Genomic DNA, 71,670 nt, shown 5'->3' with positions numbered 1-71,670 from the left:
AGCAGTGTGCTTCGGTCCTTCTGCCTGCTCTGCTCCCTGCTCTGGCTCTGGTGAATTCTCTCACCCTCCCGCGCTTCTGACTGTACCCAGTGCTTGTATAAATAAATAAATAAATAAATCTTTTAAAAAAAAAAAAAAGAAAGGTGTGTCCAGACATTCTGACCTTGCATATGTGAAACAAGACTCTGTTTCTAAAAATCAATCCCTCCAAAATAAAAACAAAACCAAAAAATATCCAACCAAACAACAACAAAAGCCCACCCACCAATTATTAGGCCTAGTTGAACTGCAGTCTCTGCTGAGGGCCTTTCATGCTGGACTCAAGACGCTGACCTGGGTTGCTCTCTCACTGGAAGCTTGGGGTACGCATGATCAGCTTGTCCACAGAACACTGCAACCACACGACCGTCATACTTGTTTTCTTGCTAGCTGCCGGGGGATGCTCTCAGCTTCTGGAAGTCATCCACAGCAGATATTTGCCAAGTGGCCTCAGAGGCAATTTGTCACAGGGACATTTTGTTTCTTCCAGCAAACTAGAGCATGTCTTTCTGATTTCCCCCTCCATTGAGCAGGCAGAAAAAAAATTGCTTTCAAAGGGCTCAGGTGCATCCAAAACGACCTCCCTTTCCCATAGAATGTTTTGCACCTGTAAGAGGGACATGGTAGTCTCAACTCTTCTTGCACTCAAACGGGAGTTTTTTAAGGGCAAGTATCATTGGTGGGTGTCTTATGTTTATACAAAGAATTGGCTCATGCAATTATGAAGGACAACAGGTCTCTGACAGACAAGGGGAGCTGGCAAGCTGGAGACCCAGGAGAGCCAATAGTGTATCATTCCATGTCCAAAGGCCTGGTTCCAGGCTGAAAGCTGAGTTGATGTTTTAGTCTGAGTTTGAACGCATCAGACTTCAACTTACTGGATGAGGCCCACCCATGTTAGGCAGGGCAATCTGCTTTACTCAGTCTATGAATTTAAAAGTTAATCCTATCACACGGGCCTCCCCGGTGGCGCAGTGGTTGAGCGTTGGGTTGCGAAGTTGCCCACGGCCTCTGTGGCGCCAGTTCGATCCCCGGCTGCTCCCCTACCACCGGAGGAGGGTCCCACATGGCGCGCAGACCTCTCCTGCCGCCCGCTGCTCCCCTCAGCAGTGTACTTCGGTCCTTCTGCCTGCTCTGCTCCCTGCTCTGACTCTGGTGAATTCTCTCACCCTCCCGCGCTTCTGACTGTACCCAGTGCATGTATAAACAAAACAAAACAAGCAAACAAACAAATAAATAAATAAAACATGCCTCTATTTAAAAAAAAACAAAAAACAAAAAAAAGTTAATCCTATCACAGAAATACTCAGGATCGACATTGACCAAATATCTGGATATTCTGTGAACTAGTCCAGTTGATACATAAAATCAACCACCATAGTGGTCCTTTTAGAATCTGCCTGTTGCAAAATGGGATGGAAGTTGCCACTAGAAAGGGGGCAGCTGAGGCAAAGGGAGCGGATGACTATGTTTTTTGTACAAACCTCCTAGAAGATATTTGGTTTGCCCTTAGACGTGGTCCACATACCATATCCCTCCTCACTGGGAGCCAAGGGCCATGAGCACTTGGAGCCTGTGACCATCTAGTTCATGTTCTGGGACCACTGAATGCCTTGTTCAAACAGCTCCAAGGCTACATCTAAGTCCTGAGCAGGATTTAGTGGACTGGACTCTACCGTGTGCATGCTAGTTCTGAGACATGACCCAGGCTGGCTATTTGTGATGCTGTAGATGGCACTGGACCATGTTGACTGAGGTGTCTTTTTTAAAGTAAACTTTCAATTCTGAGATAATTGCAGAATTATGTGGAGGTGTAAGACATAATACAGAGAGACCCCATGTACACTTCACTGAGTTTCTCACAAAGATAACATCTTACAAAACTAAAGCACAGTATCTCAATCAAGATGTTGACATGAATACGATCCATGAACCATATTTATATCTCCCATTTTACTCATATTGATGTCTGTGTATTTAGTTTAATGCAAATTTTTATCACAGTGTAGATTTGCCTAACCAATACCACTGCCAAGACATAGAACTTCTATTACTATAACTTCTTGTGTTGCTGTTATAACCACCCCTCCCCTCTCCTACACCCTCCCATCTCTACCCATTGGCAATGACCAGTCTGTTCTCCATTTCTATAATTTCAAGAATGTTATATGAATAGAATTGTATACTTTTTAATTTCTTGAGATAGGCTTTTCTCCTCTTTCACATGGCATGGTTCCCATGAGATCCAGCCAAGAGGCTGTGTGTGTTGATAATCTGTTTCAAGTGCTGGTGAGGATATGGAGAACCTGTCCCTTATATGTCATAGGTGGGAATGAAGGCTGGTGCAGCCACTCTGGAAAGAGTGGAGCACTTTCTTATAAAACTAAACATGCAGCTTCCCTATGACCCAGCACCGTACTCTTTGGCACTTATCACAGAGAAATGAACACTTATGTTCACACAGAAACTAAGTACACACAAAAAGCTGAACATCCATAGTGGCTCTCTTGGTAATGTCCCAAAGCTGAAAATAACCAGCCCTTCGATGGGTGAGCTGTTTAATGGTGGCACAGCCCCACCATGGAATGCTACTGAGCAGTGAAGAGGCACGACCTATTGATACATACAACTTGTAGGTCAATACGACTCATACCAAAATCAGATATGAGCAGGACAAAAACAAAATTGAGAAGTACTCTTTTTGTTTTATTTTGTGCAAGAGTGCACAAAATTTGTGTTAATTCTTTAAATATTTGGTAGAATTCTTCAATGAAATCATCTGGCTTGGACATTTCTTGGTGTTGACTGTAGCAGGAAGCCCCTCACGATACCACCCTCTCCCTAGTGTCTTTAGGTGGGAGGGTATTCTCAGGTGGGGGAGGGGTGTGGCTGTGGGAGGGGAGAGTTTTCCTGGCTACCTTTTTTCAGTGGGATCCATATTGGTCTCCCTTGCCAATGCTGAGATCTGCTTACTGGTGTTGGAGTGACACCCCATTGGATCCAGAGTAGAAATGGGCTTTAGTTGCTACATTGGGGTTGCATCTGGGTCACCTTCTGTTGGGTGGGGGACATGAGACACCTCCTGTTGTGTTGTTCCTCTAGGTTGGGGACTAGCCAGTTTACCTTCCTCTTACCACCTATTTTCTGGAATGTTCTCCTTTGGTTTCTGGTTGCATTATCTCCAGGATTTGTAGTTGTGCTGAGTAGGTTCAAGCAGGGAGATCAAGTCTCTGCCATCTTGTTTAGACTGGGAGCTCTGAGGGGTCCTTTTGCGCTCTGAAGTGTGGCACAAGGCCATGGTGGGACAGAAGATGGAGCTGATCTTGGGCCAGGGGCCAGAAGCTTGCTTTTTCTACACCATCACTTGTTGCACAAAATTGGAGTCATGAACCAGAAGACTCACGTATGCTCTCCAATGTCATTAAAAACTTTAAAAAAAAATTTGGTAAAATACACATAAAATTTACCATTTTGAAGTGTGTAATTCAGTAGCGTTAAGTACATTCATAACATAGAGCCACTATCGCCATCCTCCATCTCCAGAACTTTCATCTTGGGAAACTCTACCCACTGAGCTATAACATCCGATCCCCCACCTCCAGCCCCCTGGCAACCACCTTTCTGTTTCTTATGTCTCTGGATTTGACTTTTCTAAGGGACCTCATATAACTGGACTTATGCAGCATTTGTCTTTTTTGACGGATTATTTCACTTAGCATAATGTCCTCAGGGTTTATCATGTTACCGCAGATGCCAGAATTTCCTTCTTTTTAGAACTGAGTACTATTTCTAGGTCATTTGGAAGACATATCAATCAAGGCTGGAGAAGAGAATGCATATTTTTAGCAGCTTATTGACTTTGTTTATGGTGTTTAAATATTTATATGCATGATTTCTGTGCCTCCATTTCTATTTTTGCCCCAGTTGGTCATGCCAGGGGCAGGCTTGATGGGCATGTAAATCACTGATAAAAAATAAGAATAAAATAAAAATACTTCCTTGGAAAGAAGAAAAGCTCTTTCCACTTGCCATTTAACAAGTGGCTTAGGAAAAGCAGGTTTAATTTTATTTCTTCTTGGCATGTTTTTAAGGGAGGCCAGAGAGGCATTGTCACCACAGAGTAGGTGTGCTGTTACCCAGGTTGGGCTAAGCTTCCTATGTGGCAAGATCTTCCCATCAAGCTCTTAACTTGGTTAAGAGGATGCTAAAAAATAAATAATAAAAAATAAATGGGGCAATTGCTTAAAGGAAAATATTAAGTAATGGTAAAGGCAGTGCTTCTCAGGAAAAGGTGAAAATTGTAAGGATGGTTCACAGTTGAGCAAAGTTTGGGATTCATGGCCACAGGGTCTTTAGTGCCATAGTTTTCTTCAAGACTTCATGAATCCTTGGGCCTCCCTGATGGTGTAGGGGTTAAAGTCTCAGCACTATCAAGATATTGCCAAACTCCGCGGCATGAGTTCGATCCCCTGCCAGGTTGCTGACCCACATGGAGCAGCAGACCTCTCCTGTCTCTCCCGCTGCTCCCCTCAGCAGTATATTTCAGGAGATCTGCCTGTTCTTCTCCCCTCTCTGTCTCTGGTGAATCCTCTTGCCCTCTGCACCTCTGGCTTACACCCCAGTTCTTGTATGCATAAATAAATTTTTAAAAAAGTTTAAAAAAAACCCAAACACTTCATGAACCCTGTGCTTGGAAACAGGCCATTCCTGGTGACAACCACCAGAGTAATGATTCCTGATCAGTGTGTTCAGCAAATAACAATTACAAAAATCAAATACCATCTCATGTGATTTTGCTGCAAGAGGCTTGCAAGTATCAGGAAACGACTCAGAGGGATTGTTGGTCATGGCGGGAGGGGGAGTTGTGTCCACTCCACCCCCACTTTTCCCTCCTCTCCTCCAGCTCTGTGTTCAGGCTCTGACTGCTCCCCAGCACCTCAAGCTATATCTCTCTCCCAGACTTTGGGAGTTGCTGGTAGATGGAGACTGGTGGAACTGGCGCCTCGGCCCAAGTTTTATAGGTGGCACTGTCGTCAGCCAGAGAGCAGGCTGATGCTTATCTTGGGCACCTGCTTTCTGAAACAGCCATGGGGAGAAGCCAGGTGGCGACTTATGGAACAAATAAACCCTCTTTGCCTCCCTTGAGCAACCCCCATGGCATGCAATGTCTGGGGTGTTGGCCAGGCTTGCCAAAGTCAACAACCTTGCCCACTGAGCTGGGGTGTGTGGGAGTTGGCTTCCCCCCTACAGGGGCTGAGAGTGGTCAGGAGGAGCTTCTGGTGGGTACCACACGGTGGTGGGAATTTTATGGGGCCAACACCTAAGGGGAGAAATCAAACATTGTACAAAAATGGACAATGATCAGTTTTATGTAAAATATATATAAATAAAAATTTAAAAAAAAGAATTTTGAATATTATATGAAGTCAACTGTCTTGACTGTTTCTTCTTGACTACCACTTCCTAAGTCCAGATGGCTTCCTGGAGGTGAGGGGGGCGAGGCCACAGTAACCAAAAAACCAGAGGTTGTCTCACACATGGAGGACCCCTAGCAAGTGTCTTGGGAGGGGTGTTGGGACCGGTGATGAGGGAGTGTCTTTGGAGTTAGCTGAAAGCAGAGTTAAGACAAGGGCATGGGTGCATGCAGATAATTTGGGGAATGATGCAAGGAAGCAGAAGTGAAGGAGCATTAAGAAAGACATAATGGGGCCTCCCCGGTGGCGCAGAGGTTGAGCGCTGGGTTGCGAAGCTGCTTGCAGCCTCTGCGGCGCCAGTTCGATCCCCCGCTGCTCCCCGGCCTCCGGAGGAGGGTCCCACATGGCGCGCAGACCTCTCCTGCCTCCCGCTGCTCCTCAGCAGTGTACTTCGGTTCCTCTGCCTGCTCTGCTCCCCGCTCTGGCTCTAGTGAATTCTCTCACCCTCCCGTGCTTCTGACTGTACCCAGTGCATGTATAAATAAATAAATAAATCTTTAAAAAAAAAAAAAAAAGAAAGACAGACATAATGAAATGGGCAATGATAAATGGGTTACTGTTACCTACTGAATGTTTATATCCTACCCCAAAATCTTGTGTTGAAATAGAAATGCTCAGCGTGGTGGTGCTAGGCTGTGAGGTGCTGTGCCATTGCGCATCCCTAGTGGTCAGTGATGTTGTGGTGGTTTCATGTGTTATTGGCTATCTGTCTGTCTTCTTTGGAGAAATGCTGATTTGTTTTCGTCCATTAAAAATTGGGTTGTTTGATTTTTGTTTGTAATTTTTAGGCATTTTCTATGTATTCTGGATATTAACCCCTATCAGATATGTGATTTGAAAATACCTCTTCCTGTTTTTGAATTGCCTTTTTACCCTGTTAATAGTGGAACAGAAGTTTATAATTTTAATAAAGTCCAATTTTCTATATTTACTTTTTTTTTGCTCATACCTTTGGTGTCATATCTAAGAAGTCATCACCAACTCCAATGTCATGAACTTTCCCCCTATGTTTTCTTCTAAGAATATTATAGTTTTATTCCTATGTTTAAGTCTTTGATACTTTTTTAGTTAATTTTTTTCCTATGGTATTAGGTAAGAGTCCAACTTCTTTTGTGTGTGGATATCGAGTTTTTTGAGCACAATTTATTAAAAAGTTTGTACTTTCTGTGTTATTTGGTCTTGGTGCTGAGAATAAGCATTTTTTTCTTGAATGAATTCTCAGATAATTGTAGACCTTTGGTTAATTTCTAGAGTTCTAGAAAAGTTGATTTTGATGATTTCTGTCAGTGTTTTCATTACTTTCAGTGAGATTCTCATTCTATCCTTCCTGAAGTCTCACCACTGGAGTATGCATTTTTATGTATGTATATATTTTTAATTAAGGAAAATTTTCACATAAATTTGAGAGAATAGGATAACAAAGTCTCGTGTACCCATCAAGTCAGCATCAGCAATTATTAACCGGTGGTTAATTTTGTTTCATTTTGTGTTAACCTGAATCCTGAAGAAGCAAAGCCAGGGACAAAGACTTGCAGGTACCTTATTAAGGAGGGCTTTCTCAGAAGGAGAGTCAATACTAGGCTGTGATATTGAATTGGCCACTGTAAGTGCAACTGATTGCCCTCCAGAAGCCGGTATAAGCTGCTTTCAGTTCCATGCATCTAGAGGGGAAAAAGGCATAAACCTTTATCCATTGAATTGTCTCCCATTGATGAAGGGCTCACAAGCAGGGCTTAAGTCCTCTGCACTTCAATTGCATGTGCATCAATGGTGAACCGGGTTCTTAGCATGAGAAGGAAAGTCATGGACAGGGGATGAAAGTCTCAAGTGGAACTATGAGGGAATATCTTGGCAGATGCCAAAGTCAGTTCCTGTAACATCGATTGTGACAAATGGACAGGTGAGGCCAGGAGAATTTGGAGTGTCTCATACATATCTATGTTCTACCCTACTTCTGGCCTCCCTCCCATGCTGGATTAATGCATGCGGGTTGAACAAGCTTCCCAGAGGCTTTTAATACACTCTTTTAGGCTTGATTGCACATTGAAATCACCTGATTTTTGAGTCCAGCATTAGCTAATTGGTGCATATTGGAGGCTGGGTTCAGTCTAGGTCGCCCCCTGTTGGTTATCTTTAAGATTGCAGCAGGATATGCCTAGGGGACACTACAGCATCCTGGGTCTTTCTTTACACCCAGACTGGAGCTCTTGGTGTCTATCCCTGTGGTTCCTAGGAGGGGATGCGACCTCTGCTGTATGCTAGGCAAATTCTAGGAGCTCTGAGCTGAGCCTCAGCCTTTATCTCTGCCTGGTGCCACAGACTTTGCTCTGATTAGATCACGTCTGACCAAAGGAGAAATCAAACGTTGCATCCTTTGAAAGTCGTCTGAATTATCTGGAGGCAGAAAGCTTATGTCCTCCATAGTACTCACAAATCCCAGTTCTGTAGGATGCGGGGAGGGAGCTTCTTTGAGTAAGATGATGTTTTGACCAATGCCTGACCCTGTCCATAACAATCAAAGCTGAACGTTCTGGTCACTTCCTCTGTCAGGCACTATTCTAAGAGCTGAACACACTGATCATTGCAAAACATTGAGGTAGGCACTCTTATTAATTGCATTGCTCAAAGGAAGAAACTGAAGAGAGTTTAAATAACTTGCTCAAATTCATAAGTCACTTCAGAAGCAGTTTGGTGCAAGAAATAAAATTATTTATATTGTTTCTGGGCCCAGATACTGTTAGCTACTTGACATTCAGTATCACATTTAGTTTTGAAGATGAGAAGTTGGGATTTAGACAAGAGGAGTAGGAAAATGGAGCAGATTTGCATTTGCTTGTCCTGATGCTTCCATAAACCAGGGACCCTCTGTTGGTAAAATTCCCCAAGTATGCTCAGTGCACTGTCTACTTCAGTTGTGCCTGGCACCATCAAATGTCTGTCACTTAGGATTCTTTGCCAGCAAGTTTGGGGGATGGACTGTGAGAATCTGTATTTTAATAAGCGTTCCAGTTCATCGTGATTTACACGACAATTTGAGAAACCTTACTTCCGTCCCCTCTACGCACTAGAGAACATGCTACTTGTTATCTTAGAAAAAATTATATGAGAATGTGTCTCTTTCCCTCTATGATGTTTAAACATATTTTTGCTGCAAGTAATAGTATCTCTGGCAACAGTGGCTTAAATTCTCTTTATTGTTTATTTAATAAAATATTCAGAAATATTCAAGACTGTTGCAGAAACTTGGCAGTGCCAACAAGGACATAGTTATTTCAAGCTTTCTGTTATGTTGTTCTTGGCTGTTGACTTTTCTTCCTCACGCTCATTGCTTCATAGTCACAGGATGGCTGCTTCAGATCCAGACATCTTGCCCAAAATTCCCAGAGTTTGTTGCAACAAGAACATCATCTATGACTAGGGTCAATCAAGTGCATGTTTCCACCTGAAATTTTAATTGGGAGCTGGTTACAGAAGAAATGAAGACAAAGGGGACTTCATTCTGGGGGGCAGTGGTGATGATTCTGGTGGCTAAAATGGATTCTTGTGCCATATTATTCTTAGGTTAAGTAATGATGTCTTCACTCAGTGGGCTTCATGATGAATTTTTGACTGTGAAACTGGCTTGGTGGCCATCCTTTGTTTCTGCTGTTTTCTGAGTTGGCTTCTCTACTTTGTGAGTTCACTGATGTTCTTTCAATACTTTTTCTCTCCTTGATTCAGTCAGAGTCAGTTTTCATTGCTTGCAGACTGGTCTACCATGCTTGGCTCCTTCAGGTCTCAACTGAAAGACAATTTCTCAAGAGACCTCGGGCCATGGGAGAAGATTACCTATTATTCCCCAGGATAGCACCTGAGTCTTTACTTCATTTACACTGATCATGAGATGTCAGTATCTTATTTGCTTGTTTTCTTGCTTCTGCTGAAAACAAATTAGGCTACAAGCTCAACAGGCCGTGCACCGTTGTGTTCTTGTGTGCACGGAGCAGGGCCTGACACACAGCGGTGTCAAGATGGTTGTGGTTGATGGAACAAATCATAGATGCCTGATAGATGCATGGATAGTTAAATAGGGCTGTTTTGGGACAGGGGTGACCTGGGAGTCACAAGATGGGCAGATAAATCTCTTATATCAGATCACATTCCTTCTTCCAGCGTCACCTGGAGTCTCCCAGTTCTCTTCATGATGAGCAGGTGCCTCACTGATGATAAGAGAGCATCACGAAGAGAAAACCCTGTCCTTAAACAGATCACAAGGGCTGCCCCTGCCCTGGGGGGAGGGCGCCTGCCTCCCCAACAAATGGGTACCAGCCAAACACAATAGAGAACAATAATAAAACAATATTTACATGAAATTCTACAGTTGATTTTAATGCCTGTGCTTAGATATTGATAGCCCTGGAAATAATAAGGAGACATTCATGACACTGAAAACTGTTCACCAGGCTGACATGTGTTGGTGCTTGTTCTGATTACTATTGCTGCGTAAAAAGCTATTCCCAAACTCGGTGGTGTAAAACACTCATTTATTATACTTGAGAGTGAGGGCTTCAGACAGGGCCATGGTGAGAATGGCTCACTGCTGCTCCTAGATATCCAGGCTTCGCTTGAAGGCCTGAGGGCTGAGGGTCATTGGTGTCCAGGACTGACCCTACCTGGGGGCCCATTTATTTACTCATGTGGCTGTCGGTTGATTCTGGCTGGTAGTGAGAGGTTAAATGGGCTTCCAGCTGGAACACCTCCATGTACCCAGGGCTTCCTCACAATGTGGAGACTGGGCCCAACCATGAGTGTCAGAAGAGAGAGTGAGCCAGGTAGAAGCCAAGCCGCCTTGTATGAATTGTCAGGAGTCACATAGGGTCACAGGCCCTGCGTCCGTCCAGCTAGGCAGTCTCAGAGGACAACCCTTTGAAAGAGTCTGGAAGAGCACATGGAATCAGAACCAGTGCTGTGGCCACTTTTGGAAAATATAATCTGCCCCTGCCCTGCTCTGCCCTATCAAATGGAAATGAACTCTGGCCCATCAAGGCTCTACTTTGCCCAGTCCTCACCCATCTGCCTTTCCAGTGTCATGTCCCTCAGGCTTAGCAGCATCGTCCCTCCTCATGTCTCCCTGTGCCAGGGCCCCAACCTCCTACCTAAGCTTGAGGAGGCTCTGAAAGCCTTCCAGTGCAGCTCATGAAAATCCTCCCTGCTTGCCTTACAGCATAACCCACTGGAACCTGCTCTTTGAAGCATGCAGGGCAGGTGGGGAGCACTGAGTCTATGGAAACTCCACCAAAAAAGATGCTCCATGGGTTTCTATCAGAGTCTCTGCTCAGTGATTGGGGTTGATGAGGGTGGGGGCAGAGTAAGTCGGGAGGGGGAGGTAAAGAGCTTCCCACTTTACAACCCCTGGGGCCCATCTGGGAGAGGCGAGCAGTACAACTGTGCTTTATGAGACCTGGACTCACCAAATTGTCACATTAGAAGAAATTGGTATCACTGCATCCACTTCCCACATCGAATCCCTCAGGAAATCTGGTGGGTTCTGCCTCCCGCACCATTTCTCAGCCCACCATTGCAAGCTCCCTGGTTGGAACCACCATCACCTCCACCTGGAGAATTACAGTAGCCTCCTCACTGGGTTGTCCACAACAGCCAGAGGCTTTCTTTAAAAACACAAGTCAGGGCCTTCCTGGTGATGCAAGAGGTTAAGCACAGCACTGTGAAGCTATCCCCAGCCACTGCAAGACAATCCCCGACAGGGAGCTGACCCACATGTCGCAGCAGACCTCCCCTGTCTTACAGGCTGCTCCTCTCAGCAGTGTATTTCAGTAGATCTGCCTGTTCGGCTCCCCACTCTGTCTCTGGTGAACCCTCTCGTCCCCACATACCTCTGGCCTACACACCAGTTCTTGCATGCATAAATAAATAAAATAAAACTTAAAGAAAAAAAAACATAAGTCAGGTCCTGTCCCTTGTCTGATCAGAACCCTCCTGGGCTGCCGGCTGCATTCAGAATAGCAGAGTCCTCACACTGGCCTTCCAGGCCTTCTTGGATCTGTGTCCCCCCAGTGTTCTCAGCCTCTGTGGGAGTCTTGCTGCTTTTATGTCCCCCACCCCAACAGGGATCCCCCTTTTGCCTGCTTTTTCTGAGTCTCACAGCTTCCGAGCTTCACAAGATCTGCCTCAGAGCTCGTATGTGTTTCTTCTCCAGTATCAGAGGGCCTGCCCTAGCCCATCTCTCCCCAGTATCTACTGCATCCTGACTTTTATTCATCAGTGTCCAAATCATTGCTTTAACTTGTATTTTGTATGTATTTGATTCTTCGTTTTACTATTTTTCTTCCCACAAACACCCCCATACCCTCTGTCTCTCCATAATGACAAACTTCCAGAAGCACAGGTCATCTGTGCTGAATGCTAGAACCTGGTCATAGTAGGGGCTCTTTAATTACTGATGATTCTGTGGAATCTTGGCCGTGGAATTTAATGGCTTGGTGACTCTGGGAGGTCACATCTTCCAGGATCAGGTGAGTAAGACTGCTGGCACGATACACAAAAATACCAGTTTTTCTGTAGAGTTAGGCCCCTGGTACCCATAGGCATTTCAAGTTTCAATAGAAGGCTGGGCCTTTAGTCTGAAGCACTGGCCATCAGATTTTACAAATGCCCGCAATACCCACTACTGAACAGTAGGAGGCACCCCATGCTCATCTCTGAAGGATTCAGAAATACAGAGAAGGGTAAACTCCAAACTGACACATCTGTGTCCTCTGGAGGAAGGGATGGATGAGGAATGAGGGCCATTTAATTTTTACTCTCTTGTATGTTTATGTGTTTAAGGGATTTTAATACTGTAAATATATTTGTGTAAAATATCTTAAACATGTCTATATATACTTAGACATTTTTATTTTACGAGAAAGCTAACTATTAGAGTGGTCATAAAATCTGAATACATAAGTGTTATTCAGTATTATTTTATTTTGTCTCAGATTGAACCACCTTAGTTACCTCTTCTGAAGCATGCTGACAATACAGTTTATTCAGTGAAAATCAGAGACCCAGATCATCGGAGACAATTAGGATTAATGGAGTTGCTATGTTAACTCTCTAATTTCACTGCAGTTTTGAAGAGCACAACAAATTATGCTGTGTAATAATTCAAACACGTTGCACTCTTGGGTAAGGTCATTGAATATGTCATATATTATAATGTGATATTGATACATAATTTTAATGCACATTTGCTTATGTTTCCCACCCTGAAGATTGGCAATCGCTGAGCTAGATTGGCAGTCATAGAACTGGGGTGCTTCCCTTCCCACACCTTACCAGCACATCCTAGAGACCTATTTGCTACAGCTCCATTTACCCAGTACATCATGTTTGCTTATCAAAAGAAAATATAAAACATACAAAAAGTCAAACAAACAAACACAGTTCGAAGAGGCAGCAGAAATATTAAAATCAGACCAGGAATTTAAAACACCTGTGGTATGCTAATCATGCTAATGGACAGACTGGCATGGGCAAGGTAAAGAGAGAGATGGAAATCCTAAGAAAGAATCAAAAAGACATGCCTGGTGGCGCAGCCATTGAGCGCTGGGCTGCGAGTCTGCCCACAGCCTCTGCAGCGCTGGTTTGTTCCCCGGCCGCCGGTGAGGGTCCCACCAAAAAAAAAAAAAAAAGACATGCTAGACATCAGAACCTGTAACAGGTTATTAGTAGACTGGACATGACTAAGGAGAGGACCTCTGAGCTTGAACTCACTAGAAACCCCCGAAACTAAAAAGCAAAGAGAACAAGAAAGAAGAACAGAATAAGCAAGAACTATGAGACAACTATAAATGGTGCTCTGATACTCTGGTGTGTAATCAGAGTATCAGAAGAAAAATGAAGAGGAAAAGGAATAGATGAAATATTTGAAATGATAATATCTGAGAATTTCCCCAAATAACATCACACCCCAGACCATAGGTCTCTCATTATAGATTTGTCCAAACCCACAGAATGTCCAAATGTAAATTATAGACTCTGGGTGACAATGATGTGTCAATCAGGTTTATCGATCGTAACAAATGTCCTATCTAATAGGGGATATTGTTAGTGGCAGAGGCTATGCATGTGTGGGGCAGGAGATGGATGGGCAATCTCTGTATTTTACCTTCTGCTCAATTTTGCTATGAGCCTAAAACAACTCTAAAAAATAAAGTTTATCTAAAGAAAAAGTTAAAAAGGACAAAAATAAGAATAACTGATTTCCTTGAGGAGTGTCGCGTAGGGTTCAGGAAGATGGCGGGTGTGAAACATGGAGCACAGGTCCTGGCACACAGGTACTTATTAGTTAAAAAATACGCTGACAACAGTGACTGACATAACCTGACAGGTTATGCAGGTTCTGTGAATGTTAGAGGCTACAGTTCTCCCAGTCATGCTAATCATCTATTCATTTATTTATTCATCTACACTCTCATTTAGTTCTTTGATCTTTCATGAATATTTATGGATGCTTAATTTACAATAGGCATCATACTAAATAGGGCTAAAGCAAGCATGTTTTGCTCATGATAAGTACAGTCTAAGAAGGGGAGAAGGATAGACCTTGGCACAGATGACTTTAAACCAAAGTGGTTGAAAAAGACAAGCAGCGGAGAGAAGCACAGGTAGGAGGGACCAGCTGTGGTAGGAATGCAGCGAGATGGAAGGGGAGTGGGAAATTTCTCAGAAAAGGGGGCATTTGCTTGGGGACTGGGAGTAAATCAATATTTTAATGGAGATGGAGAATAATAATAGTTAATATCATTTGCTGTATAACAGACTGTGTGAAAATATAGGGACAAAACCATCCCCAGTTCTGTGACTGGCTTATTGGGAAATGGTCAGCTGGACAGTGTCTTTATTCCAAATTCAATTTCTTTAATAGATTTGGGGATATTCTGGATATATTTCTTGAATGAAATTTGAAAGTTAGTGCCTTTCAAGAAATTTGTCTATTTCATCTAAGTTGTCTGATTTATTGGCGTAACATTGTGTGTAATATTCCTTATTTTCTTAAAAAAACCCTGTAGGTTCTGGGCCTCCCTGGTGACTCAGCGGGTTGAGCATAGTGCTGTGAAGCTGTCCACAGCCTCTGCAGAACTGGTTCGATTCCCAGCCAGCCAGGGAGATTGCCACATGGTGCTGCAGATCTCTCCTGTCTCGCCCCCTGCTCCCCTCAGCAGTGTATTATGGTCATTCTGCCTGTTCTGCTCCCTGCCTTATCTCTGGTGAATCCTCTCACCCCCTGCAACTCTGGCCTGTACTCCAGTGCTTGCATAAATAAATAAATCTTTGACAAAACAAAACAACCCTCCCCCACCCCGAAGAAAACTGCAGGTTCTGTCATTCCTGACACTGGTGACTTGTGTCTTGTTTATTTCCCTCCAGTTAGTTGATCTTCTCAAGGAACCCACTTTTACTTTCATTGGTGTACAGTTTTTCCTGTTTTATTGATTCATATGTTTTGTTATTTATTTCCTTCTGCTTATTTTTTTTTTTTTAATAGAGGCATGCTTTTATTTATTTGTTTGTTTGTTTGTTTTGTTTATACATGCACTGGGTACAGTCAGAAGCACGGGAGGGTGAGAGAATTCACCAGAGCCAGAGCGGGGAGCAGAGCAGGCAGAAGGACCGAAGTACACTGCTGAGGGGAGCAGCGGGCGGCAGGAGAGGTCTGCGTGCCATGTGGGACCCTCCTCCAGTGGCCGGGGAGCAGCCGGGGATCGAACCGGCGCTGCAGAGGCCGCGGGCAGCTTCGCAACCCAGCGCTCAACCGCTGCGCCACCGGGGAGGCCCTCCTTCTGCTTATTTTGAGTTTAATTTTTTTAGCTTTCAAAGATGGAAGCTGAGTTCATTGATTTGTTTCTTTGTTTCTAACATAGGTATCTAGTGCTAAGAGTTTCCCTCTAAATATTGCTTTAGTAAGAATTAAAAAAAAAAAGGAAAGAAGTAGCATTGCTTTAACTACATCCTACAAATTTTGAAATGTGCTTTTGCATCTTGTAACTCCCTTTTTGACCTCATTGATCCATAGTTATTCAGATGACTTTTCTTTAATTTCTAAATATTGTGGGCTTTCAGATAAATTTATATTATTGATTTCAAATTTAATTTTATTGTTGTCAAAGGACATTAAAAATACTTATAGTTGTTATTCTTCCTGATGGGTTGGTCTTTTCATCTTTTTCTCTGGTAACAATTTTTCACCTATTTTGTTTCACCTATAGTCTCTCCAGCCTTCCTTTTGGTTACTATTTGATGCTATATCGTCTTTCACCTTTTACGTTGAACCTGTTTCTGACTTAATACTTAAAGTTGATTTTTTTGGTAGCACAATATAAATGGTTTTTGCATTTTTATTCAATCTGACAATATCTGCTTTTTAATTAGGTCACTTACATTGAATTATTAATGATTATAATAATTAAGTGGTTATTAACAGGATTGGATTTGAATCTGCCATGACTACTTAATTTTTATCTGTATTATTTATTCATTATCCCCTTCTTTTGTGCCTTCTTTTTCTAGTAATTATTTTTTCCTATTATATTTTCTCTACTTTATTGGCTTTTTGATCAAATTCCTTTTTTTTTTCTCTTCATGGTTGCTTTAGGTTTAATATACATCATTAACTTATCACTCTGTTATTAGATGATATTTCATCATTTTCTGTATGCTGTAAGAAATTTACATTAGTATATTTCACTTCAACCCTTACTGGTCATTGCTACTTTTCATACATTTTAGCTCTATAACATTATTATAAACTCCACACACGTTGTTGTTGTTGTTTTAAAGATTTATTTATACATACAAGAACTGGGGTATAGGCCAGAGGTGCAGGGGGTGAGAGGATTCATCAGAGACAGAGTGGGGAGCAGAACAGGCAGATCTACTGAAATACACTGCTGAGGGGAGCAGTGGGTGAGACAGGAGAGGTCTGCTGCGCCCTGTGTGTCACCTCCCTGGCTGGGGATCGAACTCGTGCTGCAATGGCTACTGAGAGCTTCATGGTGCTGCGCCTTAACCCCTTGCGTCACCAGGAAGGCCCCACATTGCTGTTTTTTAAATGTGGAGGCCATTACTGAATTTCTTAGTGATGTTGATGCCTCTGTCACCCATGCATTCCTGATGGCCTTAGTGAATTGTGTATGTAGCGTCTGGGTCTCCAATGGAACAAAATCCTGTAGCAGAGAGGAATCCCTATGGCCTTGTGAAAGGTTGGCTCTAGCATGCCCACTTCCCTAAAGCTTTTAATCCTGTCCTTTCCTATCACATGACAGTTCAGCCATTTGAACTACACTCTACATAAGCCACCACTTTTTCCAGACATTTGGAACAAAATGTCTTTATTCCAAAGGACCCTCAGGGTCCTTGTCAGTGTGTTAAATCCAATATCACAAAAGAATGGCCCCAAGTCAATAAACTCTTCCAGTTCAGGCTAATGTTCCAACCCCCTTGATTAAGTACTTTCAAATCCTCTCTCTCCAGTATTGCCCTGCTCCTGCTGGCACCTGGTGGCGAATATTAATTGCTCTTTTGGCATGTAGTCTTTTGTTCCCTTATCAGGCCCAGCACATATTCAGATGAATTTGGCTCCACTTAACATCATTTATCAGTCTGGATGCCAAGAGAGGCGGAAGGAGCAGATCTTGAGTGGGCCTATTGACTTGCTGGAAGAGGTTTCTTCATGGTCTTCTCACAAAGGGGTAAACTAGGTCTTTTTTTTTTTTTTTTTTAATTTTTTTTTAATAGAGGCATGCTTTATTTATTTGTTTGCTGGTTTGTTTGTTTGTTTTGTTTATACATGCACTGGGTACAGTCAGAAGCACGGGATGGTGAGAGAATTCACCAGAGCCAGAGCGGGGAGCAGAGCAGGCAGAAGGACCGAAGTACACTGCTGAGGGGAGCAGCGGGCGGCAGGAGAGGTCTGCGTGCCATGTGGGACCCTCCTCCAGTGGCCGGGGAGCAGCCGGGGATCGAACCGGCGCCGCAGAGGCCGCGCGCAGCCTCGCAACCCAGCACTCAACCGCTGCGCCACCGGGGAGGCCCTAAACTAGGTCTTAATGGGAAGGGGATCGACCATTTCCATAGGCTCTGAGGGCCCAGAGGAGTCTGGGGAGTCAAGATCTCTGAGGGTGTCCAGATGTCGTTATCCCTTCTCACCTGGGATGGGATATGGACTGAGGAAGTGGGTTCATTGGCAGCTGGGCAGTGAGTCAACCCCAAATCGTCCCCTTACTGCTTGCCTTCCTGCACCATTCCTGGTTTCAACTGCCAGGCGGATCTTCCAGGAAGTAGACTGAGAAGTCTTTAGGAGTATGTAAGTTTTGTGGGATGGTAATGCCTTTTTAAAGGAGTGTATTAAACAATAAGAATGTGAACTATTCTATGTAATAACAGGCCTGGAGGTCAGCAGTTTTATAGTTTGTTAATTAGATGTCTTTGTTAATTAAATGTCTTATCAAGGCCCACTTGGAGTCATTTTTTCTATTCATTTGGTCTTTCCCTCATGTTCACACATGGAAGTGTGAGTGACCACGGGCCTGCGGACCCCATGAAATAGGAGTGGGCTGAAAGCATCAAGAAAGGACCTGTACTTCCTGAGCAATGGGAGGTGGAGGGGTGAACTCCCTGCTTCCAGACCTAAGGGCGTGTGGCCCGTCAGGAGACGCAGTGCAGAAAGGCTTCATTTACACACCAGCCACACTGTAGAGGCCTCCTGCACTGGCACCCGTGACACAGACCTTTGCTGCTTTTCTCTTTGTTCTCTCGCTGCCTGCTCTAACTCTGAAGGATCCAGCAATAGGCAGAAGGAAGGGGAAGAAGCCAGGAGTGGACAGTGGCCCCTCTGTAATTATAGGCTAGGCCCAGACTGAGCCCAGGGCCAAGGCTTTGAGCTGGATGTGAGACTCAAGACCCCATTTAGACTGCATTGGCCCCTTCAATTCAGAAGACGAGGCCCAGGTGCCCACACGGGATTAGAGAACACCAGTGGCAGGAAGACTTGGATCTGCTTGGGGTTATCTCAAGGGAAAAAGACTGAGGAAGCACTGGAGCTTGTGTGATAGCAGAGAAGGTTCTGGAAGAGTTAGCAGTGCTGAGGTGCCTCAGTGGCACATTGTCTCCTGGCTGCAAGAGGAAGATCGCAGCTCAAGGAAGGAACAGGAGTACAGAGGCCGGGCCCTTGCCAGTGCCTGCTCCGCCGGAGTCCCAGCAGAGGCCCTGCAGTCCTGCTCACTGCCCATAGTGGAAAGGCCTTGACAGAGTCTGCCTGGCCATGCGGGGATGCTGGAGGCCAGCACTGACCCCTAAGGCAGCCTCATCTATTTCTGGACATCAAGTTAGAAGGTTTTCCTGAATTGACTTGAAACACTGGGGGCATAGCAAAGCTCTTTTGAATATTTATTTTGAGTGTAAGAATGTGAGTGACATGACAGATGGCTGACCGTCCCTTCCCCTCCACAGTGGCCTAGGGGAGGAGTAGGCTGGGGACCAGCACATAGTCCGGGCAATCTTCTCCCTGGTATCCACTGGGGTCGTGGCTGGGGCTGGTTCCATCCCATCCTGCAGCATCGATGGGCATGTGGGCTGAGCGGGGGGGGGGGCCATGGGGCTTACAGAGCCGGCAGCTGAAGTGCAAATGTGATGCAGTCACAGGCCAGGGTAGAGCCAGCCCAGCCTGGAGGCGAGGGAGGGAGCGTGTGCTGGAGGCTGGAGGTCAACATCCAGGCCACCTTGGGGGACGGATGGGGCTTCCCACTCCATTTCCCAGATGGAGTGGGCAAGAGCTCCTGGCCCAGATGTGCCCCATCTGCTCCATGTTACCCAAGTTTGTATAAGGGCACCCAAGATCTTCACTCGGCCACATCGATGGACAGCATGGCCTTGATGGCAGGGAACTTGTCACTGGAGAAGTCAACAAGCAGCTGCTTGGTGCCGCTCCGAGTGGGCATGATCTCGAAACGCACCCGGGACTTCTCCTTGGGGCGCAGCGTTGGCACTCTGGGGGGTGAAAGGCACAGGTCAGTGGGGATAGTGAGAGAACCAGACCTCATGTAGCACAGTCTTTCACTGGCCCCAAGGCCCGCCCTGGGCAAACTGATGCGTCAGTGCCCTCCAGCCCTGGGACTCCCCAGCAGGGAAAGCTGAGTGGCTCATGATTTTCCAAATATGCTAAACTTTGAGGACCAGCTCTAAGCTCTGGTGACCTGGACTTCCGGGGAATTCGTATTTGGTGAACCCCAGAGCATATGCAAATGTGTATTCTGAGGCTGAGGGAGCTCTGTATGCCCTGCCCTGACTCCCAGGAGGCCCTCTCTGCCCCCTTCTCGCCACCCACACTCCCGAGGCCTGGTACTCACTGGATCTTGAGGTTGCCCCGGAGCAGGCCGCTGCCTTCCACCATGAGGATGCAGTCCTTCACCGGCTCGTCCAGGGGGTTGGAGAACAGCATCTGCACGTTCACGGGCTTCTGCACCCGTGCTTCATCTAGCACCTATGGGAGAGGGGTGGGGGCATCAGGGCACCTGTGCTGTCTACTCCCTGTACTGGGAGCGAGCCCACAGGCAGGGCGGGTGGTTTGCTGGTGGGGGAGAGGTCACTGAGGAAGGGACAGAGTGGTGACATGCATGCAGGGGGCATCTCAGGAAACTGCTAGCATCTCCCTCCTACACCCAGAGCACTGCTGCAGGAGGAGAGGTGGCAGGTGGCAGTGGCTTTAACTTTAACTCCCCCACGGGTTCATAAGCTCCTCCAGTTCATCTTGGGAAGGGCCCTCCTGCTTTCCAGGCCATCCTGGTTCCGTTGTCGGCTGCTCTGAGGCTGGGAAATGTTTCATTCAGAACTTAGTATCGTTCAGAACTACCCTGTCGCTGGTCCTGTTTGTTCCCTGGCTTCCCCAAGAGGTCTCTCCACAGGACATGGCGCTGGGCCCTTGCCCCAGTTCAGGTCACCTTCTTGTGATGAGACCCTGGCCTATCCAAGTCTTCCTGGAGCCCAAAGATTCTCTGTGTACTGTGTGTGGTCTGGCCAGGGCTCCCACACCGAGACAGGGGTTGTCTCTGGATAACACCAGGGCAGGACTTGAGGACAGAACACTGCTCTTCCCATAGACTGGTTACAAGAGGTTAGGCAGACCTCATGACTCTGGACACCCGATGCCATAAATTTCCTTGGCCCACTGTGTTTTTCTTTTTTAATGATTTTTCCCTCCGACCTGTGAGCTACCTCTTTATAGCTTATCAAATCAGCTTGTTGAAGAAGGAGGGAGTTACAGACCTGAGACCAGACTGGGTCACTCTGGAGCTGTGGGCACAGCCTCCACAAGATGCACCCATGAGGTGGGCAGAAGCCCGGGTGACCACCCGGCTACCGCTGATGGGTGCTCACAATCAGCAACAATAAGCGGGAGCTCATGATCAGCCACACTTAGGTGGGCAAATAGACACTAGCCAAGCGCATGCTCCTTGTTTTCTCAGCCAATAAAGTCTAACTCCTTTGTTCTCAAATGCCAGCCCCAAAACCTCAATAGACCCGTAGCCCAGGCACCTCAGAGAGCCTCTTTGTTTAAGGAGGGCTCCCTGGAGCTCTCCTTTTTGCTGTCAGTTTTCAAAAAATCTTGCCTTTAACTAGCATCTCAAGTTCCTCATTTCTAATCTTGGCCTCAAAGTACTTAAGGGCCCACATTTCTTTTGGGGAACAGGGCACCAACTTGTCCAGGCATCTCTGGACATTTGACCTGGACCAGGGCTTCTCGGCTCCTTTGGAACAATGTTCAGAGATCATGGTCCGATGCTACAGTTTAAGGTGCTCAAGGCTGACTGCCAGGTAAGACAACAGAATTTTGGAAATTATTACCTTTTCCTACCGATCACCCTCATGAGTTTAAAAATCTGTACTCTGTTCTGAGTGAGTGATATGTTGATTAATTCAATTAAGACAGAGATGTTTTGATTCTCTGAAGGCTGAAGTAAAGGCGAGAAATATGTTAGAAGGAAATTTACATAAAGATGCCCACGAGGAGAAAGATCAGGTACCTTTCAAAAAGATTAAATAGTAAAGTTCTCGATGGTCTATTTCCAGCCTGGGCATATTCTGATTTCCTCTCCAAAGGTAGTATAGTCTTTTGAAAGACAAAGCCAACTTTATATGGAAATCCAATGGATGTAGAGCAAAACCATTGAATAAAAGATAAGCTAGAAGGTTTGGGGATATTGGATAAGGGAATATATTGGGTGAAAAACTCACTTCATTTAAACACAGTATTTTCATAACTGGCTGCCGCCCAGCGTGGTTTCCCAATCTCGGGAGTAGGACCCACGCTTGGTCCGTGTCTATAGGGACGGGGCGTGGTTCTGGAAATGCCTTGCGAAGCAGAAGCTTTAACACGCAGAGGACAAGCAAGGACCGACAGTGAAAACTTGTGGGTGGGGAGGAACACAAGCCCGGAGCCAATCGCTCTAATCCAGTCCTGTTTCTGCTTTCCAAACACTGACCGGCTTTTAAAGTATGCCAGGGAGATAGACAGCGGTGGGCCCAGAACAGGGGGCGCCTGAGGAGTATAGGCTGAGGGGAGAGACAGAAGGTGCTGGGGACCAGGCCTGAGGTGAGGGGTGAGAAAGGCTTCCTGAGGGAATGACACCCTGCAAGGGAAGTGTCTATTGTCCCTGTGACAGAGCTGGAGCCGCTGGCACACAGAGAAGGAGGGACTTAAAGTGTTGCTGCTGACAGAAGGTGGGGCCTGGCAAGGGGGCAGGTCCAAGGTCTGGACCATTGCTCCTCTTTGCTCCCCCCAACTGATGGTCTAACTGGCTCTCTAACCTGAGGTGGGGGGATATCCCCACCCCCCTCTGAAGCACAGTCCAGACTAGCAGGACAGTGACTGGGCTCACTAGCTGCCCTCTGAGGCCAGGAAACCCTGCGGCTAGGGTAGATCTCAGGGAGTGGGTGACCCAGACAGCCACAATGTTCAGCTCCTCTGGGATCTGGGGCTTGGGAGACAGTTGCAATGTGATTGGCCAGAAAAAGGCTGTTACTGTCTAGACAGCCGGGACAGATGGCAGGTACAGCAGACTCAGCAGGAGCCTAACCTGTGAGGTCCCCAGGAAGACACCATATCCATGGCCTGTTCATCTATCTGCCCTTGCCTGCTGGCCTGCACCCTCAGATTGGTGATGTCTGGCTCAGGCAGACTCCACCCAGCTGTGGGGGCCGGAGCGAGCAGGGCCTGTTCTCTGTCCCCTCGTGGGGAACAGCCTTCCTGGTGGCTTGGGAGTTTGGGGCTGGTGTTGGGGGGGTGGGTTGAGGAGGCATCCTTCCCTGCTTACCTGCAGAGTCAGGGTGGGGTTGTCCAGGATGATGTCCCTCGCCACCACCACTTCGGCCTCGTCAGTGACCTGACACACGGCTGTGGTCCGGATCATGTTGTCTGCCTTCAGGTACTTCTCATACTGAGCGTAGGAGATCTTCACCGGGTACTCGGTTTCTAGAAGGAGACGCCAGGGAGCAGAGTGAGAGGGAGTGGGACTCACTGCTGAAACCTTCAGAGCTGGTGCCAAGCCACGTCAGGGTGAGCTGGCCAGGAATCTCTGTAGCCCAGGGCCTGAGCAGGCCCTTCTGGGGCCAGCCCCCTGGGAAACACCCCCCTGCTCTGTGCAGGCTCCAGAGACCAGGACACTGACTGGAGGGGAAGATTCCCAGGAGGATGAACTTTTAGGGGCTGAAGATTCCTCCCCATCCTGGAAATGTCTGAGGGCTAGTTTCCTTCAAGGGGCCAGGGAAGAATATGAATGTTAACTGATTGTCCAATGATGATGATAATGACCACAGCACGATAATAAATAGGAAGGGGAGCCAGGGATTAGCTAGATGTGCTGAGCACCCTCCCAGGTAATTTAATAGCCCGGGATTCCATTACAACAGCATCCAAAACACCTCCCTACCTCTGGTATCTTTGCTTCCAAATCATCCCCACACACCTGAGTCAGATGGGGCTTTGGAAGCACTCCCCAACCCTCCCCCCCAAATCATGCCATTCTCCTTCCATGCCACTTCACAATCCTCCATGGCTCCTCAGGAATCAAGTTCAGCCCCCTCCATCTGGCCCCATATCCCCGAGTCCCCCTGAGGGAGCCCTCTGAGCCTCTCACTGGTCCTTCCACAAATAGGCACTTTGGCACCTCCAGGCTTCAGCCCATGGGGTTCCCTCTGATGGTAATGCCCTCCTAGCTTCTCTCCATATATCTGGCTCCTCCCCAAGTGTAGGGTAAGGTAAAAGGTATCAGGCTTTTCTGCCCTCCCACCCATTAGGATAGATGATGGATCCTTGAGGTCCTGAATGCATGCCTAATGGCGGGCACCTGGAGTAGGGTGTGGGCATAGGAAGATGGGATTCACCTGGGCTAAGACTGGGCTTTTAAGGGTGGCGTCACGGGGATGCCAGCAGAAGCTGAGAAAGAAGCCGAAAGAGAAGAAGCCCGAAGTAGAAGCAGAGAATGCTAGAGAGCCCGGATAGAGTGAGGATTTGCTGGGGGCTGGGAGGACTGCCAGCCTCCCGGCCCCCCAGCACCTCTGCCTGCCATATGCCTGGTGAACCCCAATAAAAGACCTGCAAAAACCCACTAAGGACTCTGAGGACTCTGACTTCTTTACCCGGTCTGCTTGGGATCAGAAAACCTGCACTGTGTCCTGTCCTGCCTTTACACCAAGCCTCAACACCCCGTCTCTGACATCACATACCAAATAGGGACCTCTTCCTTCTCATGGTCCAGGGCCTGCCTTCATGGGGTCATGTTGGGTGGTCTTGGGGGGGGGCCCTGTACTCACAGCATCCTGTCCTTTTTGGGGTAAGGCTGCGGGGAGGAAGCTGCCTTTGATTTTAGCACTGGAGGAATTCGCCCAGCCTGCTCTGAAGGCATCAGCTGGCCTGACCCCTCCACCTCCCCTCCGGGAAGGCTCCCCTCCCGGAGGAGCTGAGTAAAGGACTCAGCATGGTCACCCAGAAAGCAGGCGACGGTGTCCGGACTCTGGGGTCACTTCACCTGCTTCCTCCCCCTTCCCATTTTACTCTGCTGCCTCTTACAGAAGTGTATTTTTTCCACATTTCTTTCATCTGAGTTATTTTTGGCCTACAAAAATAGCTCTTCCCTGGAGCACTGAAGGTAAATAACAGCAGGGCAGTTGCTTCTGACATTGGGAGAAAATTCTGTTAAAATTCTGCCAGATCGCTGGGGGCTGCTGCCTCTGACAGGTGTAACACCTCTCAATTTCTCCATTGAATTCCCTCAAGATGGGCTGGATAATGAATCAGCTTTTATTAGTTCCCTATGTGAAGCAAATAGCTACCCCACCCTTGTTAATCTGCTTTGTAACTCCCCACTTTTCATTAGCAGCTTGAAGGATTTTGTGGACTGGGCACACCTGCATTCTGATTCCTCTACAGAAGTGGCTTTTCTCTGCTCCACCTTGTCCCTTCCCATCTGTGCTACTTGGGAGTAAGGAGTCACCCTCCTAAGGGCTCCGACTCCCAAGAAAACCCATAGCTGTCACCGGAATCAAGATAGCTCACCCAGCCCCAGGCAGCCCTGAGGGAACACTGGGTGAGGGTTCAAACCCTTCTACGGTCAAACTGAAAGGTGATTCAATGTGGGGTGGGGTGGCATGAGGGAAAGTGGCAGCAATACAATCCAGAAAATAGGAGGTGGCTCTGGATTTAGCACGGGGAAGCCTAAGACTGAGACCCCAACGTTGCCGCCTCCTAGCTATGACACTTGATCTCTTAAGCAAGTTGCAATCCCTCCAAGCCTCTGTTTCTGCCTCTATCAAATGGGGGATCTGTTCTTTTTAGGAAGTCAAATGAGATAGGTTGTAAGGAAGCCCTCTGCAAACTGTAGAGTGGTGAAGACCTGTCAGGGATACCCCTTTAGTGTTCCTATTAACTGTTAAATCCTCCCTCCTCCCCCAGGGTGTGCAAGGATTTGGGTTGGCACCACCCTGACTTGCACTGTTTACCATGACAGCAACTTCCAAAGCTTCCAAACCCAAGGCTTAACCACAGAGGTCATTGCCGTGCCTTCCTTACTCGGTTGGGTCTGCTCCAGTGGGAACTCCCCAAGCCCAGCAGTGTCAGCTCCCTCGGGAGCTGGGTGCCTCCACAAACCCCAGGACCAGTTACCTTCCTCGGGATCCAGGGATATTGTGACAGAGTCTTTCCACACCTCGTGGACAAGTGTGCCGTTGTAGACAATGGTCCAGGCCGTCATGTTCACGGTCACTGTCTTCATATCTCGCGTCAGGTTTTTCAGCTGCAGGAGCAGGTTGACTTCCTTGCCCACTGCCAGGACGCCATTGACCTTGAACACCCCTGAGATGCTGGGCTCTGAGTCCTCTCTTTCCCTGTCTCCTGCAGAGGTTGGGCCAAATGATGCGTTGGGTTTAAGTTTCCCCAGAGCCTTCTCAAACACTCTTCTTTCCTCACCGGAACCTGTGTGGTAGGAAAGGGAGAAGCATTTCAGGGATGTGGTAGCAAGTAGGGTGCTGGACGGCGCCCCACCTGGAAAAGTGAGTCCAGGGAGGGACTCGCTGGGTTCAGCCACGAACAGCCGTGCTGGTCCAGGCAAGCGCCTGACCTCTCCAGCCTCCATCCCAGCCTCCTCCACACGAGCCTCCTGCATCAGCTGCTCCATGGCTCATCTGCTGTCAGCTCGAACTTCCTAGAGCTGTCAGGAAAGACCTAGCCACGCCTGCACAAATTACTGTAGGGCTTGATAGTAATTAAATTAGTTTTTTTTTTAAATAGTCTCTTGCACAACTTAAAGAACAAACAGATAACTTTAAAATAAATCACAAAAATGGAGGTGGAAAAGACTAGAATGAGTTAATAACCAACAACCAAACAGATGAAGATTCAGAATGAACTTGATTAAAATTCTTTTCAAGCCACGTGAGCCTGTGAGTCTGCGCTTTGTCCTGAAGGTGCATTGAGGGCAGAAGAGCGCATCTGTGCCTGTGCTTGCTGATAGAACCTCCCGTGGTTGATGTGGCTCTAAGTCAGGACTTGCCTAAACGAGGGAGAATCCAGCTTTCAAAGGCTGGATTTCACCAAGGCTGGCTGAGAGGCCGGGTCTCGTGACTCTGACTTGGGCTGTGGCTGCTGCTGGACGGGGTGGTGTAAGCAGCAGGGAGGATGGTGGTGATGCACTCCGCTGTCACGAGCCCTGGGCGCGGACCTGAGTAACCCACACCAGGCCTCTGAGCCAGCGCTGACCACTCCGTCCACATAAGGCTCCCTGCCTAAACCTGAGGACAGATCTACTCCCTGGGAAAAGGCACTGGCCTCCCAGGGACACTGACGGAAGGACACGAAGAACAGCGACTGTTTCTATCTGCAGACCATGCTCATGACCCGCACCCCGCACCTTCCGCACCCCGCACCTTCTCTGTACAATCTGGCAAGTTTTTAAGGCACCAGAGGATTTATCAGAAATACTTTACAATGTAACATAACAAGGCCCTTCCTGTGAGTTACATGGAAACCCGCAGAGACCTCAGAGGCCCTAAGGAGAAACAACTGGTCCAAGCAACAGGGCATCCGAGGCAGAGAGGGCGCCCATCCCCAGGTGCCTAGGCCCATAGACCAAGCTTCCTCCCACACACCCTACTGGAGAGGAGGCAGCAGCCAGATTACCCAAGCTGAGAGCTCCCGGAGGGCTGGGTTCCTTTTGGTGTCTTTCCATTTTCTAGTCGAGCTGTGAGTCCACACCCAGGGCTGCTGTCTGCGGGGAGCTGGTGCTCAGGACCTTGACGCTGGTGTGTTTGCACAATGAGGCTGAGAGCCAGAATACCTATATAGGTCACCTGCTGATCTTAGTCAAGACTAAGCTTCCTGCTACTGTTTTCTCTTTGGTGTTGCTATTGCGCAAATGCTTAGCAACCCATTTTATGAGCTTTTCTTTCCTAGAGACAACTGGCATCATTAGGTATGGAGAACTGGGCAGAAGTGGGCAGTGCTGTCAGCCCTGTTGTCATGCAGGGGCTGAGGCGCTGCGAGGGGTCCTGTAGGGCTCCCCCAGCCTGGCCACAACCTGGCCCCTCTCCATGGCTTAGGGGGTCTAGCTGGGACAGCCAGAGTCTCCAAAAAGCAGCATCAAGGTGTGGCAATGCAGGCGGGAACCTCACAGGATCATGTATCCACATCAGTAATGTGCTCAAGATAGTTACCTAGGGAGGCTGTAGATGTTCAAGTTGATACTGAAAATCACGACCACTGTTTATTGTCTTCACTGGCTTGGCACTTCATGAATATTAGCTCATTTAAATACGACCAAAGACAGGCATGCTTATCTCATTCGACAGGGAGGCCGTGCGGGATCACTTCCTGCCTGACGGCACACAGGTGTACGTGGTGGAGTTCGGCTCCTGTCGCTGGGGATTTGTTCCCTGGCCCCTACACTTATTTCTACAAAATGGCATCCTTGAGAGCCCTGTCTTGCATCTGTGCTCCCCCGGGGAGTAAACTCCCTGGGATGGGGACCCTGTCAGTAGTGTTCTTTGTTGCCTCTCCAGAGCCACGTGTGGAGCAGACCCTAGGTGCCGAGGCTTGGGCTCAGTACGTGTTTACTGAGGGACGGGACCTCCGACCTTACCTGTGGGAATGGCCTGCAGAGACGAGAGGGGCCAAATGGGGTCCGCCGATCTCTTTACCCTATAGTCATGCCTCAAAATATCCACAAACACTACTGCTCAGAGGGGTCCCCCATTGGACTTGTCCTCTCTCTTGTGCTTAGCTTCTGCCTTCTGCTAACTGCACCAGCACCAGCAGCCACAGTGTTCAGGGTTTACACAAGCCTGTGCTATGGACACCTTTTCTTGACCCCTCAGAACCAACTGTATCAACAAAATCGACTCAAGGCATTTTATAAAGAGTGGACTGTTGATGCTGGCAAGGTGTGGCCAGCATTAGTTTACTTTTGACCATTTCTAAAAAATGTACATCACAGTGTAAACTTTTGTCAGCACTGAGAATCATCACAAAAAGCGGTAACCCCGAAAGCAATGTCTAAAATAAAGCAACAAAGGCCAGTAAGTAGAGGCAGCCTCCCGGCCTCTCAGGTGACCTTGAGGAGACTAGTGCTCATGGGGAGGCCTAAGATTTCAGGGATGGAGCCCCAGCTGATCTGACTTCTGGGGAGGCCCCTCACATACACTGCAAGAGCCTGCAGCTTTGGGGTCTCCTGCTTGTTCCCGTGGTGTTCAGTCACAGTCCTATCACCCTAGCTGAGCAACTGGCAAAGGGGTACAACACAACTGGAGATGAACAGGGCTGACAGCTGCCTGCGCCTGGCAGGAGACTTCCCCTGGCGCCAGGTCTGCCCACACCTGGTCTGTCCCCACTGGAAACCATGTGGGGAGCGGGGCGTCAGGTGCCTGGGAGCAGTCTGACCATTCAGGCAAAACTGGCTGAGGACATGGGAGGAGGACGAGGAATTTTCCCTTCTCCACCTTCAAGGCTGTCTTCCCACCATCCAGCCCTGACTGGCACCACCTGGGCCGCGGCCCTCCTACCTTCTGGGTACTTGTACTTCTCCGTGACATCCATGCGGGAGTAACTGCCCACTGCCTTGGTGCTGATGTAGATGCCAACACTGCGAGTGTCTGTGGAGTTCTTCTTCTGGTTGCCGGTGGCAGCGTCGTAGATCCAGGTGATGCGGTCGGCATTGACCTCCGCAAAGACAAAGGGTCCGTCGAACTCCAGGTTCACATCGCCCTCTCGGATGGCGTTAACTGAGGCAGGGCCGCACTGGAACACCCCTGGTGGCCAGGACCAGAGGGTGAATGCATGCCAGGGCCTTTGGCAACAGCCCACCCAGGGGCTGCTCCCAGGGCCATCCACAATCACCAACTCCCCCTCTCTACCTAGCCACGTTCCTTCAGGCCCTGCTGTCTGCCTACCTCATTTGGTATAGACCTTCCCTGGTCAGACTCCCCCTCCGCAGAAGACTGGTCTGATTCTGCATTCTGTGGGCGCATCATTCATGCTGACCCTTGGTCTGTTTCCTAAAGAGGGAGGTCTTTCTGTCTTGTGCTATTCTACCTCTGTAATCCAGTCTTCCCAAATCACAGCCCCCCGATTCTTAGAAGACTTGCCCTGACCACCACCTCCCTCCTCTGGCACTCAGCGCAGGTAGCTCCGATTGATTCATCCATTGATTGATAGACAGAGAGACAGAGAGACAGATAGATGGATGATGGCTGGCTAGATATGGGTGGATAGAGGGGTGGATAGAGATAGGTGTAGATAGTTTTACTCATGAAGTGCCCAGCCAAAAAATAGCAAGTTGCTGTGAAAAGAAACGAGTACTATCCCATTTGTGGTTACAAAGCAAATCAACAGCAACAACATACACATACACACATTTTATATGCCTGGAGCAGTGATTTCAACTCTTTTTCCACCATGACTTCCAGAAAGAAAAAGATTCTGTCTCATGGCACATATGTGACACAGAAATAAAAGTTTCATAGGAAATTTTTATTGCCGGTACCTATTCTTAGTGTGACCAGTGCACCTGACCTTTTCTTTGCTTTTCCTCCTTCCCACGCCATCCCATTTCATTTCTTAAAATGATGCTCACAACACACTGGCTTGATTTTATAAGCACTAATGTGTTGCAGTAAAACGTTTGAAACATAGTGGCCTAGAAAACACCTGGAAGGTGGACCCCACCCCAACCAGGCAGCTACCCACAGACCTAGTAACTCAGGGTGGGGGGGGAGGTAAGATGTAACTCTCATTGTAGGTCCTTTTAGAACACTTTGAAATTTGTTTTGACCACATGCCCATATTACTTTAATCGCTAGTTTCTTTTTCTTTTTAAAGATTTTAATTTATTCTTATATAAGACCCCGGGTACAGACCAGATGTGTGGGAGGGTGAGAGGATTCACCAGAGACAAAGCAGGGAGCAGAACAGGCAGACTGATGAAATACACTGCTGAGGGGAGCAGCGGGCGAGACAGGAGAGGTCTGCCACGCCATGTGGGACCGGCCAGGTCAAACAGGCGCTGCAGAGGCTGGGACAGCTTCACAGTGCGGCACTCAACCACCTGCACCACCAGGGAGGCCCATTGCTAGTTTCTTTTTAACTTTGAAAGAACAAACTCCAGGTGAAGGTAACAGATAAGACATGCTCTAGAGGCCAGAGGAGGGAAGAGGAGAGAGTTTGGAAGAGCCGGGGAGCCCAGCTCTGCAGGGAGAGGAGGAGACAGGCCGGAGTGGGAGCTCAGGGGCAGGGAGAGGCCTGGGCCGCGAAGGAGAGCTGGCGTGGCAGAGGCGCACATGTGGACATGAGAGGGTGCAGGTGCCCTGGTCAGAGAGGCCTCAAGCTGAGCCAGGAATTGGGCTGGACCCCCAAGGCACTGGGAGATGGCAGGTTCTGAGCTGGGAGGGTGTGGCTACTGGCAGCCTGCAGGGACTCATTGTTGGCAGAGGAAGGCTCCTTCCCTTGTTCTTGGCACGTGCGGGGCCTCTGCAGGAGCGATGGCAGCCGTGTGGGCACAGGGGAGGCACTTATTTAAACCACAGCCGAGCCAAAGGAAATTAGTAGAGGAAATCTACTTTGAAAATATCTTTCTTTTAATCCCACTGTGCTGGGATCCAGTGGAAGGATATCTGGTTCCTTCCTGTGTTCTGTCCACTACTGGAATGTATCGAGAGGCTGAAATTTAGAACGAAACCCAGCAAAGGGGGCAGGTGGTAGGCTGGCAAGGGGTTACCTTGGCTCCTCTCCTGGGGTGTGGCATCCAGAACCTGCCATCCGTTGTATGCAGGGCCCAGGTCAGTCCGCACAAACCAGCTTTCATTCCAGACGTGGAAGTTCCTGTGAGACAGAACCATGGGCTGCAGAGCCTACCCCAGGCCACACAGCAGGTGGTGGCAAAGTAACGCATGTCTGATCTGATGTAGCATATGCACCAAGTGAGTGCAGGCTGGGTGGGCTCTGGTGCCAAGCATTGTCTTCCTGAAATCCTCAAAGTACTAGGTTACTATTTTTATGTTCATCTCATTAAAAGAGAAACTGAGGCTCATAGAAAAGAAACAATTAACAATGGCAGTGTCAGAATCTATACCCAAGTACCAGTCCCTCCTTATGTCCTGCCCTGCTCCACTGTCCAAAATTAGTATGACCCGGTTTTATTGTTTGAGTCTGGCAAGTCTCAAAAACTTTTTCATGTAAATTAATGGCAATAGCATTTCTAGACTCCCAAAATAATGTGTTAAATCATACCGAAGAAGACTGTTCTATTTTCAGACATGGGGGAAACTTTATGCCTATCTTCAAAGCCCAGGTCTAGTGCCTTCTGAGGGAAGAGTGGACTGACATTAGAGCCGGTGACCCACCAGGCAGACGCATACAGCTGTCACCTGTGGGTCCTTTTGGGGGGACACGACTGTGTTTCCTGTGGGCTGGAAATGAACGGGGCAGCAGTGGGAGTGACAGTCTGGCTGGGGGCCGGAGAGCCTCTGTGGTCTGGATTGGAGAATGACACACAGGCCTCCCAATCTGTGGATCTCAACCACAGCTGCTCTTCCCCAGCACGGCCAACTAACCAAGCTCTCGTCCATTCCACCCCGGGCTTCTGCCCTCTGTTCTCTCCACTCCCACTGCAACTACCTCTAACATGGACTTTGGCAGCTGCTGGTCCTACTTGGAGAAAACAGAAGCCCCATATAAATCCTGGTTCTATCCAACTTGGAAAAATAAATATTTTATACTCATGATGTGGACAAGATAGTTTTAGGGCCACCCCGGTGGCGCAACAGTTGAGCGCTGGGTTGCGAAGCCGCCCGCAGCCTCTGCAGCGCCGGTTCGATCCCTGGCTGCTCCCCGGCCACCAGAGGAGGGTCCCGCATGGCGTGCAGACCTCTCCTGCCGCCCGCTGCTCCCCTCAGCAGTGTACTTCGGTCCTTCTGCCTGCTCTGCTCCCCGCTCTGGCTCTGGTGAATTCTCTCACCCTCCCGTGCTTCTGACTGTACCCAGTGCTTGTATAAATAAATAAATAAATAAATCTTTTAAAATAAAAAAAAAAAGATAGTTTTAAGCAGAGTGCCCATTTCAGAAATCATACAGGAAAAGACTGATAAATTTGACTAGGTAAAAACATTAAACTTGCATATACCACTAAACAAACAAATCAATAAACAATCAAACTAGCTCTGACTCTAGTATGGAGAAGTAAGATCCTATAGATGGTCCCTTTCCCAGATAACAATAAACTCTAGGATTGGGGTGCGGGACGAGGTGTCGGTGGAGACACAGCCACTGAGAGGAAACAAAGCAGGACGATTTGGGGAGTCCACTTGGAGAAAGTGGTCAGCATGGGGAGAACTGCCCTTCTGGTGACTTTGTCTTAAAGACAGGCCACATTTGGGGTAAAGCAAAGGGCAGGAAAAAAAACCAATAGCTCGTATCTCTCTGATCCCAGGAACTAAGAAACAGAGCCTGTCAGCCAGGGTCCCTAGAGAACGACTTGGATGTCAGCTCTGCCCAAGCCTCTGGGGCATTTCTGAGACCTGCAAGTACGAGACGGACCACAGCAGCTCAGCTACAGATAAAGCACGCCCTTGGGACCTGAGCCTGCGCCCCCCACCCCCACCCCCAGGTGAGACCACTGTGCAGCCGAGGGTACCCTAGGTGGATTGCTAACACAAAGGAACAGAATCCAGACACACCCAAGGTCAGGATGCAGTCCGAACTGACTCAACCCGCAGAGAGTAAGTGACTGATCCTCGAGGGACAGTTGACAGGGTCTCACCTTAAGGTAATCCAGCTGTTGGAATTATTGGACGAGGACTCTAAAGTTGTTATTATAATGAAATAAAGGAAAACAGTCTCATTAAAAAAAAATGGAAAGAGAGAAACTCTTAGTAGAGAAATAGAAATTATAAAACAAGAAACAAATGGAAATTTCTTAAGTGGAAAAAAGACTAATATCTGAATTTAAATAGTTTAGTGGGTTTACTAGTAAAATAGAGATGACAAAGAAAGAGAAAACTTGAAAATAGATCAGGAAAAATTATCTGAAAATCTGAAGAAGGGAAAAAAGATTTTAAAAATCAACAATGCAGTAAAAATATTTATATGCAACATCTACCCGAGATAGAGATTTACTATAATTAATATTAAAATGTGTGTAACAATCAATAAGAAAGACACAAAAGAAAAGCTCAAACAATAAAGGACAATGAGCAGGCAATTTTCATAAGAAATACAAATGATCATTACACATATGAAAATAGTTTTAACCTCACTACTATTAACAGAAAATTAAAATGACAAAGAGAAACCATTACACCTATTAGCCTGACAAAGATTAAGCATCTGGGTCTGATACTCAGGTGTGGGAAAACAAGCCTTGTCATACACCGCTGGTGGGAGTTTAAATTGGCATGACATTGTGGAGGGTAATTTGGCAATGAGTATGAAAAATCTTTAAACATCTACATACCCACTGAGCCAGTAATTCCACTTCCAGAAACTTCTATAAAAACACTCACATGCGTGCACATGGAAGTATATGGAATGCTGTTTACTGAAGCATGGCTTGTAATTGCAAAAGGAATGGAAGAAAAGTTTACCAATAACGGAATATTTGGATAAATTGACACAGCCACGTGCCAGAATATCACACAGCTGTCCAAAAGAATGAGTGAACTCTAGCTAGCCTTTTCATAGAAAGATATTTAAAATAGACCCTCAAATAAGAAAAGCAATTTCCAAAATAGTGTGTAGATACAGATGTAGCTGTATTAGCATATAAAAAATAAAAGTGATGAACCTATTTGAAACAGAAAATTATACACCAAAAAAAAAAAAAAATCAGAAAAAGTCTCCAGTGATTCTATTATTTTAGGTAAACATCCCTAAAATAACAGTTTGGGTGGATATTGTGTAATTGGTACACGTTGAAGTGAATTTTAAATTATTTATTTCAGTAATGTTTTCATTTCCTATAATGAGAATTACTCATTTCTATTCTATAAGTCTATAATTACAAAGTATTTTTAAAAATGTATATTATATAAAAATGTAAGCAGTAATAGCTAATGTAGTGTCAACAGAGAAAGGTAAGTCTTCTAATTGCTATATATATTAACTCATTTAATCTTTGCAACACTCCTATAAAATAAGAAAAATTATTATCTCCACTTGACAGTTCTGGAAACTGAAGCACGGAGAAGTGACATGAATTGTTCAAGGTCTCACAGCAAGTAAATAGGCAGAGTGGAATTTGAACCCAGGCAGAGACCATGCTGCTAACTCTCTATCGTTATTTATTGTCCCAGGTAAATATTAAAAATTTTAAAATAGATGGTTTAACTTGATTCTATTTGGGTAATTAAAATTCAATGCAAATATATCTAAGTGTCTGAATGTCAACCACACAAAATGTCTGGAAGGATCTATCTCAAAATGTTATCAATGTTTTTCTTTTGGTACTGATTTTCCTAATGACTCTTATTTATTTATTATTTTATGATTAGGAAAAGTTGTCTTTGTGATGTAAGAATTTCCTGCAGGGACCAGATAAGATAGGTGTGCTGAGGGGAGCTCTACATTGTACAGGTGTAGGGGAGTTAGAAGCATCCCCAAGTCTACTCAGAGCAACAGGGCTCTCTGCTGTGCCCTCCAGGGAACAAAGGAATATATGAAGAGTCAACTCCGAAACGAGGCAGAACAGGCTCTCATAAGAGGTGAAGAAAGAGACAGTTAAAAAACACCAACCAAAGACATGAGTGGGAAGAAGGAAGACTCTTACTAAGGTAGAGAGGTCAGGGCCATCCTTCTGGAAGGTGACAGTACAGATGTCGTAAGCCTTGCAGGTGCTCATTTGTTTCTAGGAATTTTCTAGCACCAGGTCTGGCACCAATACATAATCATGCTTGCTGCATTGGATTGTTCTGGGGTCTGGGGTGTCTTGAGTGGGGTGCTCCAGAGGTGCTGGGGGTGGGCTAAGTTTGGGCAGAGGTTGGTGGTCGTGGCGAGGCAATGTCAGGAGATAGGGATTTGGGCCAAGGCACCAGGGCAAACAGCTCTTCTCCAGAACTGGCTGGCCCATCTCGCTGACCACAGGGCTGGGTGATGCCCACATACCTCCCTGTCAGGGTGCTATACAGTCTGCAAGCAGAGCAGGTCCTAGAAATCCGGGAATCAAGTCAAATGAATGAAGAAAGAGGCTGGAAATGTCAAGATAAAGATAGCGTTGGCCAAAGTACTCTAAATGTGCTGTTTGGGGACCAAGCACATCCCAGAGGCTCCTTGTACTGGCCCAGAAGAGAGGTAGTATAAAAGAAGCACCCCAGACTTAGTTCACCCAAAAGCGTTCTGATTCTCAGGAAGTGAATACTCTGGGGTCTTGTTCTCCTTACGCCAAACCATTGGCGTGAGCAGAATGGCCTAGATACATATGTTTCCTCCAGATGCCGTGAATGTGACTTGATAGGAGATTTGAAGGAACTTCCCTTTTAGCCTTTCATCTTATAGACAGGAAATCAAGGTGGAGAAAAGTCGAGGAACATAAGTGAAGTTCCTGTTTTGTTTGTGCCCAGTCTCCAGCTGTCTCCCCTGCTTCTCCCTGTGTTCACGTTCTGTCACTGGGAAGAGTCCATCGAAGGAAGCTATTTCCCACCACTCCCAGCTCGGACATGGATTCAGTTTGATTTTAGGTGAGTCATTTCTCCTCACAGAACCCCTGAGACAATGTTAACTCAGTGTGAGTTAAAGAACCAAAGAACCCAGCTTCTTCTCCATCCCACTGGGTAGAAAAGGACGAGCCTTGCTGGAGCCCTGGTCCATGTCCAGCCAAGCCCTCTGGAAAATCTCAAGGTCAGAGAAGATTTCTCAACCATCAGTCAGGAATAGTAACACTTTCTAGCATCTCTCTGGGGCTTTATAGTTAGCAAAGCTGCCTGAGTTCAAATCCTACCATTTCCTAGTGACATGTCCTTGGGTAAATTATTCAGTATGTGACTATTCTCAATTATAAAATGGAAATGGCTGTGATCGTGCTATCTCATTATTTCTGAGGAGTAATGCAGGCACTTAGCACAGTGCTGGGTATACAACAGGTGCTCAATAAATTACTAGTCGCTGCTGCCTTTGTTATTAAGCACTTTCAGATGCTTAACCTCATTTGATCCTCATATTCTATTACTTTAGGCGAATCTGGACAAGATTCTAAAAGCTCGCAACATTGACAACATACAAAGCTTCAGCTGGAAGGTTTCTGTCCAAGCCCAAACTTGGTTCTTATAATTATAGGTTAGTAATTTCACTCCAGGCAGAAAGTGACTTGTGGTTTAGCAACTTCTCCCCTCAGGTGGCATCTATGAGGATGGGGCGGCATCAGTAGCTCCCATACATAAGGTGGGGTAAGCCGGAGTTGTGGAGAATCAAAATATTACAGCTGGTGTGAGACTGATGTGAACACCTGGTATAGGAGGCTAACCCCGCAGGTGGGGCTACTTGGGGACAGGAAGGTGAAATGCTTACACTAGTCTTAGACAAGATGGCGGTGGGGCCAGCACGAGGGCTTAGGAGGACAGTCTTCCTCCCTCCCACTGCCCCCCTCAACCCACAGCTGGTAGGGAGTTGGGCATAGAGGGACCATCGGCTCCCACTGCTGTCTAAGGTCGGTTCTATAAAGACCGGTGGGAATGAGGATGAGGGGCAAGGAGACTCCCAGCAGACAATTAAGGCTTTTGGCTTGACACCCTCTAACAAGGCAAAAAAAACCCCATAACGATAATAATAATAAAAAAAAAAGACAGAGGAGACATGTAAAATGTCTCTATGGGTCCACACTTGCCTCTAGGCGATTACATTTGGAATGAAATATAAAGATCATGTGGTGCGGTGGCCTGAACCAGTAACCAAGAGGTCCGGGTACGAATTCCTACTGCGGCTTGAAGCCTCACCTCCTGCTCCCAGGCAGCTTCCCTGGGTGGCGCCTTCCTGAGCTCCCGTGGGGCTTACTGTCTGAATCACTCCCTGCTCACCACACACCATCCAGATGGTTAACGAGTCTCTCCGAATGGCGTAGCCTGTCCCCAGTCTGTCCCCAGTGGCGCCAGCCATGCTTTCAGCAGAGGGACTGAGGTTTTGCGTTCCAGTCCCTGGGCAATCCCTGGCACGCAGGGTAATCGCAGAGGGCTATGCCTCCAGGAATCTCCTCCCAAACCAGCCTTCTTGTTGGGTCAGTCCCCTCCTGTTTTGAGGCCGGGACTGGCACTGCCTCAGCGATCAGAACAGGTTGCGGTGAGGCTTTGGACACAACACAAGAAAAAAACAGAGGGAAGAAAAGACTGTGTTTTGTGAGAAGTTGGGAAACAAAATCTGCTATAAATCAGTGTGTATTGAAGATCAAGGAAGAACACCCCAAGTTATTTCTTCCCCTAGAATCCAAGTGACCTTGGGCCAATTACATAGCCACTGCTCTCCTCTGGAGGGAAGGGAGGCTTAAATTACTCAGTTGTATTGTTGATGTGGGTTGTTATTTATTTGTCTGAGAGCTTTTTCTGTTAATTTTTATTTTCCTTTGATTAAGCGCATTTCAGGAAATTGGGATCTACCAATTGTGGGAGTAATAAAGAATGCTTATATGGACTATCTCTATATTGAACATTTGGAAATAAGATGACATCTGCTATTGGGTTATCCAGCTGTACATATGCCTGTGAGTGACACGTGTGTGTGTGTCCTGTGAGAGGGATAAAACAACGGATGGTTGACATATGCATGTAGTCCTCTACAGAGAGAAACACACAGATATATCTGTTTGTACCTACAGGTATAGGCAATCCCTTTTAGTTGTATCGCATAATAACTTGGCGTATGGTATGACCTTACATAGCCGTAACAATATTTCATATATTTGTTCTGCGATATGAAGTTACAGGTATGTCTATAAACCTTAGACAACCTGCTTCTAGTTGGCATCTACTTTGTATTATACATATGTGTGTGTATATCGATGCAGGTGCACATGGCACATTTATGCCTCGAAACAGATTGTTTTGGGTCTTTCTAGATGTGTAATCAGCATCATCAGCCTTTCCATTCTAAACCATGTGCTCACATATTCTCACCTCCCAGCCTGTGTTTGGAGCTGGGCCTCAGGGGCTGGGGAGAGCAAGGAGCTGCTCAGGCTGGGTGTTCTGGGACACTCACCACACGCTGTCACTGCCCCTCTCCACTGGTGTTCCCGAGGAGTCATAGTACACATCCACAGAAAGGTTTCGGTCTGTGTCATGAGCCGAGTTGAAGTTGGTGATCACTCGGGAGGGGATCCCAACAGACCGCAGCACTGTGAGTCAAAGGACAGTCTGAGGACTTGGGGTGCCACAGAGATGGTACGCGGGGTACCCCACTGCTGCCCACTGACCCATGCAAGTCACCTCACCTGTGTTAAGGGTCCCAGCGAAGACCCAGCACTGGCCAAATTTGACTGGCCTGAAGCCAGAGCTCCTCCACTGCTTGAGGATCTCCACGCTGCCATTCCAGATCCTGGGGTCCACACCACCTGTGTAGGTGCCACTCCAGTTCCCAGAAATCACACCATTGTCATCGTTGCCGTTCACCTGGGCAGGAAACAAATTCAGGTGAGTTAGGACAGAGAGTGAGCTGCAGACTTCAGGGGATAGAGTACGGAGTGGAGGAAAGACCTATGATCCCGAGGTCATTTGGGACCATAGTTGTAACAATGATCCCAGGGGGTTTGGTTGACCCAACCCATGTATCCTGGGAAGCAGATTCACATGGAAAACTGAGGCTTTACAGCTCAGTGGCAAGACAGGGTCAAAAGGCAGCCTCAGAGGGCTTCTTGCCAGAACTCACAGCCAGTACTCGATGTCTGGCTTGGGGATCTCTGGCTTGAAACTCTTCTTGGTGTGCTGGTCTTCTAAAAGTTACTTTAGAACTTTAGCAGCTAACTTCTTCTTGGGAAGAATAAAGGTGGAATATTGCTTTTCATTCATTCATTCTATCATGCATTCAACTTAAGGTGTGATTTTTGTGTAAGTCACAGCCACGAGGCAGTGTGAAAGCAGTGGCCTAGGAATCAAGAGACCTGAGTCCCATGGTCCTTTAGATACACGTATTGAAATTCTCATGGATGAAATGATGTGATGGCTAGGATTTATCAAATCTTCTATGGAGGGGGGTGGACAAAAATGAAACAAGACTGGCTTTGTGTGGGTCACCTTTACCAGCGTCACCGATGCTGATGGGCATATAGGAGTTCATCATATTTTCCCCTCTACTTTTGTGTGGGCCTGAATTTTTCCACAATGAAAAGGTAAAAGAGAAAAAAAGGAGAAACCTGGGTGATAAGTCCACCCTTGCTGCCTGTCAGCTTGCTGACTGTGGGCAAGTCAATTCACCTGTCTTCTTAGTTCTTTACCTTCCAATACAGGGAAAGTGAGAAAAAAGCTCTTAGATTCTTCCGGGAGCCAAGTTTTCAGAGTTTATAAAACTCTGAACAGCATTTTTCCCAAGGGTACAGCATGAAGCTGGGCTGGATCTTCCAGGGCTCTGCCACCTGTCGCCTGTGAGGCCCACTCCCTGATTTTGTGGGTGTCAAGAAGCGGCAAGGCCTCTGAGAGCCTTCTGGAAACAGAAGGGTCCTTGCCAGGAAAGGCCTACCAGCCTCCCAGGGCACAACCATGTGGTGGGGAGCCCAACACCGCCTTCCAGAGGGCTAGGCTGTAATAGCTGCATCAGGCAAGATGAGGCCTCCTCGATGAGGGAAGATCGTGCCTCCTCTCCGTAACCAGCTCCTGAGTCACTGAAGCTCCAGCACAGAAGTGGTAATCAGCAGGGTGATCTCTGGCTGAAAGCTGAGCATTTCAAAGCCCTGCACAGGCCATAATTAGCTCCTGGCCCAGCCCAACCAGGAGGCCTGAAGAGAGCAGCAGGGAGGTGTGGCTGAGGAAATTGGCACCAAGATAAAGTGGTTTGTCCTGAGGCTGAGAGTGAGTCAGCAGCTGCTGGAGCCGGCTGGCCTCCACACCCTCTCCATCAGGGAGGCTCACTTCATAGCGCTATGAACGCCAGCTTCCCTTCACCTTAGCCTTGGCTTCAGTCCCACCCGGCCGGCCACCTGACTCTTCAAGTGGCAGAGTCCCCACTTCCTCTCCTTGTTCTTCTCCGGCCACCCTGGCTTCCACCTGTCTCCGCAGTGTCTCTACATTCCCCTGCCTGCTGACTCCTTGCCCAGTTGTCAGTGGAAGACTCTGCTCTTTCTAGAAGCCCTCTCTGATTACTCCAGCATATTTATCTTGTAGTCGACAGGTTCAAATTTCTTAATACACAACTAGCTCATTAACACGGGTATTCTCTAATCTGAAAGTAAAGAGACTGAGAAATGCCTAGTCCACTAACAACAATTTAAGGACAAGTCTGGGTAATTACTGGGTTTCAGAGAGTTCAAGTTCAAGAATTCTCTGACTTTTGGCTTTTTTAATTGGTTAATGTTTGAGCAGGTTGATCCCATGTTTGGACACTCTCCGATGGATGGAGGTGCTCTCTCCACACAGAGTGCAGGGAGATGGGGTCCTGCGGGGTTTTAGGGGTATGTGAGTGTGTGTGTGTGTGTGTGTGTGTGTGTGTGTAAGGACAGGACTCGTAAATGGAAGAACTGGGTGAGTAGAAAGGATGGGCAGTTGGAGGCCTTGTCCAGCCTGACTGTACTGTGAGCAGGCCACCTGCATCCCCAGGGCTTCCTTTTCCCCATCGAGGTCACAGGAAGTCTGACCTGTTGTCTTCCTGGCCAACATTCTTCCTCTATTTCGTGGAGGGGATGGGGCAAAGCAAAGGAGGGTACCTTCATGCTCACTTGGGAACCTGGCCCCTCCCTCTGGGAGGCCCAGTGATGACCAGTCCCAGGTTGTCATTCTCCAGGAACCAAGGGGACAATTCTCTTGGCATCTGAGAAAGGCCTCACAACACAGTAGAAAGGACTTTGGAGCCAGTTAACTGTCCAGTTCTGCCTCTGCCACTCACTCTCCGTGTGTGCCAGGAAATTCCTTTACCTCTGAGGGGCCGCATGCGCCCCGTGGCCAATGTGGGAATGGTTACAGCGTGGACTACACTTGGAGGCTCCAGTGAGATGGATGCAGAGTCAGGTGCCTGGCCCACAGCTGGAGCTGATGCATGCTAACAGCCAGTTATTATGTTTTTCCGATCCACTCACCATTGCACTCATCACCCGGCTGACATATTTGGGGTCGTTTCTGCGGGCCACATCTGTCGCGGGGTCACGGCGGAAATTCAGGCTGTGATCCAAAATCGAGAGGCAAATGTCCAGTATGTTTTCTTCAAACTGTTCAGAATGGAAATCACAGGTTATGGAGAAAGAAGTGATGAGCGGTGCAGACTGATTAAGGGCCCTGGAGCTCCTCTGCTGAGGACCGGGGACAGCTCGGGTCCTTTCACTTGGGGGCCTCCAGAACTGACAGCTACCAAGTCTCTAACCCTGAAGCCTCATCCGGCCCTCACTGCAGGAGCCAGGTGCCGGTGGCCCTGGAGGCAGTGGCCCTGACCTTCACGGTGGGAACCAGTCACTTTGTCTGTGGGGGCCTCTGTGTCTCGTTTGTGTAATAAGGGCTCAGCCAGCTCATCTCAAAATTCCCATCCAGCTCTGACTGTCATCTTGAGTATGTTATTTAGACTCCCCGGGAACTCATTAGAAAGATAAAATATCTCATTAAAAGAGGGATTTGATGCCCTTTTCACAAAAATAAGACTTATCTTCTCAAATGGAGACCAAGTTCTCTCTTGCTGTAGGGCCTTCGCACTGAGCGGTTCCTTCTGCCTCCAGGCCTTCCCCTCCATGATCCCTATCTAGCTCCCTTGCCTATTTCATGTTTCTGATCAAAAAGCCTTTCCTAACAGAGACGTGCCCAGGCTTATGCCATCAAAAGTAGCCTGCCTTCCACCCCCAGAGGTGCTCTGTGCCCTTTACCTTTTTCTTCTCTTGTCTTTCTTCCCATGAACATCTGACATAGAATCCAACATATAAAACATACGGCAGACTTGCTCTGGTTAACTACGGAATGGAGCCTGGAGAAGGGCAGGGCAGGTACCTGCCTAGGTGTCCTGTGCAAGGGACCTTATTCTAATGCCTTCATTTATGTCTTAGAAAATGGAAAAGGCTGAGGGGGTGGGGGGCGGTGTCCCTGAAAGGTTTCCAGGCTGAGCACACCTGGGAACTCTGTAGACTCAGAGGCTATGGCTTTGCAAGGCTTATTCATTTCCTGTATCCTTAGTGTGTGCTCCACAGCCTGGCATATAGTAGGTGGTCAGTAAGAGTCTTATGAATGAATGAATAGAAAGCTGTCTCAAGTGGACAGATTTGGGCAATTCCACCTATCTCTAAAGCCAGCTTCTAGGGACCTTATCTGCTATTTACCTGTCCGTAGTTCCATCCAACCATGGAAATTCGATTTGCGCTTCCCACATAGATGATGCCAGCATCTTGCTGAACATACTCCTCTCTCTCAGCTTGGTTACCCATAAAGACGCCATCAGCTATTTGACACAAAAAGCAGATATCAGGGAATAGGATCCTACATAAGACTGTAGAGACCAGTTCTCCTCATTTCTGAAGGTAGACTTGGGGGCTGGAGCAAACCGCACCTGCAGCCCTTCTCTCAATCTCCACCAAAGCTGGGCTATAATGCTGCCAACTCATTTGGGTACTATGAGCTTGAAGGAAAACCTGGGATGACTTGAGGTTCTGAAAATGAGCCCCCAGGAATGAGACTTCAGACAGGAGCAATCTCCATGTTGCAAAATTGTATTGTGGTTATTGTCCCTTATAATTGCACCATACTGTGTAGTGTGTAAAAGCTTATGAGATCTCTGCAACAGTTCCAGAGGAAAGAGCAAGGTGCTCAAGCAATAGAGAGGAATTTTAGGCTCAGGAGGCAGAGGGAATGCCCAGACTCACACAGTTGGGTGAGTGGCAGAGTGGGGATTCTGAGAATGGATTCTGATGACTAGTTTCTGTGTTCTTCCCGCAGCCCGCAAACTTTCCCTAGTCAAGCCTGAGTCTGTGAGGATCATTCCCCCATCTCCCATCCCTGGGTGCTGCTTAGGTAAGTCTGGGAGTGTGGGTGGTTAGGCGCTTACCTTGCAACCAGGGGTTGAAGAGCAATATGAAGGATCCAAATTTCATAGCAGACCTGTTGCCCTGGGAGGAGATCTGAGCATCCAGCGTGTAAAACCCTATAGGCGCATTGACCGGGGAGGAGATGGAGACATTCAGAATGTTGTCCTGGTTGGACACGAGCTGTGCGCTCCAACCACTGCTTCCTGCGCCACCGGAGAGTGGAAACACAGCCTTCGTCCTGGCTGACTCTGAAGGGGCAGGTCCTGTAAAAGAAGACAGAGGACAATGGAAGCCAAGCCTTGCTGAGAAGAATGTGGGGAGCCATCAGCTTCCAGTGCCACTGAGGGGCCCTTTGGGGGACATCATTCAGGGAAGCAGGATGTGACACTGCTGGAAGCAACTAAACAGCCCCTGGAGACCAAATCCCTTGCTCAGACATAGGCAGAAGCTCACATGGGAGTCAGCGGCAGAGCTGGGCTAGAGCTCAGAGCCCAGTGATCCCGGGGTCATTGCCATCACCCCTTAAGATGCACAGCCCCATGGGCTACTCAGGTGTGTGTGGGCGCAGGGGGGTGAGCAGGTACCTGTGGAGGTGATGAACTCCAGACTCTCTCCAGAGTCAAGATTTCGGTTCAATCTGAAGGAAAATGTGAAGGGCTGGCCTCGCCTCAGGATGAGCTGCTTGCTGTAGAACTTGTCTGTGTGATGCGCCTGCCGGTTGGCGCTTATTTGCCAGTTAATATTTTGGGGTTGCAAAGCTGTGAGAGAAAAAAGAGTTGCTCATATCTTGGGAGGCGAGGAATGGTGGAGAGAGGGAAAAAGTGCAAGTCACCAAAAGATCAACTTTGGGGCGGGGCTAAGTCAGGGCAGAACCAAACTTCTAGAAAGAGTCGCATAAAAATCCAAAGACCTTGATGGAGCACGGCAAGCCTCTCACCACCTGGCCGCCTCTGCCCTTTCAGCCCGCTGAGCCTCCCACACACTGTTCCCAGCTTCCTTCCAGCCAGCCAGCTGCCATTCGGCCCTCAGGGAACAGGACCCCCAATGCTCAGGGCACAAGCCAGGAGACCTGTGTCACCTGAGTGCCACTTTCTGTCCACTCTTAGTGCCATCCCTAGTGGATGGGACACAAAGAGAACTTCTTCCCTCACATCATTCACCTCGTTTGGTTTACTTTCCTCTCCCTTGGCATCTCCTAGACACACAGTGCCCTCACCACTCCAGTGCCCAGCTGGTTTCTGCACGGTGCCTGTCCTTTGCCTGCGCGGTAGCCTAGGACTCCGGTGCTGAGATCACTGATAAGACCCTGAGGACCAACATCTCCCAAGCCAGCCCCTCCCCATCACCGCTTCTCACATGATTGTGGAGCTAAACTGAGGACTTATGAGTGAGTCCATGATGTGGGAGGAGTTTAACCTACTTAAGCCTTTTGAGAGATTTTATTCCTTGAGGTTCTGCTCGGGGCACCAGCCACCCAGGCCTCTCAAGCCAAGCTGGCCTCTGTTTTTATGATGAGGCGCATGGTGATGGGATGGGCGGTGCAGCCCCACACCTGGGTGACTCTTGTCTTTATGTGTCTGTCTCATCAGAATGTCCTTCTTGGTTTTATATTCCGATGCCCAGCATATGGCATGATGGCACTAGTACAATTGCATAAGCCAGCGAATGAAGGAATTAAATGAACAAATAAGAAACTAATTTCATGCAATGATCCCTGTGAATACAGGGGAAACTTTAGTCCATAAGGACAGGTGAGTACAGGGTGCTCGTGCAATAAGCATATATGGAGACCCTATTCTTCTTAGCACACTGGGTAAGGACAATGTTGAGGGTATAAAAATACATTAAAAAGCAGTTTTAACCCTCAAAGAGCTTCAGCAGCGGGTAAGGCAAACAAGTGAGAATGAACAACGGAAAGGGTGTATCTGATCTCCTCTCAATAAAAGATACTGGGAGATTTAGGCAGGAAGGAATCAGAAGAGATCCGAAAAGACTGAAAATGCTGCATCTTAAAGAAGGAGAATTTTGTCAAGTGCAATTGGAATGGCCTGCTTCCCAGCCAGCGGGGAGAGAGGCCCAAGGTAGGGGAGCAGGTGGGATGTTTGGTTATCACAGAAGATAAAGGCAGGGAGAGAGCAAGACTCTAGGCCATACCTGGGGTGGGGAGGGGGTGGGTGTCGCCTGCTCTAGGAACTTTGGAGAAAGGACAGATTCATCATAGATACTCTTTCAAGTGAAAGGCAGAGTTTCTGGGGAGGTGAGCCAAAGAGAGGGGGGCTCGGGAGGTGAACTTACCACCAGCTCAGGGTACTAAAGATTCATTCATCAATACATCCGATCATTTGGATACACATAGCTATTATGAGGGTAAATCATTGTTTTTGAACAATCTCAGGGAAAACAAAGCATTCACGCAATCACCAAGTGTCTATTGAATGAAGATAGGACAAAGGGACTAAGGGAGGGAAGAGAGATGGTGGACGTTCCTGTACGTAAATATGGAACGGAGAGAATACAGACGTGGGCCTTCACGTGGCCAGGCAGAGCGCGGCTACTAGATGCCAGCCTCCCTAGGGTGATGGCCCCATCTTTCTAAGCCTCTGCCTCCTGCCAACCATGCTTGTTACCTTCTGTGCATCCCTGCCAGCTGAGATTTGGTAGAGCATTACTCTCTGTCTTGTTTTGCACTCAAAGGAACATATGGCTTCAGATCACATGAGTCTCCCCAGAATTCTCATCCCCCTCCCAAGCCCCAAAAGATGCATGCTTTCCTCTCCCAGGTGGACTCATATTCTAGAGCATGTGCTCCTTGAGAGCGGAAAATGTGTGCCCAGACAGCTTCCACCAAGCACAGGGGAACGAGGAAGGGGTGAGGGATGCTACATCTATAGCTTGCATCTGCCTCCCCTCCAGCAGCCCATGCCCTTTTTCACTCTGCCAAGGTTGTGCTGTAATAGAGATTGTCCTGTCAGTGGTAGAGGTTGTCCTGTCAATGGTAGAGGTTGCTCCCTTTCATCCCAAAGACCAGTGACTTTCCCAGGGGGGAAATGAGACAGAGAAAACTGAGCTCCTGGGTGCCTTAGGCTCAGAGCCACCGGAAGGAGTGAGGGGCATTTTGCCTGTCTCACTTGTGGCCTCGGGTCACTGCGATGATCCCCACTGACACTCCCAACACCAAACATGAGCCCCATTCAGCATGAGGAGACTTGTTCCCCAATAGGGTCCTAGTGGGATGCACAAGGTTTCCCTGAGCTGGAGGGTGAGGAGCAGCAGGAATCTTATTTGTTGCCAGCCTACTGTAAGTCAACTGCAGCTAATAGTATTCAAGGCATTTAACACACTAACTTGATTGATGATTTCTTATGGAAACTGAAAACCAATACTTGGAGAGTTAAATATCCTATTTGTGGTCATATTATCTTATATCAATAGTTGGCAGAACCAGAATTCTCAACACAAGTCTAGCTGGCATTCCCCTGTTGCCGTGGTCCCTAGATCATCCTAGAATGGGGATCCAGGCAGGACCTTCAGTCCTGCTGACTAGCAGCCACTCTCCATCCCCCCTAACAGTAGCCCCTAACCTGTTCTCTGTGCCCATGGATTTGCTTATTCTGGACATTTCACCTGGATGGACTTGCGTAAATATGTGAGCTTTAGGGCCGGCTTCTTTGACTTACATTGTTTCAAGGTTCATCCATGTGGCATTTATTGGTACATTGTTCATGCATTTTTTATGAGCAAATAATATTTGATCATGTGGCTATGTCATATTTTGGTTGATAAAGCAATGGTTTTGCCCATACAACAGCTGAGGGGCATTTAGCTTGTTTTTATCTTTGGCCTCTTGTGCTGTTGTGAATACCCACAAGCAACCATTTGTACCCTGATTTCCATTCTTTTGAAATTTCAATTATTTAAAAAAAATTTTTTGACAAATGCCTTTAGCCTGCATATTGCCCTCTTCTTCCATCCTGCTGCCTGAGTGTGGGTGTGGTGTGGACAGAGCTCCAGGCCATACCCTCGGGACATGGAGTGGGGAACTGGGCAGAATCCAGCCCCTGGGAATGGCTGCCTCGCCTGCCGGGAAGTGCCTCCATGCAGACCGGCTGTGTAAGGAAGGTCTTGTTACCTGGGGCTTCACTGTCATTCGCAGACAAACCTAGTCACGGATACATGACTTGGCGCCCTCGCCACAGAGTGCGCCGTGGGCAGGGGTGACGTGCAAAGTGCAGAGCAGCTTCCAGACGGTGAAGGGGGTCACTAGTCAGCCGTCTCGGTCCTTATCAGCTTGGTTCCGTCGTGAATCACCCCAGCAGACTCTGGCTGAGTGTGACGAGGTTGCAGGTGTGTGACTGGGGTTTTCACCTCCTGTCTGGGAAGACCACACCACAGAGCTGCTGGCAGGTGGGCCAACATGACACACAGTTACTCCAGCGGGTGGGGCTGGTTTCCCTGCCTGCCCACACTCTTCCAGGTGACCCTTCTCTAGACAAAGACATTTTTATCTCACAGATTTCCGGAGACACTTGGGGCTGATAAAATACTGAAATACTCTACCCAGTGTCTTCAGGCTTTTTGGGACAGAGACCACCTTAACAAGTACAGTCTGCACAGTGTTGAAGTACAGGGTCGCTAAGTGGCCCAGACTTTCACAAAATAATATTCGACCTGACTATATATATTGTACTGATTATTTTCTCTTTCTACTTCATATTAAAAAAATTGCTGGTCACTATCCACTAAACTGATTTCACAACCTGCTAATGGGTGGCAACTGGCCACTGGGAAAGACTGATGTAATCCCACATGCCCACGTTACAGGGAGGAAAACAGAAGCCATCTGCTGAGTTCAGAGAGCAGTTCAGAAGCAGCATTTGGCCCCGAAACTGGATCTTAGGTCCTGGCGGCTGAGGGATGTCGTTCCCACCTGCCGCCCCTCCCCTCCGGGCACAGGGAGGTCTCCAGTCCTGGCCTCCTGGTCCCCTCTGCTGGCTCCAAGAACACAGGTGCTTTGCTCTCGCACTCACCTCTCTCTCTCTCTCTCTCCCCCCCCCCCCCCCCCCCCCCCCCGGGCCTTTTCCCTGACATTCAGATATTTTCTATCCCTGTACAGCATGGTGGTCCAATTGCTTGGCATCCAGGTCATAGGAAGATGGCAGAAGTGGGGGTGGGGGGTCCTGGGGCAGCTGAGGGAAGGGCTGGTGGGCTCCTGGGATGAAGGGGAAGGAGCCCTGAGCAGCTTGGGCCAGAGACTCAGTGTCTTTGACTGACACTTCCTCACCTATAGAAAGGAGATCGTGAGACCTGAACATCTTCCTCTCTTGTGGGGCTCTTTTTGGGTTCCAACAGGTGCCCGCCCCTAGCAGCTGGGCCCCCCGAGGTTGAAAGTGGGGAGACAAGTGCTTTGGGGTCCCCTACATAATGGCCAAAGCACATAGGACAAAGAAGCTGTGAGCATTAAACGCTCACGTCGAGGCCCTCGGAGGTGCGGGCGCTGTGCTAAGCACTTTACCTGCACAGTGTCCTTCAGTAGTTACACACCCTAGAGTGCTGGAACTCCCTTTTCACTGAAGAGAGATTGGGAGGTCCGCTCAGGTGACATCACTGGCCAAATGTCACTTGCTCACGCAAAGCCTGGACCCCGGACCAGACTGCGAGCCAGTTCGGCCTCACCACATGGACTCCACTGCCACGCTGCACAGTCAAGGTGGTTGTGGTGATGGTGACTTAGGCACAGTTCCAGGAAGCTGCCAGGGAGAAAGGGACACCCCTAGCCTACTGCCTGCCTCGATACTACCCGGCCAGGGAGACGCAGAGAAGGAAGGAGGACCTCTCTGTGCACTTTGTTTCAAAGACAGGTGTGATCTCTGAGGCCAGAGAATCGCACGCAAGAGTCACCGGTAGAGTGTGAGTTTTGCCCGAGCCCCATCATGGACCAATTAAATGAGAGCCTCTGGGATCTCTGGGCATGGCTCTGGGTTGGGGACGGCTTACAGTAGCCCCCCTTACCCACAATTATGCTTTCTGAGGTTTCCGTTCCGCTGTCCACCATGATATACAACTGCGTAACAGACATTTTGAGGAGACCACATCCACGTGTGACCTTCATTACAGTGTCTTCTTAGAACGGTGCTGCCTTATGATTGGTTGTTATTGTTACTATCTTACTGTGCCTAATTTATAAAGTCAACTTTACCCTCAGTAAGTATGTTTAGGAGAAAATAGTACTTATAGGGAGGCTTCAGGCACCCACTGGGGGTCTTGGAATGTCCCCTCTCCGAAGAGGGAATGACTGTGCTTTATCTAACGCTCTCCTGGTGGTTCCCATAAGCAGCTGAGACAGAACCACCACCTTACACTTTCCAGAGCTCCTTCACCTTATCTCACTGGAGCCACCTGGCAGCTCTGGGAGGGAAGTCGGGGTGGGGAGGGGACCCTGTCTTCTTTTTACCAAGGAGGAAAATCAGTCTCAGGGAGAGAAATGCAGATTCTTTCCAACATCCCCTTCCAAACACCCTGGGGTGTGTTCGCTCAACTCCTAAGAGATAAGGAGGCATTTCCTATCAGCGCACACCCCAGGCCTGAATGTGGGCCCTGGGGAGGAGGTTGGCTGCTCCCTCGGGGGAGTGTGCACAGCCAGCAGGGTGGAGGCAGAACTGAGAAGGTGAGCAGTCTCAGAGCTGGGGACTTGGAACCCTGTGAGAGGCCTGATGAGGGGGCGAGGGTGGTGGGGAGGCCCTCAGTGGTACTGGTCCCTGTGGGAATCATTCTTGATTAGGGAATGGACTTCATCTCACAGGGCTTTTCTTCAGATCCCCAAGGCAAGGAGAAAACAGGCAGATGAAAGAAGTTTCCAAGTAATAATCTGTGCAGACTGAGCACCGATGAGGTGGATAACCCTATTTTAAAGGTGAGGAAACTGAGACCACAGGTTAAGAAATCTGACCAAGATCACTCAACAGGTAGGGACAATGCTGAGTCAATCTAGTGAGTCTCTGAACATGCACTGGTGCCCTTTGACTCCTCTGCCTCCGTAGGCAATCCTAGGTGGCAGCTGAATCACGGGCAGCCCTGGCCCAGGTGGGGCACAGCTGCCAGGTCTGTGTCTGCAGAACAGGGAGCAGCCGCACCCCAGGTGAAAGAAGTGCACCGGGCTAGGCAGAGAAGAGGCAGCTCATTCTCATCTCAAAGGCCAGGTAGCTGGAGCCCTAGTCTCTGAGCCAGAGGGGTGGTCTGTGGAGAGTGCAGAGAGAGTGCAGGTCAGAGAGAGGGCAAGCTTGGCTCTGGGCCAGCTGGCTGGAGAGAAGAGTTGCCCTGTGCATGGGGAGCCCAGCATATTCTTGGAGATTCACAGAGAGGGAGGGGCCCGGGAGAAGTTCCTGACCACTTCCGCAGGAGAAAGAGCTGCGGCTGTCCTAACTCCTGGACAACATGCCTTGTGACAGACCCACAGCCCAGAACATCACAGACCCTCTGCAGATCAGGGTGTGAGGGCAAGAAGGCAAGTCCCAGAAGCCAGGGCCAGTGCTCCGCCCAGTGAAGTAGTTGGCCAGAAAGCTCACACCCTGGCTGAACAACAGGTCTCTAGAACAGCAGTTCTGACCTCCGTGGCTTGGCTCAGGTGTGTACCCCAAGGTCTGTGATCTGGGGCCTCCAAATATCTTGGGGGCTGGGGCTCAAGGCTTCCCCTCCGCATTGGGCTCAATGTCTGTGTCTTGTCCACTCTGGGCCACCAGCAGAGGATGCTGTCCACTCCCTGCAGAATGTAGCCAGGCCTCTTTCTACCACCAGCAGCTCCCCCCAACCCCCACAGCCCAGCTGCCCCCTCCAGCAGGAGGCAGAATCACTGGACCCTTGTTGATTCCAACAAGAACCCTAAATTAGGAGCTGGACACAGGCCTCTCACAGCTACGCACATAGGATAGTTCCCTCAGTCACATCTGTCCACAGACCCACATTTTTTTCCCTTTTCCCTCTGCCTGGAACACACCTTGTCCCACAAAAGACCTCCCAGCCAAATCCAACTCAAGGTCCATGACCATGTGCCATCTGCGCCCTGCGGTCTTCTGTATCCCAAATCCTAGCCAAGGTTCATCTCCTTCTCCTGTTGGTTTACGCCTGTCATACAGTCTGGGGACAGTGCACTCTGTAGGCCACTTGCCTATGAGGTAGTGTCACTAAGCGCCATCTGATTTTGAGTCCCCAGAGGCCACAGCTCCTCATCTCTGTGTCCCCCTCGATGCCTCACACGGCTTCTTTCTCGAGGGTCAGATTCGTAACGTCACTCACTCGAGAAACAGTTACTGTGCTCGTCCTGCTTGCAAAGCTAGGAGCTGCGGCGCCTGTGGCAATTAAGAGAGTGAAGGTATTTACTTGTTTCTTCCCCGCCTTCTTAAAAACTGACTTTCTCCCAGCAGGTGATTGTCCGCATTCTGTTGTCCTCTGAACATCTCTGGTTGATGAAATGTTGAACTCTAACCACTTAGTGTCTGCCAGGCATGGACACAGCTCCTAAATTAGGAGCTGGACACAGGCCTCTCACAGCTACGCACATAGGATAGTTCCCTCAGTCACATCTGTCCACAGACCCACATTTTTTTCCCTCTTCCCTCTGCCTGGAACACACCTTGTCCCACAAAAGACCTCCCAGCCAAACCCAACTCAAGGTCCGTGTCTCAGGCATGGACACACTGGGGCTCTCAGGATGTCAGATGGGGCTCAGGGGAGCAGGTTATTCTTGGGCCCACTGTAGAGGCCCCAGAGTGATATGACTGCACCACCTCTCCCCTGCCCGGCTAGAGCTGAGCCCCGGCTCTCTGGCTCTCATATCCCTGCTCCCTCTCCTGGAGAGAGCACCGTCAGTCTTGGAAGGAGCCTGAAAGTCCTTTAATTTCAAGCCCTTCATCCTGACATTAGGAACCTGCAGCCTAGAAGCATTAGCAGCTGGAGACAGTTCACATGAGAAACCAGGCTCAGCGTTGCTTTCCTGTGTGGCGGATGTCACAGGCACTCGTGAGCATCCCGCTCTGCACTCTGGACACAGTGGACAGGACACTGTGGGGACCTCGTCTGGACTCTGCTACCAACTCTGCGTGACCCCTGTAAGTCACTGCTCCTTCCTGCACCTCCTCCTCCTTCCGGAGGGAGGGAGACTGGGGGGCGGCAGCTGACATCCCACTTGCTCTCGGGAGCCAAAACTCCTCTTCCTAGAAACCCTGCAAAGCTGCGTGTTCACAGGAGGAAATGGGGGTGGCTTTGCAACTACCTTGTCTCGATCTTCATGATTTCGGAAGTCACCAGTGCTTGCCTTTTGCATCTTGCTCAGCTATTTCTTTAGCAAACCTTCCTGCGGTCCTGACCGCCATTCACAATATTTTACAGGTTTGACTCATGCCTTGTTTGGGTTTGGCGTCGCTGTCAACCCACGAGGCCGAGCACCTCGACAAGCAATAATTAGCATGGTTCTTAGCAGGGGCCCTGTCTAACCAGAGCCCGAATCCTCGACAGTGACCGCAGAGATAAAGCACCTGCGCTTCTTATTGTTCTTTCTCCCCCCCCCTTCCGGTGCTGCTGGTAGGGATGGTCTGGGGCACACCTGCTCCTCCTGGAGATTTCAGCTCATCCAGCCACTTCAAAGAGCCTGCCGGCGCCTCCTGACGTGCAGTTTACTTAGGAGCATTCCAGCGCTGCTGATGGCTTCCTTTAAATCAACTTATACGCTGTCACTTTCTCACTCCCTTGTGGTTCTGAGATGTGCTTTTTTTTGCCTGTGTTACTGACAGCTGAGTACAACATCATTGAGAAACACGGGAGGCAGGTACCAACTGGCTGGACAGGGCCAAGCTTGCCCATCTGTCTAAGGGGACACGACCTCCAACCACGTGGAATACCTGCCCATTACTCACAACCACATTCCAAGCCTCTTTTTCTACCCCAGGACCACGACAGAGGTCTAGGCAGTCACGGAGCGCGAGGTGCCTCTGAATACAATCTTAAAATACTAAGCTCCAGCGTTCAGAGCCCCAAGGCAGGCTGTGCCAGGCCGACACTCTGGCCTCTCCAGCTGGCTCAGGAACAGCATGGGCTTCCAACAAGGAAGATGGTACAGAAGATGCCACGCACTCACCAGCCATGGTTCGCCTGCCTCTGCCTCTTCTCCGGGCTGTGTCAGAATGGCACGGACAGTATGGGGAGACAGGCTTGCCGGGGATCGCCTTACCATTTATAGAAGCCTCTCCTACACACCCCAATTAGAAATTCTAATGAGGTGGGCGAGGCACCAGGTCATTCCTGTAGTGCTTGTAAACGTTTCACTTACGACATACTTGTCACCCAATGGAAGGTCACCCTGCTTGTGCAAGACCAGGTGGGGGAGAACAGAGGAGATAAGAAAAAACGTAGAGTTCATTTTTATGATTTCTTTCCCCAAAGATGACAATCGCCTGGATGGTAAGCATTAAAAATGATTTTAAAATGATGACATGCTTTTCTTGAAGTATCCTGTCCAGAACTGCTGCTGAGAAGTTCTGTGGGTCGGAGAAATGTCTCAGTAGAATTTAGAATCAGAAAATTGCTTAGTCCTTCTTCATTACACACACTCCTAGCAATGTTTTGCACATGCACAGGGTGTGGGATGCTCACACGGCTCAGTCGTTCAGGGTTGCAGTGCAGCAAAAAGAATGTTTGATTTGGAGTTGGAAGTCCCCAGTGGCACCGCTGGCTGGGCCCTGGGTCGGCCATGCCTACCCCTCAGAGCCTTGTCTGTGACTGGGAACAATCATGCCGCCCTCCTCTGCTGGCGGTGGGAATGATCAGATGAGGTGATGCAAGTGGAAAGTGATGCAAGTGGATGTACCATGATGGGTTAAGTCCAGATATCATCAGGAATTGAACATCAGTTTGATTCCAGATTGGGGCAAACTGCTCTTTTTTAATGAATCATTGAAGACAGCCTGTGAATGTGTAATTACATGGTTTCATCCCGATTCTGCTACGTGCTCTCTATAAGACCGGAGGGCAAGCCATGTACCTTCTCTAACCCCAGGTTGTACAAAGGTTAAAAAGAAGAAGGGAGTGAGGACTCTGGCATTCTAGAGTTTTTGTTTGGTTATTGTTTTTAAGGGAATATATCTTTCAAAAGATCCTATTGTAAATATTTCTAAGTATTAAAATTTCCTATGATAGATCAGGGATTTAAACAGCAAAAATCAGTTTCCTATTTACAATTGCCCAAAGCTGGAGACAACCTAAGTGCCCAATGACAGATGCGTGGCTAAAGAAGATGTAGTATAGATGCATAATGGGATACTACTCAGCTATATATAAATATATGTAAAAGATGAAATCCTGCCATTGCAACAATATGGATGGACCTAGAGGGATTGATGCTGAGTGAAATAAATCAGATGGAGAAAGAAAAACACCATATGATTTTACTCATCTGTGGCACATAGAGAAACAAAACAAACAAGCTAAATAAAATAAAGATAATCTTTTAGGCTGTAAAATAATAATAAAATCAACAATAATGATAATGATAATTCAGATTTATGATGGACCAGGCATTTCTCAAGGCTCTCCCAGGAGCTGGAGTGGGGATGATGTTAGGTCTTCAGGGAGAAGGAAAGGCAGGTGGGCTGGGACAAAGGACTCGATGTCCTCTCTGTCCTCTGGGTCCCCACAGCATTTCTGTACATTTCAGAACCTCTGTTATCACACGTGTCTCACACCCTGGAATTGTTTGCTTGTCTGCTCCCATTCCCTAGGCTGAATTCTTTGAAGGCACAGCCTGCACATTATTCATATCTTCTCAGACCCTAGCACAACTGCACGAGCACAGCTGCTTCTGAATAAGTGAATCAATCACCATCAAGATGGGACTAACAATCACCATCAATCCCGTAGGCAGGTAAAGCTCTTCACATAGATCTCTCTTTCCAGTCTTCCCATCAACCTATGACACAGGTACTCTGATCATTGCTATTTTACAGGGGGATGAAATGGGTTAACCTGATTCTATGCAACTATGGTAATCAAACCCACCTATTGTTGAGTGACCCCAGAATCAGTGTGCTTGACCTTGAGGTTGGCTGTGTAACTGAAGTGGGACCTCAGCCTTTCCCAGACCTCTGGTGGCTTCAAGAGAGGTGGCTCTGACCATGCTTTCCAGAACGTGACCTCTGTTGGCTGGGGTAAGAGCAGAGGGTGGAAGGGATACAGCAAAGAGTGCTGGACCCTGAGGCCGTGGCTCTGCCATGGGATTTACGGCTGCTGAAGATTTCACAACACGTGTGTGACTCTGGGCAGGGTCCTTGTAATGCCTGGTTGGTGATGCCAGAAGCCCCAGAACTGTGAGCAGAATAGGATGGATGGCAACTGTGAGCAAAATAGGATGGATGGCTGTGGAAGCACTCCCCAGGCTCTCAGTGTGGCATAAACATAATAACAAGAGTATTATTATTGTTCTTGCTGTTTGTCCCTGGGCGTTGCTTTCTTGGGCAGCCAGCAGGTGGGGCAGGGAGGAGTACTGCCTTTGGAGAGGAATCCCGAAGTCCCCCAGACATGGGTCCAAATTTTGGCCCTGCCAAGTCCTCTCCCCTCTCATACTGAGGCTTAATCAGTGTGAGAATTAGAGGAGCTGATGAATATGAAGTGCTTAGTCCCTCTGGCACAGCCAGGGTGATGAGTTGTATGAATATTAGTAGTGGTCTTATTTTCCTCGAACCCCATATTCCTGAGTGTTGCAGATTTTGCAATGCAGCCCACAGATGTGGCCATGGTCTGGCCGCTGGTCTTCCATAGAAGAGCCTGTAGTTGACCAGTTGCCCCCAGGATAGTGGGGTAGCAAGGTGCCCAAGTTGGATTCAAAAGATCCCATTGGAAACCAGACTCTATGGCTGGCCCTCTGTGTGACTGTGGTGGAGCCTTTCACTTCTGTGACCCTCAGTTTGCTGCTTAGCCTAGCCACACACCTCCCAGGGCTGCGGTGAGACACAAAACCACTAAGTCGTGGATATTGCGCTCCTCTGTACATGGGATGGGTTTATACTGTTTCCCCTCAACTCCTCCCTGCTGTGCCTGTCTCTGTAGCCTGTAACTGCACAGCCCTGGGCCCCTGTCTCTCTTACTCCACCACCCTGGCAGGAGTCTACCTTGAGTTGACTTAATATTAGCTGTTGGCAGATTGCGCCAAGGATGCAGCCGCAGCCCCAGTCTGCAGGCGGGCCATAATTTGCACGCTATGTCACAATTTCAGCTAAATGATTTTCAACTCCTAGGTGGAGTCACCCAGCTACATGCAGGATGAAATTCCTGCTTGGCCACACTCTGCTTCTCAAACCCCAGCTAAGATAGAGCATGTAAATATGGGCTTTTAAAAAAAGGAGACTTGAATCGATCATTTGCCTGTTTTCTCCCTCTAATTAAGGGATTTGGGGTTGCTGAAGATTTCACAACATGTCTGGAGGCAGAGGATCTTCTGAGAAGCCATCCAGCCCAGACTTTCTCCCTGCAAGAGAAGCCCCTTTCCTGAAAAATTTCTCTTGAAAACTTCAATGACAGTGGCAATTCTGGGGTGACCCTCTTTAAGGCACATCTTCCCCATTTTAGCTCCGAAGGACAGGAACTTTGTCTATGTCCATCAGTCTCTGTGCCGGGGGCACACAGTGGGCTCTCCGTGAACTCAAGTTAAAGTAAAATGAAAGGACAAGAAAGTTCTTCATTTAAACTGAAAATTTGTCTCCCTAGAGCTTCTACCCATTGATCCTCACTGCCTCTCCTCCAAATGGTCACTGAACACATGGGACCTGTTTCCTCCTTCACCAGAGGATCGTATTCTCTCCAGAGTCTAGCAAACACCTCTCTTTCCCCAAAGGTTTTCTCTTTTCCAATTAAACATCAGTTTGTTCAACTATTCCCAATGAGTCATGACTTGGAGGCCTCTCACCATCTTGGTGCACCCCATCACTCCCTTCCTCTGGAAGCTTCAGTGGCTTCCTATGGCCTAATACAGCCTCTATCCCTTAGTTTGGCATTCGAGGCCCTCCAATATATGTTCAACCTAAATTCCATTGTTTCTCTTCTACTCCTACATGAGCTCTCCTATGCTGCAAAACCTGTCTAATCATTCTTCCTGGAAACCAACGTCACTGTCCCTGCCTCTATACCTGTTTATTAAATGCCCCTACCTGGAACACAGTTCCTATTCCTTATATATTCAGATCTTGTCATCACCAAGGCCCAGGTCTCACACCTCCTCCTCATCACTGCAGTGGGTTGTAGAAAGAGGGTTTTCCATGAAGTTAGCAAACCTAGGCTGAGGTCTCAGTGATGCATGATAACTGCAAATCACTTAACCTCTCTGAACCCAGGGCTTCTCCCTTAAAAAAAGGGTACATGAAACCCTCAGGACATTCTGAAGAATCATGAAATAACAGAAATAAAAACCCTTTGTAAAGGACAAGGTGGGTCCACTTCCCCACTCCAAGCCTCCTGAACAGGCATGTCATTCATCTGACACTTGAGGATGCACCTTCTGAGCCCACGGGGCTATTTCCTTGGGAGGGGATGTGGTGTCTACAGGGCAAGCCACCCTCTCTGACGCCAGACTCTGCACTGGTTCATGTCAGTTTTTAAGCCTCACGATGACCCTCTTAGGAAAATATTATGATTCTGGGTTTTATTCATAGCAAAAATTTTAAAGACTGTTTTATTCTTTTTTGAGATATAATTGACAGGTCACATTGTGTAAGTTTAAAGTGTACAATGTGTTGAATTGATACATATATATATTGCAATATGGCTATCACCATGCATTAGGTAACACCTCTAGAACATCCTATGATTGTTTCTGTTTTGTGGTGACAACACTTAAGATCTAGTCGCTTAGGAACTTTGATGTATGTAAAATAGTGTCATTGACTGTAATCACTCTGTGAGTATTAGAGCTGCAGAACTTATTCATCTTCTAACTGCAAGTTTGAAGCGTGGGAAATTGTGTGTGTGTCCATGTGTGTGCGTGTGTGTGTGCGTGTGTGCATCCATTAGTCCATGAGTTTTTTCTTTATTGAGGCGTTACTATTCTGCGTTATAAATCAGAAACCAGAGGCTGAGAGAGGCTAAGTTCATTGACAAAGTGACACAGCTAGCAGGCACGCCAGGATCAGAACTCGGGAGCAGAGACCTGTCTACACTGCGCTGACCCTGACGAATCCGCCAGGTTAGCCAAACCTGGGCCATTATCTCTGGAGACTGTGGCCCTCATGTGGGCGATGATGACCCAAATAATTCTGGGCTGGACATGAAGGCAGTGTCCTTCTGGGACAAATAGCAGAAACTCAACTTCCATTTGTTTCACCCCAATTATCCAGACCACTCCTCTCCAAACAAACAAAACCAGCAAAACCTTGAAGGAAGGGTAACATGGCAGCATTTTCTTATCACAGGCCTGCTGTCTGAGGTGTGTCAGCGCAGAGAAGCACCTGGGCCTTGTGAAGAGCACTGGGGAGCACTGGAGCTCTTATTAAAGATCAGAAACTGATAAAGGCTAAAGAGAGGTAACGACTACTCCGGGAAAGAATGAGAGGAAGAGATGGATATCCCTGATGGAGTTAAAGCAGAGTTCTTCACTGAGGAAGAGGCATTTCAGGCACATCCTAAGGGACAAGTCCATAGAGAAAGATGGTCCAGGCAGGAGAATGAGTGGGGGGAAGTTGGCAGCCTCCTGGTAAGAGACCGTGGATGAGTTTCTCTGGAGCACACAGTGCGTGAGGACCAGGGCCTGGGCCCGAGAAACCTTGACCAGAATGAGAACTTTAATCCTGGGTATGAGGAAGCCACAGAAATGGGCAGTCCCATTCCTGCTGTGTCTGAGGCTTCCTGTTGGAAGGCCTGGTGCTCTCTGCCAAGCTGTCACTCAGCCACTTGTGAGCACGCAGAGGAAACACCACAAGGAGAGGAGAGGAAACCACAGCCCACCAGGTGCAGGCTCCCTGGTCACGACCTGGGAGGCCAAGGGGTGGTTTGCCTGAGGTGAGCAGGAAGAGCATGCTTGAGGACCATGGGTAGGGCAGGGCACCCGCGGTGTCAGAAAAGAAACAACCCACCCAACCCCTTCTTTTTACAGAGGAGGAAACTGAGGCCTTCAGAGAAATGGTTTGCATAAGGTCTCAGAATAACTGACCTGAATCCAAAGCCCAGAGACTATAGAGGGGTCATTTTGTTCAACGTTCTGGCAACACTGAGGCTCTGACCATCCAGAACTAGAATGAGGGCACCCTGCTGTCCCTACTCACTCTTTTTCCCACCTGTCCTCACACACTTTTCTTCCTACCAAGCCGTTTCAGTCACTGACTTTCTTTCAGTTGAGAGACCCATCCTAGAAAGGCCAAAGCGGTCAGGCGTGCAAGATTAGGGAAAATCTTCTCAGCATTACCAGTAACAGTAAATATAACATGTGTACAATGACCACGGAGCCTGCTTTCATAGTCGCCATCTCCTGTGATCCTTAAGGGCTCTGGGAGGCAGATTTTAGTACAACAGCCACGTTACAGGGGAGGATACGGACCCCCAGAGAGGCTGCCTGCCTGAGCAGAAGCCAGACGCAATCTAAATCTCCGGATTCCAAACGTCATGCTCCTTCTCCACCTCATGTCCATCCAATAAATAGGTTTCAGGAAAAAGTGTGTTCAAAATCACATGTGCCAGATGCTCTAAGGCAACTTGTACATACAGTGCTTTGTCTTATTTTTTGCCATCTTTATAACATAATGCCACTTGAATATAAATAGGATGTAGGAGGAAACCCAAGGGCTTGAGAAGAATTTCTTCTGGCTTACATTCATCCACTCACCCAGCATTTATTATGTCTGCTATGTGTAAGATTCTCTTTAAACATTTTGAGAACCCAGAAACCCAGTCTCTGTGGATCTCTTGCGAAATTAAAAAAAGGAACCTGTTTTATGAAGGGCAATTTGTACCCAAACTGTGAAAGTGTACATATACAAATGTATGTAACAGGATGCTCCATAATATTTGTTAATTAAAGGAAGGATTTGGGTGGAAATGTTAATATTCAGAAAGGAAATTCATTAAATATACTATGTAGATATTTCAAAGGATGATGTAGCTATTTAAGTATTTGACATTGAAAGATGTTCATGGTAGTGAAAAGAAAAATGGTAAGAATAAGCGTATTTAAACATATGTAAATATGGTACATACACACATATTTGCTCTCACAGAAAAAAATCTAGTATATTTAGTACATAGAAAGTTATTTATTAATATAGAGATATGGCTGGCATGGGGTAACTAAAAGACAATGTTGATTCTTTATGCACTTCTGTATTCTCTCAATCTTTTGCAATGAACACACTTTTATCATCAGATGATACTTCTACTTTTGAAAAATGACCTTATCACAGAAAGATGTTAATGATATAAAGTAATGTAAAAGTAGATTTTAAAACTTTACAAGATCATCCAGTTTTGATATATCCTTATAGCAATGTAGGAATCCTTAAAGCCTAGAATGTTGCACAAGAAAACACAAATGGTTTGTAGTCTCTGTTTTTTTTTGCTGTGTTGTCTGATACCTATAAGGAAAATGCATAAATTATATAACAAGAAAGAAAAAATGTTTTCTTTTTCCTTTTTTTAATTTTTCTTTTAATTTTTGGGGTTACACTTTTGCCGCCTCCATATGTGCATCTGTTCCTCTCATCCTCCACCAAGCCACCCTCCTCCCTTAACTCCCTCCTCCCTCTCTGTCCTTTGTCTTTTCCTAAAAAATAGTCCTTGACTTTAAAGCGTTGATGATGAAACAGGGATGAATGTAGACTACAGGCGACAAAACTATGCATTAGGTCTCCATCGGTTCACAATGAAGGAGGTGAATAACCAAGATGGGATAAGGACTGGAGAAAGACTCAAGGAAGAGACATTCCTTACATGTAGGTATGAACAGGCAAGAATTGGAGGAAAGGGCATTCTCAGCAGAGAAAAGGCTGAGAAGCAGAAAGTGTGGGTGTGTACAGGGAGTAGCACACTGAAAAGGCTTGATCACACTCGATCAACTCTTCCCTCTGAGCTGCCCACCATGCTCACCTAGACATCATGCTTAGTCACCAAGCTCGTCAATGTCTTTTCAAAGGAGGCAGCTCTGAGGCATGCAAAGGGTGTGCTTTCCACTTTGATTTGATCCTGTTCCATATTGAGTGAGTTAAAGAAAAATGTATTCAGCACCAGATGATTTATTCGTGAATTATTTTAGTTTTGAGTGTTGCCTTTGGCTGGCTTTGATTGGCAATTAAGGTCTTCCAAATTCATTCAATACTAAAGCTTCTTTAATTCTCAAGGACAAGTAGGAATTTCCCATGCAACAGATTCTGATCTTAGTTTCATGCATCCATAATAAAGCCTATAAAACGCAGAGGGCTAAGGCTTGTCCTGGCATAACATGGGCCTTTACAGCAAGGATCTGAATAACTAAACTGGGAGTGTGACTTGCAAATGATGCTAGAGGCCTCCTCCCAGAAAAGAGTACAACAGGAAGGGGGCCTGTTCTGGGAAGGCCCTGGTCATCTCTGTGGAACGTAAAGGTTGGGAAAGTCCAAACAAATCTCGTCCCTGGAGATGGGACAATATTCACAGGACTTGTGCATAGGGAACACGAAGGGAAATAGATTTATTCAGTCAAGTCAGTTATAACACACCTTCTGCTTCCATCTTGTTCCTCAGATTTGTGTGGCGGCAAGTCTGGGAAGTTGTTTCCTTATTAGAGGTATTGTCCTCCCACAAAAAATGGGGTTCTGTTAGTAAGACTAGATAGAAGGGAGGTGAGCTTGAGAGAGTAGTAGTGTCTGTCATAGATGTATTGCCTTTTTTATTATTAAGACTTCATCTTTTAGAGAGTTACAGGTTCTTAGAAAAATTGAGGGATAGATGCAGTGATTTCCCATATACTCCCTGCCCCCACACCAGCACAGCCCCCTCCATTATTACCAATATCTTCCACCAGATGTTACAATGGATGAAACTCCATTGACACATCATAAATTACCCAGTATATGGTTTACATTAGGGTTCACTTTTGGTGTGAAGTCTAAGGGTTTGGAGAAAGGTATGACATGTTTCTAGCATTTTGGTTTGATCTTGTTCAAAACAAATCACACGGAGTTTTCATTGTCCTAAAAATCCTCTGTGCTCTGCCTATTCATCCTCCTCTCCCTCCATCCTCTGACAACTGCTGGTCTTTTTACTGTCTCCATAGTTTCACTTCTTCCAGAATGTCATATGGTTGGGATCATACTATACATTTCTGGCCACTTCCAGGTTTTGGCAATTAGGGGTAAAACTCATAATTTTACTGTGCACATAAAACACTCTGGCACAGGTTTCTACACGGACATTTTAATCTCCCCCGAGTGACTATTGGGGAGAATGATAGCCGGATCATGTGGCAAAAATATGTTTAATTTTGCAAGAAAAACCACCAAACTGTCTTCCAATGTGGATGCACCATGTTGCATTCCCACCAGCAATCAGTGAGGAAAAAAAAAGACCCTTTTAGGAAACAAAAGGAAAAGACCGAACTGTCTCAAAGTTTCAAGAATTGATTCTCCTATCCCCACAGACTTCCACCTCTTATTTCTTCCTTAAATAGTTCAAGCTCTTCTCTTTCTCCCTGATCTCAATCTCTTTCTCCCATCCATTAAAATGCTAATCTTTTGGAAATCTCTGGAAGACTTGGATGAGAGTGTGCTGGAGATGGGAATTTGGCATAGGTAGCTAGAGGTTCTAGTACTTGAATACATCAGATTCGAGGCAAAGGAATGGGGTAGCAGGACAGCCAAGAGCTGTATCTGAGAAGAAATGGTGGTAAAAGGACTCATGGACTGAGAAGAGTAGGGGTGAAGGAGCCTTCCGGTTAAGTGGTGCCTACGGAAGCAGGTTTGCGTCCTCGCTCACTCACTTCCTTTCCTATACTCCTTTTTTATTTCTCATTCACTGACTGAAGGAAATGTTGGTTGCTTCCAGATTTTGGCAATTATGAATAAAGCTGCTGTAGCGTCGTGTGTAGGTTTCACGTGGCTGTAAGTTAAGCTTCCAGCTCCTTTGAGTAAATGCCGAGGAGCGGACTGCTAGATCCCATGGTGACATATATTTGGTTTTGTAAGAAACCACCAAACTTTCTTGGGAATGGAGAGAGGGAAAGAGAAATGGCCCTCAGCGAAGCCATGTGGCAGCCACTATATTTGGCTCCGTGGGGTCTTCCTGCACTTCAGTCATTCACAGAGTGGGTTATTGGGTTTTTATCACACCAGTTATATCATCATTCACTTCATATTTTTCTTTAATTCAACTCTCCTTTTTATTTAAGTATCTACATTAGCTTTGTACCAATCGATAACATCCATGAAGATGTTGGCATGTTAACTTTTTTCCTAATGCATAATTAAATACACATATAACTATTAGAATAAAAGGAAAGTTTGGCCCATGTCAGAGGTACATGGGCCACACTTAAGGATACATCTAATTGGCTCATTTGGTCTTTGCAATTGCCCTGCGAGGCAGAAGTGATCTTCTCAATCCTACAAAAGAAGAAACCAAGGCTCAGAGGGTTAACAACATGCCCAGGGTCAGGAAATGAGCAAAGGCAGAGTAAGATTGAAGTCATGTGTGTCTCCAGGGCCTGGATTCTTTCTCCTAGCATGTCCTGTGGGGGGCGGGGGGAAAAGAAGAGCAGGACAAAAATGAGAAAAGTCCACAGACTCTGATGCCTCTGATCCCTCCCGAGAGCCAGCCGCTGCCCACTCTGGCTTCCCTGGTGGGTCCTTATTTCCTCCACCACAATCAAGCCTCATCTCTGGCACAAGCCTCTTGCTTGATTTGCGCATATCTGGTGGTGGCTTTGCTCCAAGGGCAGGTCCCGTGAGGCTGTCCCATGCCAGGTCTCCCAGAACCATCCAGAATCATGCCCCTCGCTTGCCATCATGCAGATCTCTGCCTTTGTTTCAGCTCCATGCCTGGGCAAACGGACCAGGGCTTTGCCTTCCAGCTGGGACTTGGGATGGGTTTGCTATTTTAGGTTGTGGATTTATGACAATTGGTATTCATTCTGGAAGCGGTTGAAAGCATTCTTTATCTGCTCTTCACCAGCAGCATCTAGTTGCCTAGCACAGAGAAGATACACTTGCTGGGCAGGAAGGGCAGAATTCTCTGCTATCTACCTCTGCCCCCCCGCCCCCAAGAGCCCCCTCCTCCTAGGCCCTACTGGGGTGTTGTCCTTCCAAGAAACGAAGAGTGTGGTCAGGGGCATGTGAGGACTGAGACCCAGAATGCACTTCTGCTATGTGCTTTGCCTGCAGTAGTGGGCTCTGGCGTGAGAGGTGGAGAAGTGTGTCAGGAGTCATGGGGCAAATGAATTATGGGCCCACTGTACTAAATATTGATATGTGTCTGGTTACTTAATACTCCTAGCAACCTGTCACTTTAGCAAATAGGTATTGTCATGCTCATTTACAGGTGAGGAAATGCATGTCAGGAGTTAGGTAACTTGAAGGCCACACAGTTACTAAAAGGCAAAACCAAGATTCAAATCCAAGTCCATCTGACCACAAAGCACAGTCCTTTCTCTAAGCAGGCTGCCTCACCTCCAGACGCAGTGCAGTTTCAAGGGGACTTGGAGATGATCTAATTCAGATTTCCTAGGCTGTCTGCTTCAGACACCACTTCCTCAGATAAGATGAGGCGCCCTGGCCAGAAGACTTTGGGGAAAGTTGGTTAAAGCAAATTGAAGTAGATGTCTTTACCATCGAGCCTCACAGAACTGTGCTGCTCACACATGTATGCCAGTCTCCAAGGGAAAACGATAATGTGCTGCTTCCTCCAAATCCTTGGGGAGACTTTGTTTTCCTGAAAAATATCTAAGAAATAAATGTTTTACAGAGCAGCTTGGAAAACACTCATCTAATCAGATTTCCTGATGTTAAGTATTAAAGGGAGGCAGGACACTTGCCCACGTCACACAACAAGCTGAAGCAGAGTCACTGAAATACCCCACAACCTCACTCTGTTCCTGCCTTGTCTCAGGCCAGGCACTGGGGTGGGCCAGCCTCAGTGCGGGGGGGGGGGGGGGTTCGACACACTACTGACTGTGGCTGCGTTGATGATGCTGTAACAGCACCAGGAAATGACTAGAACCAGGCACAGGGCTGGGAAGCCTTCCTGGGAGACCTACCCCTGCCCAGCACATCACACTGAGAATCTGGAGCTTCTGCCCCTCCCCCCACCCCCGCCCCATCACACACAGCAGCGTCATCCATTTCATCTTTAAAAGTCTTCCTTCTCTCTTGACAAAGGAAGCGATTGGCAGGTGTACTAATTCCTTATTAATTTTGTTAACAGTGATTGGAATCCCTTTGTAATGTCAGCTCAACAAATCCCCGGGGCCGGCCACAGAGAGACCACAAAGTCTGAGGGGAAAGAGCTCTTGGTGATGAGCTGATCACAACCACATTTCCCGCTGGGCAGGGGAGCCTGGCGTGGAGGGGTCATGCACTGAGGCCCAGCAGGGTGTCTGTGTCAGTCCCCGGTTTATGTTCAACGTGATACAGAAGGCACTGGAGGTGGAAAATCTAAACATTGCATTTGTGGGCCCGCATCCCATCTGGGGGAAATGATGAAGGAAGGGGAGGAGTGCCCCATCAGGTGCCTCCTGTGATGGAAACTTCATGTTGTGCTAGAAAATACAAGATGGGCAGCTTCAGATTCCAGGAGGTGGATCCAGGTCCTTCTTGGCCTCCACCTGTACATCAATACGTGCTCTTGGGTTGGGGGGGGGTGGGGGTGGGGGGTTCAGTGGCACCCTTTGGGCCTAATTCCTCATTGACAAGAAGAAGAAAGTTAAGTTGGGTCTGTGATATTTCTTAGAGCTTTGAAGCTGAGGATGCTCCGTGGTAGGGAGTGGCCAGAGCTGACCCTTTTGCTTCTCAGGGAACCGGTGCTGCTCTCTCACCCCATGAACTCCTAGCCAATTTACTGGGCACCTTCTCTCTCTTGAGGTTAGAGAACCTGTGTCCCAGCGACTCAAGGTCTGGGATGGGTGGGCCTGCCTTCTGGCAGAGTATAAATTACAAGTAACGTGCTGGGACAAGAGCCCTCGTGATGGGGTGCTGCCTGGGCTGCAGGGAGGGAGAGTCTGCCTGCCCTGAGGGTCCATGGAAAGCAATCCTGGGCCTGCTGGTGGGCCCACAGCCACACGCACGGGCCGGGGCCAGGCTGTGATTGTGACAGTGCCAAGGTGTTGAATGATGCTGCTGGTACCTTGACAACACAGACAGGCCCAGGCCTCGGACCCTACCAGTTCTGCAGCTCCCGGCCCTGAGGTGAGTGCCCATCCTTTCATCCTGCACTCCCTTCCCACCCGGTAGGTCAGAGGTGAGCTTCACAGAACCAGCCCAGAGCAAGTGCCCTCTGCAGCCCAACCTTCAACTCTGAAAGCCAGGAGGATGGCTATGATGATAATGGGTCTCAAAGTTCAATTCTTGGGATGTTTTAAAGGCCTACCCTCTAGCTGGAGGTATTTAGCTAGAGATGTTTAGCTGCCTGGGACAGAAGCATTGTGACTATGGTTTCCAGAAGTTGATGAACTGTCATGTTGAAGAGGGATGAACTTTATTTGGAATAGGCTCTTTGATGGAAATACCTGGGTGGCAGGATTAGCCCAACATAAAGACAACACTTTGGGAACTCAGATAAATAGTACTTCCAGAGATAGTGGACTTGTCCAGCACTTTAGGACAAATGGCATTGATGACTGTGACAGTAATGCTTTGGAGACAGACAGCAGGCTGGCCAAGGTCGGGGGGTTACACTAGATGGTCAATTTCAAGTCCCTTTCAGTTTGGAGACTTGAATTCTGGAAAATTCCAGATCAGAAGCTATTTGACTTCCTAGGCAGAGGTTGTGCAGTAGAGACTGGCTCCTTCCTGAAAGAATACTTTGTACATTTCTCCAACATCTCTGGATTTATAGAAACCACATCATTTTTCCTTGGGGGTTTAAACACCTAGAGTTCTGAAGTTCTAAGATTTCACTCCAATCTTGAAATTCCTGCAGAATAAATCAGCACTCTCCTCTTTGTTGAGACATCTGTCCCATAAACTGGGATTTCAGTACCAAATGCTGCTTAGGGCAATGTGAGTGTGTTTATGTGTGTGTGTGTTTGTGTGTGTGTGCGTATGTATTTTTCCACTCTTTTTGCCAATCTGGCATTATTTTATACTTGTGATTGACTGCTATGGCTCAATCTTTCTGCTTTTATTTCTTGATGAGAAGATTAGAAATTTGGCTACTGTTTACTGCCATCTTTGCTCTGCCTTGGGCTGTTTGGGAAGCAGAATGACAATTTGGTCTTTCTATTGCTCTTCTAGAGAAAGCGAATAATGATCCAGTTTACAGAAATGCAAGTGATTAAGAAAGATTGGCGACACCTGAGATAACCTGGCACTCTTGCTTCATGGAAACAATGATTATTTCCCTTAGTGATGGTCCACGGTGTGGTTCATGTTCAGAAGACAGAACTCAAGGTAGAACTCATGTGGGAACAAGATCAGACTTGATCCCAGAAAGTCTGGGCTTCGCTGGGACAAGCCACTCAACTTCTTTGGACTTCAGTTTTCTCCTCTGTAAAACAGAGATTCTTGTATTCATTCATTCGCTCAACAAATCATCATATGAAAGAGGTAATAACTGATTGAAATATGACTGAGAAATTTTCATAAATTATAAAGTGTATGGAGAAGAGCAGGTGTTGTTATGGAAAACATGGGATCTAAGACTTTTTTCCTTTATTAAAAAAGTTCATTATCTTTAGTTCTAGGGAAGTGCGGCTCAGCAATAATCCCATATATTTTGTGCCTGATACCACTGGAAATATAGTAGATGAGAATAGTTGTTTTCCTTTCCTTTCATTTTGTCCAGAGTGAAAAGTCTATGCATTTGTGGGATAATGGAAACCGATCTTCCATTTAACTGGAAGTTCTTTCATTACCACGACATCTCCAGACACATACTCTTCTAAGAAACTCCCACTGCCCTACGTTTTTGAAGACACTGAGCCTCTGTTCAGTTCTGGGGAAGGTTGAGGGGGTGGCAAGAGGTAGTGATGATAAAGAAAACCCCATTGCTCTTACAGACATCTGCCATCCATTATGAGCCTCTGCCCCCTTATCTATAAAGTGAAGATTATACCACACAGTTTGACTTATCATGCAGAGCTGTTATGAAGCTGTAATGGATGATGTTGTGAAAGCACTTTGTAATGTTAAAAGGCCATGTGCCTACATTAGGGATTATCTTTTGGCGTTTAACAACTGAGCCTGCATTAGCAACTTCCATGCCTGCCTATTCCTGTGCTTCCCTATTAGCTGTTAGCGTGGGCTGCAGCTACAAGGGATAACATCTGATGTTCGGATTATTATCTACTGCAGACGTTTCCAATACTTGCGTTTTCTTAGAGTCATTCTCTTCCTTTCCAAAAACCTGTGTAGAATCATTCTCTCAACACAGACGCTGGAAACGGATTTCCCCTGATAGCCCAGCTGGATGACTACTGCCATCGTGTTCCCAGGAAATGACTGTGTTTCCCTTTTCTGTGTGAGCCGCATTCATTCCAAAGTCATGGCCACCTACAAGCTAATGACTGTGATTTTATTTCCAAGCCTTAATGACAGTCCTAAGACGGTCCCAGCACCACTCCTTGTAACACCTCCCAGACATCTTCCCACAGCTAAACCTATGGATAGACGAGAATGATTACTTAGCATGTATAAAGCACTTGGTGTCACAAAGGAATTTATGACTTGTTTTATTAGTTCTTCCTTAGAACCTCCCAAAAGCATGGTCAAGAAGACATTGGTGAGGAAATGTGGGTGCTAGGTGACATCGTCAGCATAACAAACCACTGTTTCCATGGATAAGACATGGGTTATTCACTCTGCCAGCAAAATCCTCCAGGGTTGAAGTGTGACATTAATATTGAAGGACTGTGGAGAGCCACCAATGTAACCCATGAGTGAGATTGGTGCTATGACCTTGCAAAGCTCTGCCAGCTAATGCTTGCCAGGTACATTTCCTCCAGTGGGTGTAAACACTCCTCTTATTCCTATGTGGGTACCTGAATTTTCTCAAAGGCAGAACAGGAGGTCCTGGGAAGAGAAGTGACTTACCCAAAGTCATCTAGTGAGTTGGCTGTAGAGCCAAGAACAGGGTTCTTTGCACAAAGTAAACACTCAATACATACTTGATAAAGGAAAGATTGAACGAACCCAACTCTGGTCCCGTCCCCCACCCCTAACCTCCTCAAGAAGTTGTGTCTTCTGCTTTCCTCAAGTCTAACTAAGGTTTAGTCCTACACTAGTATGACAATGACAGTGACAAGCCACATGTGACAGTTGAATATTTGAAATGTGGCAGGTCCAAATTGAGATGGGTTGCAAGTGATCTCAAAACTTGAAGGATTAGTGTGAGAAAAAACACTATAAAATATCTCATCAGTAATTTTAAAAATATTGATTACATATTGAAATGATGGCAGTAGGTATACTGTGTCACATGCAATATTATTAAAATCAGACTTTTCCTTTTTAAATGTGGCTACTGGATTTTAATCTCCATGGCTTACATTTGTGGCTTGCATTATAGTCCTATAGGCCAGCACTACAGACTAGTCTATCAAGCTAGTCTAGACAGGTTTTAGAAAAAGAATCATACATAAATTTTTAATCTGTCAATAAAATTCTTTTTTTGCTCATGTGTTGATTAAACTTTTTTTTTTTTAGTCAATGAATTCTTTTTTTTATTACCATAACATTGCACTATATTATACAGGTTTTGGGTATGCATCACTGAAAATCAACATGTGTATGATTACATGAACTAAAACTTCAATTTTATCCTTTATCCTACAACTGTCCCCATTTACTGGATAATAAAAATTATTTTGGGAGGGGAGGGATTAACCTCAGAAACAAAAGCAAGGATGATTAGCTGTCTTTGCAGTAAAAAGGAAACATTGCTCCCTCTTTTCTCTCTTCAAAATCCCTCCCTACTGTTGCAGTTGCACTATTCTTAGCCAAACTGACAAGCTGGGAAGTACATGAAGCTATTGGTAGCAAGATGGGTGGGTGACTGGTCACCCAGGAAGTGAGGCATCTGATCAAAGGCGCTTCCATCTCCATCCCAAATGCCACAGGCACAGAAGTCATACTCCGAACGGGGAAGTATTTTGGGAGTATACTCTTGGTGAACAAGTTTTAATAAAAATAATTAACATAATAACTGACATCTTTATAGCACTTTGCAACTTATTAAGTGCTTTCCCATATATCATCTCATATGAGTCTCATAACAGCTCTGGCCATGCTCATTATTAATCCTCATGGACAGTTAAAGACACTAAACTTAGAAGAGATTATGAGGCTTGTTCTCAATCACACAGCCAAAAAGCAGTAGCTATGGCTTTAAACGCTGCAGAAACCAGCCTGTGAGCTCAGAGCAGCCTGATCCAGGGCAATGTGGCCCCAAGTGCCTGCAGTGTGCTCCAGGTCAGCCATGGAGGAGGAGGGAAGGGGATGAAGCAGTAGAGAAGAAAGAAATCCAGGTGAGGGAGTATATATATAATAGCTCGTGGAATAACTTCCCTAATAGCACACCATAATCCCCACTGTAATTTTTTTTTTGCTGTCGTAGAAAATGATGAAGTAAGCAGAAATTTAACCCAAGCTCTTCAAAGATTATTGCAGCCACAAATAAAGTATCCTTTAAAAGTATCTCAAATTAAATCATCAAAGTAAAACATTTGTGATGGCAAGGCTGCATTTAGATTGTAATATTTTCACCTTGCTTTTAATCATTTGTCATGTTCTGTAGGTCATATTTTCAGCATTTTTTCAAAGACA

At 47.3% G+C, this 71,670-nt stretch overlaps 1 protein-coding gene across 1 annotated transcript; it reads right to left on the bottom strand.

Moving 5' to 3' along the window:
• Window positions 1-19,359: 19,359 nt before the first annotated feature.
• Window positions 19,360-53,838, bottom strand: TGM3 (transglutaminase 3). Its single transcript, XM_037521296.1, has 13 exons — window positions 53,832-53,838; window positions 44,290-44,463; window positions 43,726-43,968; window positions 43,004-43,122; window positions 41,786-41,914; window positions 38,996-39,173; window positions 38,764-38,899; window positions 31,310-31,413; window positions 29,100-29,345; window positions 25,711-26,019; window positions 22,865-23,022; window positions 19,901-20,034; window positions 19,360-19,541 (listed from the first exon to the last, which is right to left on the bottom strand). Exons 1-13 carry the CDS (start codon window positions 53,836-53,838, stop codon window positions 19,394-19,396), a joined length of 2,085 nt encoding a protein of 694 aa, XP_037377193.1. The 3' UTR covers window positions 19,360-19,393.
• Between the last annotated feature and the right edge of the window lie 17,832 nt (window positions 53,839-71,670).

The sequence above is a fragment of the Talpa occidentalis genome, unplaced genomic scaffold (assembly GCF_014898055.3).
Source record: "Talpa occidentalis isolate TD23 unplaced genomic scaffold, MPIMG_talOcc4v2.1 talOcc4.10, whole genome shotgun sequence".
NCBI lineage: Eukaryota > Metazoa > Chordata > Mammalia > Eulipotyphla > Talpidae > Talpa > Talpa occidentalis.
The sequence above is the reverse complement of the archived record's forward strand: the minus strand, read 5'-3'. Positions and strand labels throughout refer to the sequence as shown.

Bases quoted from the DNA above. Each gene is read 5' to 3' on its own strand.
- TGM3 (XM_037521296.1), bottom strand. The intron at 39,174-41,785 runs GTGAGTGGATCG...TTTCCTGCCCAG, and splicing joins GCCGGGTGATGAGTGCAATG to GTGAACGGCAACGATGACAA. The intron at 38,900-38,995 runs GTGAGGTGACTT...TTTGACTCACAG, and splicing joins CGCTGGGACCCTTAACACAG to TGCTGCGGTCTGTTGGGATC.